Source organism: Dendrobates tinctorius, unplaced genomic scaffold, assembly GCF_039654945.1.
Source record: "Dendrobates tinctorius isolate UK_male_01 unplaced genomic scaffold, ASM3965494v1 ptg000008l, whole genome shotgun sequence".
Classification (NCBI taxonomy): domain Eukaryota; kingdom Metazoa; phylum Chordata; class Amphibia; order Anura; family Dendrobatidae; genus Dendrobates; species Dendrobates tinctorius.
The window spans coordinates 16,330,490-16,391,437 of record NW_027361676.1 but is presented as its reverse complement, the minus strand read 5'-3'; the positions used below and the strand labels follow the sequence as shown (position 1 = coordinate 16,391,437).

Sequence of the window (60,948 nt, the reverse complement as noted above, 5' to 3'; positions counted from 1 at the left end):
AACATTGGCCCACATGTGTGATTATCTCTTGCGGATCCTAAAAAGGGACCCCCGCATTGCCAAAATTATGAAGCATGATGACTACTGGTTGGCCAGCATCCTCGATCCACGCTATAAAAGCAAATTACTGAACATCATACCACAGGAGAACCTAGAGATAATATTGGCAAACAAACAAGCAACTCTGGTAAACGGTTTGTTAGAGGCATTCCCAGCACACAGCAGCGGTGCAGGTTCTACCACGAACCATACTGGGCAACATGGAAGAGGTGTTCGTGGTGCACACAGCTGAAGTGGCGTTGGAGACAGGGGTTTCATGACCATGCTGTGGACTGATTTCTCGAGTACCACTCACACGACTGGTAATACTGAATCGATTGCAACAGACAGGAGACAGCAGTTGTCAACTAAGGTTCAAAATTACCTCTCCTCCCCTATCAATGTTCTCCCTCACAGTTCATTCCGCTTTGACTACTGGGCCTGTAAACTGGACATCTGGCTTGAATTAGCACAATATGCCTTACAGGAGCTCACTTGCCCTGCTGGTAGTGTGCTATCAGAAAGAGTCTTCAGTGCTGCTGGATCAATCCTGACAGAAAGAAGGACCCGGCTGTCGATCCAAAATGTAGGTGATTTCACCTTCATTAAAATGAACCATACCTGGGTTTCAAAGGATTTTGTACCACCTTCCCCTGATGATACATTGGTTGCCAGCAAAGTGGCTCGCTTTGTCCTCCTCTTCCTCAGACTTCTCCAATTCCTCCATTTGCAGCTGCTGAACGTCCAGCCTACACCTCAACATATGCCAGTTTTTCCACTTCCCTAACTGGGCTCTACCCCCCCCTCAACTTTAGCCAAATAATCCCCAGTTTTCAATGCGTTACTATTATTATAATGTAAATTAAGGTTGACAAGATTAAGTAATAAGAATTGATGTCGTTGCCATTGAAATGGGCACTGTAGGAGTGTTTACTGTCCTCCACTCACTGCTGACTTTTATTCCCCATTGACTTGCATTGGGGTCGGGTCTCGGTCGGAACTCCAACTTTTGCCGATAGTTGGCCGATTTCGTTCGACTCGACTTTTGGTAAGGTCGGGTGGTCCGAAACCCGACTCGACCCTCCCGGAGGCAAAGTCGCTCATCTCTAACTGTGATACACCTGTGGTGTCAATATGAGCACTGCACCCCTAGATGAATTTATTGAGAAGTGTAGCTTGTAAAATGTGGTCACTTATAGGTGGTTCTGCAGTTCTGGCACTTCAGTGGCTCTGCCGACGTGACATGCCACCCTCAAACCAGTCCAGAAAAATCTGAATTCTAATAATGGAGCTTCTTCCCTTCTGACCTTTGCACTGTACCTCATAAGTAGTTTGTGACCACATATGGTGTATCAGTGTATTCAGGAAAAATTGCACAACAATTATTGGGGTTCATTTTGTGATGTTAGTCTCACAAAAATAAATTCATTGTGGACAAAATAACATTTTTGTTGGAAAAATTTGATTTTTTTTAATTTATTTTATTTTATAAACTTCTGTGAAGAACCTGAAAGTTCAAGGTGCTCACCACAAATCTAGATACATTTCTTGAGGAAAATGGGGTCACTTGTGGGGCGTTTCCACTGTTTAGGCACATCAGGAGCTCTCCAAATGCAACATGACACCCACAGACCATACCATGAAAGTGTGTGTTCCAAAACATCACTCCTTTTCTAGAGGTTGCCGTGCTCCCAAACAGTTGTTTTAACTCACTCAGGAGAAATTGTACAGCAAATTTTGCTATCCATTTTCTCCTTTTACCGTAATGAAGCTGCTAAATTAGTTGATAAAAGAACATTCTAATGTTAAAAATGTGATTTTTTATTCTTACAATTCAATTATAGAAACTTCTGTGAAGCACTTGAGCGTTCAACTTGCCCATCACACATCTAGATAAGTTCTCTGAGGGGTCTGGTTTCCAAAATGGTGTCACTTTTGGGGGGTTTCTATTAGCACATCAGGGGCTCTCCAAATGTGACATGGAGTCAGCTAATTATTCCAGAAAATGTTGAATTTAAAATGTCAAATGGCACTCTTTCCTTTTTGAGCCCTGCCGTGCTCCCAAACAGTAGTTTCCCTTCACATATGAGGTATCAGTGTACTCTAGAGAAAATGCACAAAAAATCTGTTACTCTTGTGAAAATGCAAAATGTGGGGCTAAAAAACTGTTTTGTGTGAAAAATTAGATTTGGTTTAATTTTCACAGCTCCAATTCTGTGAGGCACCTGGGGGTTCAAGGTGCTGACCACATATCTAGATAAGTTCCCTGAGGGTTCTAGTTTCCAAAATGGTGTCAGTTCTGGGTGGTTTTCCCTGTTTATACACATCAGGGGCTTTCCAAACACGACATGGCGTTCGCTAATTATTCCAGCAATTTTTGCATTCAGAAAGTCAAATGGCGTTCCTTCCTTTCTGAGCCCTGCCATGCACCCATACTGTATTTTTTCCTCACATGTGGAGAAATTACACAATTTTTTTGGTGCATTGTTTTCTGTTACCCTTGCAAAAATAAATAATATTGTGTCTAAAGTGCAATTTTTGTGAAAATAAATTTAAATGTTCATTTTTTTCTTTCCACATTCCAAAACGTTCTGTGAAATACCTGAAGGGGTAATCAACTTCTTGAATGTGGTTTTGAGCACTTTGAGGGATGATGTTCTTAGAATGAGGTACCTTTTGAGTATTTTCTGTGAAATAAACCCCTCAAAGTCTCTTCTAATGTAATGTGTTTCCTAAAAAAATGGTTTTGTAAATGTTGTAGGAAAAATGAGAATTCGCTGGTCAAATTTTAACCCTTATAACTTCCTAACAAAAAAATTATATTTCAAAAATTGTGCTGATGTGAAGTAGATATGTGGGAAATATTATTATTATTATTATTATTATTATTATTATTATTATTATTATTATTATTATTATTTTGTGCAAGATAACTCTCTGATTTAAGGGCATAAACAAAGTTTGAAAATTGAAAAATGTTCACAATTTTCACCAAATTTCCTTTTTTCACAAAAAAGTACAAGTTGTATCAAATAAATTTTACCACTATCAGGAAGCACAAAATGTCCTGTAAAAACATTCTCAGAATCAGTGAAATCAGTTGAAGCGTTGCAGAGTTATTATCTCATAAATTATAACTGGTCAGAATTGTAAAATTTGCCATGGTCAAGTGCAAACAGGCTTGGTGGGGTAGAGGGGTTAAAGGGAAAGTGTCAAATGATGTATGTTTCCCGAATTATAAGCTGCATGAATCAGAGATTACCAGTCAAATAACAAACTTGTATTTTGACTTCAAAATGCTGTGCATATTTCATTTCCAAGGTTTGTATAGCTTGGGTCACTTTCCATCACAATGAGGATTCAAAATTATAACATAAAAAATGCATAGTACTAAAGCTGAGCGGATCTGCTGAGATTTGAATTTAGCAAATAACCCAGAATTTACAGGGAAATTCAGTGCTCAGTGAAGTTACTCAATGAGAATGGAATGTTCCTTACTATGCTCTGAGGTCTATATAGATCACAGAGCATAATGAATGTAGGATGTTAAAAGAAAAAACCTCATCACTCACCTGTCCTACCATCCCCATCTGGTCCTCGGCACCTATTATTTTCTCTTTCCCTTGTTGTGCACATTCTCTTTGGTCTCTTCATTCCAGGTCATGACTTCCAGCACATCTGCAAATATAAAAAAAATTGATTTGCACTTCCAAACAGAAAAAAACAAGTGTGAACAGGTGCAAGCTAAGATAACCACTTTACATAACTAACAAATTAATGCTGCTCTTTGAAATGCTTGAATATATGAAATTGGAACTGCATTACTGCTAGAGAAAACATGTTACAAAATTAAGGTACTTAGCCAGCAACACCTTTTTTGGGACCCTAGACCTAACATGATGCCTCTCCCGGGCTAAAAGCTTTCCATCAACATGTGCCAACATGCAGGGATGTCAGAGGCCTTGTCATATCAGAAGTCTTGGCCTTGATTGAAGAGGCGTGGGCAATGAGGAAAAGGGAAATAAAGAGTCTCGGAGAATGGACAGCATGCAGTGGATATAGGTGAGTGATGATGTACATAATTTTTTTAACCACTTGCCTATCACCATATGATTCAGCAAAATGGTGGCTGCACTTGTCCTCAGTTTTTCTGGATTCACGAAGAGTAGATCTAAATTCTGGGGAATACTAATTTTTAGAAAATTCAAGGAGAATTCAATTCCACCCAAATAAATTTGCACATCTCTATGTGAGATCTACTTTTTAACATCCTTGCACAGGTCACATTTTCATATGAACCAACAAAAGAAGCAAACACTAGCACTATTCTGACTGCATACCTTTTGCTGTGATCAGACAAGACTGGCTCACGCTGTGACGAATAGGTGCTCAACCCAAAGGAAATAGCCTTGATTGCAGATGGTAGAAGAAAAGAGTGTGGAACTCCAATCTATGTTAAAATCTCAGGGAGCGGGATTCCTCAGGGCAGACGCTTCAACGGGTCCAGATACGGATACCTGGACCCATTGAAGCATCTGCCCTCACGCAAAACGACCATCTCCCTCCATGAATCCTGCTCCCCGAGATGTTAACATGAACTGGAGTGCCACACTCTTTTCTTCTACCGTCTGCAATCAAGGCTATTTCTCCTTCTTTTACCTTCTATGTCTAAAGAATAAAATTCATCTGAGTTAGCGTGAATTGGAGTGCCATCCTCTTTTCTTCTGTATCTACATTTTCATATGTGACCTCAGTGACTAACTAAAATGAGCCTTTCTAGAGAGCTTAGAATGTGGCTGTAATCTACTGATAACTGGTGTCAAGTAATGCTGCAAAGCTTTTTTTTTTATACAGTTACAGTATATCACTGGTATTTCCATTAGAGATATACAATGTGATGAGTTTGTTTCTAATGAAAAGCAACTGTCCAAAGTCACCAGTTTGAATCACTTCCTAGACTGTGGCATTCTTATGCTGTGTTACTGGACTTGTTCTTCAATCTAAGCATTAAGAAAATCGGAAGATTGTTCACGGACATCAAATGGTATTAATAAACTGGAGAAAGCTGAATGCTTTTTCAATTGTCCAAGAATATTTTTCTTTGTGGACTGAATGACTTTCATGCTTATTGCCTCCATTATATTTTTCTCTCTGTACTTGTTTACCTTTGCATTTAAAACTGACTTCAAATTATACTGCACATTTATGGAGCAGACAAGGAGAATGTGCTTTTGGCAGGGCTGACTTTCTGTCTAAGGAAACCTAGTTTAGAAATGTTTATTTTATTCCACATTGAAGTGATATAAGTATAGACTGTTTTACATATAAATGTTTTTTTCTCTACTCCGCATGCAGCAATAAAACAATAGCACAGAATGATGGATTTGGAGTAAACTCAGGTATTTTGTTTTTCAGTTCCACTGATAACTTGTTTATAGACAGTACAACTTCAGCATGATTTCTACATCCAAGCAAATATACAATTGAAGGCTCCACTGTATCAGTGAGACAATATTGATTTATAATGATGTAAGTGATTTATTGAAAGAAAGCAATTAGCATTTATTTTAGTATTGTATGGTCATTGCAAAGGAAGAAATCTTTGGAATGCACTACTATACATTGTTTTGCTACCTTTTTATCCAAAATTCCATGCTGAAAGGGCACTTTCCGCTGCCTTGTTCATTCACTTAGAGGAGCTGATGTGAGCTACAACTGTATCAAAAATCTCTACCCCAGTGTGAGTATCTCTGCTCGTATTCCATTCTCAGATGCTACTTATGAATACTCTCCCTATCTGAGCATGTGGGACACAGAACAAGTTGTACACATAGTGAGTGACAGCACAGCTGTGAGGAAGGCTTGGAAATTCTTTAGAATACTTTCATTTTGAATCTTCAAGAAAGATTAAAAAATCTGTCAAATGTGCACTTCAAAAGATTGTTATCTCTAGCTAGTGTATACTTCTCTAGGAGAAAATAGACTTCTTTAATTGTTAAAATTGCAAATTGCTTGAAAAAAAAGCAACTTTCAATTTACTTATTTAAAAAAATCTCTCTGTTCTCGTTTATTGTTTATTGCTAACTGTCCACCGCCACAATCTGGCAGCAGTGGGTAAAAATGCAAAGCGTTTCTAAACACTATTCAATAGAGTTTGTAAGCACTGATCTGAGGCTGACTGGAGTGCAAGGTTAGCTTCCAATCTAGCTAGGTGCATCTTCTTGCATAATTGGAGATCAAATAGTTTGATGAGTGCAAATTGGGCCTAAGTCAGACATCAGCGACTTTTATTGTGAACAAAAATGATTGATTTTTATCAGTGTTTTTGCCACAGACCCATAAGCTTGCATTGACAAATTTGCTCTTTGACTCGGATCAAATTTGGACATGACTCCTCGTTTTGGTGTGGATCATTTGTTTGGAAAAATATACAGACAAATGAATTGTCCATAGAACTCGTACCACTAAGGCCTCTGAAAAATCTGGATAGAACTCGAATGGGAAAAACAGACATCTGAATGAGGCTCTCAGGGGAATTTGTTACCCACAAAACGCTAACTGAAAAAGATCATACCTGTTGTATAGACTTTAGTGGTTTACTTGGCTTAAAAATCTATTTGTTGAAGCAAATGAGGTAGCTTCAGTGCAAACTCTGCAAGGCCAATGGTTTAGTGCACTGTTTGGCCACGTCAATTTGCATATAAACAGGGCCGATATCACCACCAAGCACACCCGGGCAAATGTGGGGGCCTACTCGCTGTCGGGGACACTGGCACACTATGGGGCCTGTGAGCTGCGAGCTCTGGCACCAGGTCCCCCTACCCCATGCTTAAAACTGTTTGAAATACTCATCTCTCCTCGTTCCCCATTGGCTGCAGGTCCAGTCTCCTGACTCTCTGACATCTCAGGGCAGAGGACACAACAACATCACTACAGCGTGTTCTCTATGTTGAGCAGTGCAGAGAGCCAGAAGAGGCTGAAGACACCGGAGCTGAGGAGACCAGGGGCTACAGCCAACAGGAAAAAAGAAGATTATTTATTTTGTGTAAATGGACCTCATTCTCTATAGATCATTATATAAGGCCCATTATTCTGTATGGAACAATACATGGAACCCATTCTGTATAGATCATTATATGGGGCCCATTCTGTATGCAGCATTATATGGGATCCATTCTGTATGGAGCAATATATGGAGCCCATTCTGTATAGAGCATTATATGGGATCCATTCTGTATGGAGCATTATATAGAGCCCATTTTGTATGGAACAATATATGGAGCACATTCTCTATGGAGCATGATATGAGGCCCATTATTCTGTATGAAGCATTATATCAGGCTCATTCTGCATGGACCATTACATGGAGCCCATTCTGTATTGAGCAATATATGGAGCACATTCTCTATGGAGCATTATATTGGGCTGGTTATTCCGTATGATGCATTATATGGGGCCCATTTTGTATGGAGCATTACATGGAGCCCATTTTCTATGGAACATTATAAGGGGCCTATTTTTCTTTATGGAGTAGTATATGGGGTCCATTCTGTATGGAGCATTATATGGGGCTCATTCTATATGAAGCATTATATGGGATCCTTTCTACATGGAGCATTATATGGAGCCCATTCTGTATGGAGCATTATATAGGGCCCATTCTGTATGGAGCATTATATGAGACACATTCTGTATGGAGTAATATATCTAGCCCCTTCTGTATGGAGCATTATACAGCTCTGGCAAAAATTAAGAGACCACCTCATCAAAACCCTGTCATGGGCAGCCCATTCTCCAGACTTGAACCCCATTGAAAACCTCTCGAATATAGTCAAGAGAATGATGGATAATCACAAGCCATCAAACAAAGAAGAACTACTTAAATTTTTGCGCCAGAAGCAGCGTGAAAGACTGGTGGCAAGCATGCCAAGACACATGAAAGCTGTTTTTAAAAATCATGGTTTTTCGACAAAATATTGATTTCTGAACTCTTCCTGAGTTAAAACATTAGTATTGCTGTTTCTAAATGATTATGAACTTGTTTTCTTTGCAATATTTGAGGTCTGAAAGCACATGGTTTTTTTACCATTTCACCTTTTCAAAAAAAAATTAAAAATTTATTGCTTGGAAATTCTGAGACATGTTGTCAGAAGTTTGTAGGCTAAAAGGACAATTTCCATTTTACTCAAAAATATACCTATAAAGAGAAATATCAGACAAACTGAACATTCGGAAGTGGTCTCTTCATTTTTGACAGAGATGTATGAGGCATTATATGGGGCCCCTTCTGTATGGAGAAATATATGGAGCCCATTCTATACAGAGCATTACATGGGGCCCATTATTCTGTATGGGACCCATTCTGTATGGAGCATTATATGGTGCACATTTGATATGAAGCATTATATGGGACCCATTATACTTTACGGAGCATTATATGGGGTCCATTATTCTGTATGGATCATTATATGGGACCCATTATTCTGCATAGAACAATATATGAGGCCCATTATTGTGTATGTAGCTTTATTTGGGGTCCATTATTCTGTATGGAGAATTATATGAGGTCCATTACTCTGTATGGAGCACTATATGCTGTCCATTTTTCGATATGGAGCATTATATGGGGCAAATTGTTCTGCATGGAGCAGTATATGGAGTCTATTATTCTGTATAGAGCATTATATGAGGCCCATTATTCTAAATAGCCTTATTCTGTATGGAGTGCTATATGGTTCCCATTATTCTGTATGGAGCATTACATCTCTGACAAAAATTAAGAGACCACTTCCAAATGTTCAGTTTGTCTGATTTTCTCTTTATAGGAATATTTTTGAGTAAAATGTTAATTGTTCTTTTAGTCTACCAACTTCTGACAACATGTCTCTGAATTTCCAAGCAATAAATTTTGCATTTTTTTTTCTGAAAAGGAGAAATGGTCAAAAATAAAAACCCCCTCTGCTTTCAGACCTCAAATAATGCAAAGAAAACAAGTTTCTAATCATTTAGAAACAACAATACTAATGTTTTAACTCAGGAAGAGTTCAAAAATCAATATTTTGTGGAAAAACCATGATTTTTAAAAACAGCTTTCATGCGTCTTGGCATGCTTGCGACCAGTCTTTCACACTGCTTCAATTTAAGCACTTCTTTGTTTGATGGCTTGTGATTATCCATCATCATCTTGACTACATTCCAGAGGTTTTCAATGGGGTTCAGATCTGGAGAACCATGACAGGGTTTTGATGTGGTGGTCTTTTAATTTTTGCCAGAGCTGTATATGTGGCAGATTATACTGTGTGAAGCATTATATGAGGCCCATTATTCTTTATGGAGCAGTTTATGAGGCTCATTATACTGTATGGAGCAACATATGGGGCTCATTATGCTCTATGGAGGACTATGTGGTGTCCACAATACTGAGTGCACTATGTGAGAGTGGCACTGTCTGTGTGGAGATGCAGAGCCCCTGAATGTGACAGAATTGAATTAAGTCAGCGGCTAGAGATGAGCGAATATGTTCAGGAAGCGATTGCCAAATATAAATTCGGTACGAATATGGTACATTCGGATTCGTGATTGGTAACACAAGCATTTTTCTTAAAATCGGAAAAAGTCAGTAAAATTCAGTAAAAGTGCAGAAAAATAATTGCTTTGCCACTAAAGTATTTTAAAGTAGATTATAGAATAGAAGCCAGCAACTCATGTGGGGCGTACAGTATAATCACAGCGTGACAGGTTAGAATAGAATAGATTGAATAGATATATACACATAGAATACATATACTGTATATAGATGTCAGTGACATACACATATATGTACACTGCTCAAAAAAATAAAGGGAACACTTAAACAACAGAATCTCTTCTATCCTGTTAGCTCCTGCTGTGATTTTACACTACGTGGCTGCTGAATTGCCGGTTTTTCCTTTATTTATCTATGTAATATATACACACTGCTAAAAAAAATAAAGGGAACACTTAAACAACAGAATATAACTCCAAGTAAATCAAACTTCTGTGAAATCAAACTGTCCACTTAGGAAGCAACACTGCTGCTGGGTTGTTGCCCTCCTACGGCCCCCTCCACATCTCCTGGTGTACTGGCCTGTCTCCTGGTAGCACCTCCATCCTCTGGACACTACGCTGACAGACACAGTAAACCTTCTTGCCACAGCTCTCATTGATGTGCCATCCTGGATGAGCTGTACTACCTGAGCCACTTGTGTGGGTTGTAGAGTCTGTCTCATGCTACCACGAGTGTGAAAGCACAACCAACATTCAAAAGTGACCAAAATATCAGCCAGAAAGCATTGGTACTGAAATGTGGTCTGTGGTCCCCACCTGCAGAACCATTCCTTTATTGAGGGTGTCTTGATAATTGCCAATAATTTCCATCTGTTGTCTATTCCATTTGCACAACAGCATGTGAAATTGATTGTCAATCAGTGTTGCTTCCTAAGTGGATAGTTTGATTTCACAAATTTGATTTACTTGGAGTTGTATTCTGTTGTTTAAGTGTTTCCTTTATTTATTTGAGCAGTGTGTATATATTACATAGATAAATAGAGGAAAAACCAGCAATTCAGCAGCCACGTAGTATAAAATCACAGCAGGAACTAACAGGATAGAAGAGATGGATTACATATAGTAAATACGCAAAGAATAGGTAGATATATAGATGTCAGTGACAAATACAATAAATACAGTGTGTGTGCACCTTACTGTACATGTATTTAAGTAATAAAAGATTATTTTTAGGAAAAAAATGGCATGGGCTCCCGTACAATTTTCATAACCAGCAGAGGGAAAGCTGAACACTGGGGGCCAATGTTTATAACCTGGGAAGGGGGTAATACTCATGGAGCTTCCCAGGCTATTAATATCAGCTTACAACTGTATACTTAGCTTTCACTGGATATTAAAATGGGGGACCCTAAAAAAAATGTAGGGCAACCCTATAATTAATAACCAGCAAAGGGTATCCAGACAGCTGTGGGATGATATTAACTCCTTTACTCCCAAGGGTGGTTTGCATGTTAATGACCGGGCCAATTTTTACAATTCTGACCACTGTTCTTTTATGAGGTCATAACTCTGGAACGCCTCCATGGATCCCAGTGATTCTGACACTGTTTCTTGTGACATATTGTACTTCATGTTAGTGGTAAAATTGAATTCATATAACTTGCGTTTATTTGTGATTAAAACAGAAATTTGGTGAAAAGTTTGAAAATTTAGCAATTTTCCAACTTTGAATTTTTATGCCCTTAAATCACAGAGATATGGCACACTAAAAACTTAGTTAGCAACATTTCTCACATGTTTAATTTACATCAGAGCAATTTTAGATCCAAAATTTTTTTTATTACGAAGTTATAAGGTTAAAAGTTGCCAAGTGATTTCTCATTTTTACAACACCATTTTGTTTTTAGGGACCACATCACATTTGAAGCCACTTTGAGGGGTCTATATGATAGAAAATACCCAAAAGTGACACCATTCTAGAAACTGCACCCCTCAAGGTGCTCAAAACCACATTCAAGAAGTTTATTAACCCTTCAGGTGCTTCACAGGAATTTTTTGAATGTCTAAAAAAAATGAACATCTAACTTTTTTCACAAAAAAATTATTTCAGGTCCAATTTTTTTTATTTTACCAAGGGTAACAGGAGAAATTGGACACAAAAGTTAATGTTCAATTTGTCCTGAGTACGCTGATACCTGATATGTGGGGGGAAACCACTGTTTCGGCGCATGGCAGAGCTCGGAAGGGAACGAGCGCTGTTTGACTTTTTCAATGCAAAATTGGCTGGAATTGGAGTTTGGAGAGCCCCTGATGTGGCTAAACAGTGGATCCCCCCACAAATTACACCAGCCATACAATTAAAAAATCATATTTTTTCCACGAAAATGATTTTTTCATCCCCAAGTTTTATTTTCCCAAGAGAAACAGGACCACAAAAGTTATTGTGTAATTTGTCCTGAGTACGCCGATACCCCATATGTTGGGGTAAACCACTGTTTGGGCGTATGACAGAGCTCGGAAGGGAAGGAGCACCGTTTTACTTTTTCAGCGCAGAATTGGCTGGAATTGAGATCAGACGCCATGTTGCGTTTGGAAAACCCCTGATGTGCCTAAACAGTGGAAACCCTCCACAAGTGACCCCATTTTGGAAACTAGACCCCCAAGGAACTTATCTAGATGTGTGGTGAGCCCTTTGAACCCCCAAGGGCTTCACAGACGTTTATAATGCAGGGCGTGAAAATAAAAAAATCATATTTTTTCCACAAACGTGATCTTTTAGTCCCCAATTTTTTTTATTTTCCCAAGGGTAAAATGAGAAATTGGATGCCAAATGTTGTTGTCCAATTTGTCCTTAGTACGCTGATACCCCATATGTGGGAGAAAACTACTGTATGGGCACACGTCGGGGCTCGGAAGGGAAGTAGTGAAGTTTTGGAATTCAGACTTTGATGGAATGGTCTGCGGGTGTCATGTCGCGTTTGGAGAACCCTGATGTGCCTAAACTGTGGAAACCCACCACAAGTGACCCCATTTTGGAAACTAGACCCCCCAAGGAACTAGATGTGTGGTGAGTACTTTCAACCCTCAAGTACTTCACAGAAGTTTATAACGCCCAGGTGTGACAATAAAAAAATTATATTTTTTCCACAAATATGAACTTTTAGTCCCCAATTTTTTATTTTCCCTAGGGTAGCATGAAAAATTGAACCCCAAATTTTGCTGTCCAGTTCGTCCTGAGTACTCTGGTACCCCATGTGGGAGAAAACTACTGTATGGGTATACATCGGGGCTGGGAAGGGAAGTAGTGATGTTTTGGAATGCAGACTTTGATGGAATGGTGTACGGGTGTCCTGTCGCGTTTGGGGAGCCCCTGATGTGTCTAAACTGTGAAAACCCCCAACAAGTGACCCCATTTTGGAAACTAGACCACCCAAGGAACTTATCTAGATGTGTGGTGAGCACTTTGAACCCCCAAGTGCTTCACAGAAGTTTATAACGTAGAGCCATAAAAATAAAAAAATCATTTTTTTAAACAAAAATGATATTTTTGCCCCCAATTTTTTATTTTTCCAAGGGTAACAGAATAAATTGGAGCACAAAAGTTGTTTTGCAATTTGTCATGAGTAGGCAGATACCCCATATGTGGAGGTAAACCAATGTTTGGGCGCATGGTAGAGTTTGGAAGGGGAGGAGCACCATTTGACTTTTTCAATGCAGAATTGGCTGAAATTGAGATCAGATGGCATGTTGCATTTGGACAGTCCCTGATGTGCTTAAACAGTGGAAACCCCCTAATTATAACTCCAACCCTAACACCAACACACCCCTAACCCTAATCTCAGCCCTAACCCTAACCCTAGCCCTAGCTCTAACCCTAATCTCAGTCCCAACCCTAGCCCTAACCCTAGCGGGAAAATGGAAAAAATACATTTTTTTTAATTTTATTATTTTTCCCTAACTAAGTGGGTGATAAAGGTGGGTTGATTTACTATTTGTGGCAGGTTTTTATGTTTGGCAGCTGTCACACGCTAAAAGATGCTTTAAATTGTAAAAATAGTTTTTTGCATCACCACATTTTGAGAGCTATAATTTTTCCATATTTTAACCCACAGAGTCATTTGAGGTCTTATTTTTTGCGAGACCAGTTGATGTTTTTATTGGTACCATTTTCGGGTGCATGACATTTTTTGATCGCTTTTTATTCCAATTTTTGGGACGCAGAATGAAAAAAACCCAGCATTTCATGAATTTATTTTGGGGGGCGTTTACACCGTTCCGCATGTGGTAAAATTGATAAAGTGGTTTTATTCTTTTGGTCAGTATGATTACAGCGATACCTCATTTATATCATTTTTTATGCTTTGGCGCTTTTATACAGTAAAAACAATTTTATACAAAAAATAATTATTTTTGCATCACTTTTTTCTGCGAGCTATAACTTTTTTATTTTTTGCTGATGACACTGTATGGTGGCTCGTTTTTTTGCGGGACAAGATTACGCTTTCAGCGGTACCATGTTTATTTATATTGGTCATTTTGATCGCGTTATTACATTTTTTGTTCCGCAGTATGATGATAAGGCATTGTTTTTTGCCTTGTTTTTTTTTTGAAGGGGTTCACTAAAGGGGTTAACTAGTGGGACAGTTTTATAGGGCGGGTCATTACAGACGCGGCGATACTAAATATGTATACTTTTATTGTTTGTTTTTTACAAATAAAAGAATCTATTAGGGAATTTTTTTTATTTATTTAGGAATTTTTTATTAATTATTTTTACACGATTATTTTTTGAACACTTTATTATATTGTACCAATGTGGGACATTACTATATAGTGTCAGATTGCTGATCTGACACTTTTGCAGAGCACTGTCAGATTAGCGATCTGACAGGCAGTGAAGCAGGCTTTCTCAGCGCCTGCTCTTAGCAGGCACTGAGGAAGCCACCTCCCTGCAGGACCCCGAAGGCCCCCACGGCCATATTGGATCCAGGGGCCTGCAGGGAGGAGACCCTTGGAGCAGCACAAGCACATCACTCTGCTCCGAGGGTCTTAGGGAAGCATGCAATGATCTCCCTCCCTGCTCGATGCTTCCTTATGCCCCTGGTACACTGCAATCATGTTTGAGCGCAGTGTGCTGGGGGTTAATGTGCCAGGTGTCAGCTGTGATAGTCAGCTGACACCCAGCCGCGATCAGCGGCGCTCAACCCGTGAACACCGCTGATCGTGCTGGACGTACTATTCCATCCTTGGTACTTAGGTCCCAGGTCACATGGATGGAATAGTACATCCAATGTAGGAAAGGGGTTAATAGCCTAGGAAAGGGCCATGAAACTGGCCCCCCAGGTTAAAACATCAGCTCTCAGGTACTCCAGAAATGGCGCATCTCGAAGATGTGCCAATTCTGGCATTTAGCCTCGCTCTTCCCACTAGCCCTGTAGCGGTGGCAAGTGGGGTGATAGTTGGGAGGGTTGATGTCACCTTTGTATTGTCAGATAACATCAAGCCCCAAGGTTAGTATTGGAGAGGCGCCAATAAGACACCCTCATTACTAACTAGAAAAGTTCTTTTGTTGAAAGAAAGACACAGACTCCTTTAATAATCTTAATTAAACCATACTTATGACCTCACCCATTCCCAGGATGCCCTCATCATCTGCAAAAGAGATGTAAAAAAACAAACAACAATATTCCTCACCTTTCCACAGAGATGCTTTTAATCCACTTGTCTCACGACGGGTCTAGCTCTGGTACATCCAGATGGCAGGTTGAATGGCTGCAACCATGCAGCCTGTCATCCAGTCATTCTGTCATCCTGTGATCTCAGTGTCTGCCTGTGACCCTTTGGGCTAGGGGTTGTAAGAGAAGATCCAACCATTCACCTAATCTTTCCCCCACCAATCCCATTCCTGACACAATTGATCTCATGGGGGGGGAAGTTTTTTTATGGGTTTTTGGTAAATCCCTGGATTTATCAGAGATAGTACCGAGGTATTGAATATGATGGATGGTTTAATATGGGATACTAATTTTTCTTGGATAACGACAGATGTCATTTTTCTGTACACATCAATACCCCATAAAATAGCAATTTATGCGCTACAGTTTCACTTACAAAAATACAGCAATTTTCCTCCTGATTTTCAAAATTACATATTGGATGTGACACATTTGTTAATTTCGAACAAATATTTTTTATTTAATGAAAACTATTATATGCAAACAAATGGTGTTTCAATGGGGGCTAAATACTCCCCTTCATTGGCAAATCTAGTCATGAGCTGGTGGGAGGAGTTGTACATCTATAATGCTGATAATGCTTTCATCAACTGCATTCAATTTTATGGGAGATATATAGACGATATTGTCATAATTTGGAAATCTGATGTATCGACTGTGCAGGAATTCATTTCTTATTTAAACTGTAATCCTTTGAACTTAAAATTCTTGGTGCGACATGAGAATTCCAACATTGATTTTTTTAGATTTAAATTTAACAGGAATACCTAATGAGTCTGTGGTTACACGCACTCATCGAAAAGACACAGCTGGAAATACGATACTCCATGCTAAAAGCCATCACCCAAGGCATACGATCAAAAGTATACCTGTGGGTGAAATGACACGCGCTAAAAGAAACGGCAGCCGCCACGAAGATTATAAAAAAGAAGTTTGCAGCACAAAACAGCGTTTAAGTAGAAGAGGCAACAATCAATGGAGCTTAGATAGGGCAGAAAAAATTGTGGCTAAAAAACCTCGTTTTAAAAAACAATACAATGTAATTAAGAACCCTGTTAACCCTGTAAATTGGTCTTGCAATTTAGTAACCAATTTCCATGTATAAAAAGAATTATTCAAGATAATTTACCAATTCTCAAAGAAGATCCGGACATTGAGGAAATAATAAAAAAAGGATTAAGAATAGTCTCTAGAAAAGTGAATTCAATAAAAAGCCTATCGCCAAGTTTTCTCAGCACATCGCAGGAACATACAACTAATTGGTTAAACATGAAAGGTTTTTTTTAAGTGTGGTGCCAATCAGTGTAAAATGTGTAGATATACTAAAAATGCACTAAATATGGAGATTTTAATGACAACAATTTGAAATCAAAGATTTCATAAATTGCAATTCTAAGAGCGTTGTCTATGTCATGGAGTGCACAGCTTGTCAGTTAAAATATGTAGGCAGCACAAAGCGCACTTTAAAAACAAGAATTAGGGAGCACATCCATGACATAGAGAGCGCTAATACAGATAGAAATATATCTCAGATATCGAAACATTTTGTTAAAAACCACACAAATAAATTTGATTCACTGAAAATATATGGTATAGAAAAAATCCATAATCGGATCAGAGGTGGTGATATAGAAACGATACTTAGGAACAGAGAAGCCTGGTGGATTTTCAAATTAAATACCAGAATACCACGAGGCTTAAATAAAAGAAAAGATATTATTATGCTTTTCTATTAAACTAACAAATTCATGTAATTTCTGAAAATTCTGAAAATCAAACTATGATCCTGTTTGTTTTCTGAATTTATGGTATCTTATTATCTTTATTATGAACTTATTGATAATAAATTTGCATGGGTATAAATCTGAATTAACGGGTCTATTTAATAGACAAATTATTTCTCACCTCTTGATTCTGACAATAAAAGGTAAAAACTATTAAAATGATTTTTTTCTCTATAAAAATTAAATCTGAAATAGTTGCAATTTATATTATTGTGGATTGCTACATAATACTACTAAAATCGCAAGCATTATTTATGTCATATTAATGCTACAAAATTTTCTGTACATGAATACAATGGGAATTATTCCTCCTTCCTTCCCAGTTTTACAGAAATAGTTTTGCTAAACAATGAAATAAAAATAAAACACAAATATGAAATTAAAAGGAAATTTAATGTACAAAAACATGATAATTTATCTGTATATGGTTGAATTGTACATCCTGTCATGTTTAATTTAGGATTCCGTTGATGATTTTAACTCTGTCTGTATCACATGTTTTCCCCTTTTTTAGTGTTAATTATTTTACCGGTGTGCCGACCGGACATGGTATATAAGATCTGTTTGCAACGAAGCTGTGTATCATGACTAAGGGTGCGAAGTCACCAGAAACGCATTGAGAATGCAAGCCTTGTTTTTCTATGCTGGCCTTTTAACCTCACCATTGTATGGACTAAGTGAATAAAGGGATTTATATGTTTTCACTACATCGTGGAGCTGGACATTCCTTTCTTCATTGTACTGATGAATCAAACCTGGTTGTTTTGTTCTCGTTCTTTTTTAGGGAGAGACGTTCCATACAGGAGGCTATTTCTTGTGGTTTTTGACACTCTGAGATAACCTCTTTTAATCACCCTTTTACTATAGCCCCTATCTGTGAATCTTCTTGTTAAGTCAATGGCTTGTTGCTCAAAACTCTCGTCTTTTGAACAAATTCTTTTAGCACGCAGGAATTGACTCACTGGAATTCCACGAATTGTGGAAACTGGATGTGCAGAATCTGCAACCAACAATGAGTTAGTTGAAGTACTCTTACGGAAAATATCCGTATTCAAAAACCCATTAGTGTCCACCACCATTTTAATATCCAAAAAATCCATCTCTCTACCAGATCTGAAAGTCAATCTGATGTTTTTATCATTATCATTGAGATGTTTCATAAACTTATGTAAACCTTGTAAGGGGCCATCCCACAGAAAGAGAATGTCGTCGATGTACCTCATCCAGTTGTGAACATAGTTCAACTCCTGGACGAGGTCATCTTGGAACACCTCTCTCTCCCATGCCCCTAAAAACAGGTTAGCATAAGATGGGGCATAAGAGGGGGCACAGCAGGCCCCCATTGCTATGCCTTGTAATTGGAGATACTTTTTTTAATTAAAAATAAACATGTTGTGCGTAAGTATAAATTCCAACAAGGTCATGATCAGTTCAACCAACAATACATCTAAAGAACTGGAATCCAGAAAAAACTTAACTGCAGCCAAACAATCCTGATGGCGAATCGATGTATATAGCGATTCCACATCAGCAGTTACGATAATCATATTCTCATCCAGCGAAAGCTGATCCAATCTTTGTAATGATGACGTGGCATCCCTAGTATATGATGGCAAATTCCACACTAATGGTTTAAAAAAAAAATCTACCATGTGTCCAATAAGTTCACATGGCCCATCATTACCTGCCACAATCGGGCGACCAGGAGAATCCAAGGTGTTTTTATGTATCTTTGGGATTAAATAGAATGTAGTTAATTTTGGGTGGCCATTTCGAATCTGATCCAGCAATTTCTTAGAAATGATACCTTGTGTAAAGGCCTTATCCAGGGTATCCACTAGGAGACTCTGGAAGGAGAATAAGGGGTTATACGTTAATCTGCGATAGCAATTTACATCATTGAGAAGTTTGCTGGCCTGTTTTTCATATTGACTTATTGGCCAAATTACCAAATTGCCCCCCTTATCGGCCAGCTTAAAGACTACATCGTCCCATGTTTTAACATCCATAAGCGCTGACTTCTCCTATTTTGACAAATTAGAAGTACCCCCTTGTTTTCGAGCTAATTTAGCAATATCTGAAGAGACAAGTTTTGTAAACACTTCCACTGCTGGACAAAGTCCTAAAGATGGAAATGTTTTACATTTAGTAAACAAATGACTTGGGATCATATTCACCTCTATAGGGGCTATGTTCTCTTCTTGCAATGAAACCAGAGCATCAATAGCTTCTTTTAACATCATGTGATGACGGGTTCAGCTCCCTGATTGGCCCTCTATAGTTATAAAAAGAGCTCCTAATCTGTTCTGGGCATGCCCCCGGAAGAAGCAAGAGGGCAAAATGCGCATCGGGGCGTGGGGGTTTATGCACTGGACCATGATCACCACCACTCTGTGGATAAGGTATTTACCAGTTATAACGCGAATATTTGCATCTCCATCTTTGGCAAGAGATTGGTTCCGTGGGGTAGTTTATGCATATATTTAGACCTTTTCAGGTCAATTAAGCACTGGCACTTTATATATACTACTCTTTGTCTGTTAACCCATTATATTATTGCCTTAAAGGGATATTTAATTTTGAGATGAACTTTAGAGGTGGTGAGAGGAATGTCATTAGTGTTATGGATATACCGGGATATAGTGTCATCTTGTGTACTATGTAAATGATCAACTGAGAACCATAATAGGAATGTTGCTAGCTTTCTTGTCCCTCATTTTTTGGTCTGTGCATTTGCCCCCTTTGGGTATGTTATGATTAATATGGATATGTGGCCTTTTATATTCATTTCTTTTTGTACCCAATAAAATTGTGTGATTTTATTATACTTAATTTTTTGGTTCGCTTCATTTTTTGGGTAAATTAGTTACATCTTTTGCCCATTAATGTATATTGTCATGGTTGAAGTGCCAATTTACTATTTGGACACTATAGTGTTTTGACTAGTGACTGGAGGTAAACTTTACGTCTCTGATCACAGGTGCTGGCTCATGCTGTCTTTTGACAGGATGGGAATGGCGGTTCTCTGACCAGCAGGGATGATTTTACCGCCAATCAGAAGCACTACGCTTGTGTTTCCCATGCTGTCACACAGCATGGGAAATACCGGCTTTTGTGGGTTCGGCTATATTCGGCAATTAAATCGGCGAATATTGCAAATTCGGCGATCGAGAGCCGAACCGAATATGGAAATATTCGCTCATCTCTAATATTGAGTCTTTTAATAAATTTGAAGGATTTATCAATAAAGGTTTACACACTTATGAAAGGCTAATAATTCTTGTTCAGTAACCACAAAATACCTGACTAAATGATCTTAAAACATTTAAGCTGCAAATTTAGAGAAAACTAAAACTTGTGTCAGTCTAAGAACTTTTATCCATTAATATGCATAAATATCCATGCAAATTGCCTCTTCAGAGAAAAAGAGGACTTGAACTCTATAGCGCCACCTGTTGGTAGTAGCGCTATAGAGTTCAAGTCCTCTTTTCCTCTGAAGAGGCAATTTGCATATTATTTTCCCAGAGGAGCATTGCATGGCGAATAAGCCTCCTTACCTTGACAAGCCAGAGCTGGCATGTCACTCTCCACAAGGAGAAACCTTACCCCTTAGACCATAAATATCCATAGATGAATAGATGTTGCTGTATTAGCCTTAGTGGGTCTGTAGTAATGGCAAAGATCAGCTGGTACGAAACAGTTATGTTTGCAGTGACAGTGGTGTAAATGCTAGTTGTTAATATCTAAAGATGTGCAAATAAATTAAAGTGGAAATGAATTCTGCTCAAATTTTACAAATTGCAAACATTTGAAAGAAATGTGAATTTCTTGTAATTTGCTGAGCGCGGATTCAACTAAATGGCAGGCACAGGCCACCATTTATCTGATCCATAATGGCAATCAAAAGGTAAAAAATATAAAAGATTGTTATACTTATCTCCCCACTCACCTCTTCAGCCCCTCCACTACTCACTGCCACCATTCTGTTCCTCCAACCTCCCTGATCACCAGCCCCTTTTGCAGCAAGGACCAGATGGTTGATGGTGAGTAGCTGAAGGGCAGGAAAAGTAAGGAGAGGGTGAGTATAACAATTTTTTTACATATTGTGTTTATTATGTGTGGACTTCTCTGTCAATTGAAATTCCCAAGAAACAAAGCTTGAACAGAAGAATTTGAATATTGCCTAATCTGTCCATCTCTAGGATGTTCTTATTCATCTATGGTCAACACGATGGAGTAAATCCTGCACAGAAAAGTATTGACTTCACAAAATGTTGTGAACATTGTAGATGGTTGATTGATAGCCCTCGCGGTCAGGGTCCTCTCTCCTCCTGTACCAGGAGTGACTTGTATTGTTTAAGATTACTGTACTTGTTTTTATTATGTATACCCTGCCTCACATGTAAAGTGCCATGGAATAAATTGCGCTATAATAAATAATAATAATAATAACATAAAACCAGATACAACATGGAAAAGAATGTTTATTGGAGAAAAAACTTTTTCATTCAGTATATATACCTGATTTAGGATGACACCTACAGATGGTCACTGATGCAGATATTAATGCTCCAACATTGTTCTTTACCATAAAGAAAGATTTCTGCTTCATTGAGTTTCTACATAAAATCTTTCTAAGAGATTTACAGATTTCTAATAGTGAGTTGTATATATTAACTGCAGGATAATGAGAACATTCCCTCGAACAGACCATCACAATGTCTTATTGTATTCTCGCAGTGGATTGAACAGAACATGGAATCCTGGATTCATAAAACAAGCAAATTAAATGTGGCTCCAGTGGTTTTGGAGTTGGCCCAGCCAGTTTTATCTTTATTAATGCATTTGGGGAAAAGTCTCATTTTATTACATTATTTTCCTAATGATAAAGGCTGTAATGGAATTTCTGCAGAGAACATTAAAGATATTTTAGCTTGTTGGAGCTGACTCAATATTACTTTGTTTGGTGCTGGGTTATGACTTGGCAATGTGTCGGTTCTGAAGGACTTCTGTCTTAAACGTAGTCAGTGGAGTTGTTCATTTGTACATACCTTGCAAGTTGACATATATTTGGCTTCAGAGTAAGTTTTGACACGTAAATCCCTCATGTCAAATGATACAGTAAAACAAGTATCCAAGTGTCAGCACATAGCCCAATCATCTAGGGAATGAAGAACAGAAAAAAAGAACACCTTTTTGGAAACTTTCATCTGCTATTAACCATCTGCAAATAATTTAAATATGTATTAAATAAAAAAAAAAACATCCAATGGTTCTATACCCACATTATTTTAAAATAGCCTTCCCTGCCAAACTGATGCACATCCACACTGGGTAGTATGGTATCACATAGCTTAACCAATCCCTTTCTCTCTTAGATAATGATAGTCTTAAAATTATCTCAATTTTCTTGTAATGCAACTCTATTGCTTTCAATGAGAGGTTAGAATATATTACATTATTTTTTATGTTGTTTATTTGTCAATTTGAATTTTAATAAAGCTTCAGGAAATAATCTGTTATGTAAGCTTACACAGGGCTATGTTTTATCCAAACAAAAAACTTGTTCCTAAAACAAGTAAAAATATAAAGGGTTGTTCACACTGAATAGTAAAACAAATGGAATCTCTATAATCTTTTTCACCTGGTATGTTTTTCCTTGTGTTATTTTATTGATGTACGTGCACACAATGAGGAATTGCTGTGGGTTTGACGCTATGTATTTTTGTCTAGGCCCATTACCTCTAGAAGCTATGAACTCTGAGTCGTACTGCTAGGCGTAGGCGTCTTCTACCAGGACCTGTCTCCGGTAAATCACTTTATCTCAGTCACTCTTCCTTGTTTCTGCTCTGGATCACGCTATTTCTCCCAGTTTCCCCAGGAACACCCTCGTCTTGCGGCACCATTCCCATTCAACCTTAGGTCGCTATTCCACACACACTGAACCCTTTCTGACATTCTGGGCTAATCCAAAGTATTAACTTTTACTATCCCTACTGTCAAGCAATTTCACAATATCAGCATCATTACTGCATATTCATATCACAAAACATAACATAATAGTCCTTCTTCAAGGAGAAACGTGGGCAGCATGTCCATCTCCTTACATTCACATAAGTTGCTTTGAAGAAATCTGCTTAAAAATTTTCACCCTTTGGTGCAGATTTAGATGCGAGTTTGGCCATAGGTCCATTTGGGAATTGCAAAAGGAAATATGCAATGAAATAAATCACTTTTCAGAAAAAGAATAGAATGCAAGCCCTAAATATACAGATATTTTCAGTAGTCTGCAAAAAAACGTGCACCAGGAACTTTACAGGTGCATCTCACAAAATTAGAATATCATCAAAAAATTAATTTATTTCAGTTCTTCAATACAAAAAGTGAAACTAAGATATTATATAGAGTCATTACAGAGTGATCTATTTCAAGTGTTTGTTTCTGTTAATGTTGATGATTATGACTTACAGCCAATAAAAGCCAAAAAGTCATTATCTCAGTAAATTAGAATACTTTTTAACTCCAGCTTCAAAAAATGATTTTAAAATCTGTAATGTTGGCCTACTGAAATTTATGTTTAGAAAATGCACTCAATACTTGGTTGTGGCTCCTTTTGCATCAATTTCTGCATCAATGAGGCGTGGCATGTATGTGATCAGCCTGTGGCACTGCTAAGGTGTTATGGAAACCCAGGTTACTTTGATAGCAGCCTTCAGCTCATCTGCATTGTTGGGTCTGGTGTCTCTCATCTTCCTCTTGACAATACTCCAAAGATTATCTATGGGGTTAAGGTCAGACAAGGTTGCTAGCCAATCAAGCACAGTGATACTGTTGTTTTTAAACCAGGACTTGGTACTTTTGGCAGTATGGACAGGTGCCAAGTCCTGCTGAAGAATGAAATTTCTATCTCCAAAAAGCTTGTTGGCAGAGGGAAGCATGAAGTGCTCTAAAATTTCCTGGAAGACGGCTGCGCTGACTTTGGTCTTGATAAAACACAGTTGATCTACACCAGCAGATGACATGTGTTCCATAAACCATCATTGATTGTGGATACTTCACTCTAGACCAGGGGTCTCAAACATGTGGCCCGCTGGCCGCATGCGGCCCCTGGGGCAGTCATCTGCGGTGCACCACGTCTCACCCCCCTGATGTAGATAGAAGGGGTAAGGCACGCAGCCATCCAGGAGCGCAGCAATGGCTGTGTGTTCTGTGTGCACAGGACCTGTGATGAGGTCACAGGAGGGGGAGGAGTCAGGGGGTCACATGATCTGGGGCCTCAGTGTATGCAGAACGCTGCTGTCTTTGTCTGTGCTGGTTGTCATGGTGCTGGCTGGGTAAGTTTCTGTGTGGGGTCAGGAGGGGTTTACAGGGTGGATGTAGCAGAGCTGTGTGTGTATGAAGTGTACGGAGTGGAGCCATGTGTGTAAGAAGATCGAGGTGTACGGAGCGGAGCCGCGTGTGTACGAGGTGTACGGAATGGAGCCGCATGTGTACGAGGTGTACGGAGCGGAGCCGCATGTGTACGAGGTGTGCTGAGCGGAGATGTGTGTGTATTTTGGCATGGGGTGGGCCCCATTTGAAAGTTTGCACCAGGGCCCATAACTTTGTAGCTACGCGACTGCTCACGCTAGAATAGAGGAGGAGTGCGCCGCTCTGTAGTGGCTGTGGCCCTGCGTAATGACATCCATCTGGTGCTGTGCAATGACATCACGCTAGCGCGCAGAGAGCGGAGGCGTGACTTCCCCATTGCTGGATTTTGCAGGTGACTGTGGCTGTGCGTGTATAGCGAGATGATAGCACCAGCTCACATGCAGAGCCGACACTATCATCCGCTGAGGTAAGCTGTACATCGCAGCTGACAACCTATTTGAACGGCCATGATCGGTATTAGCACCGATCGCGGCCGTTTAACCCCTTAGATACCGCTATCAATTGTGACTGTATTAAGTTTGAAAGGAATGCGGCCCACCAGCTTAAATGTTTTTTTATATGCGGCCCATTTACTCTGCCGAGTTTGAGACCTCTGCTCTAGACCTTGGAAATCAAGGTCCCAGGGTCTGGAGGATGAGTGGAGAGACAGACAATCCAAGCTGCTTGAGGTCTATTGTGAAGTTTCCACAGTCAGTGATTGTTTGGGGAGCTAGGTCATCTGCTGGTACACTGTGTTTTATCAATATATAAGTTTCACTTGTTGTATTGAATAACTGAAATAAATTAACTTTTTGATGAAATTCTAATTTTGTGAGATGCACCAGTACATAAGAGCTTGTTTTTTGCAAGTTTAACAGACATTTTTACTAAAACCTCTTTAGTGGTACAAATTTTTGATAATTTTTATTGCATATTTTAGGTGCAGTGCCTAAGAAAACAGCAAATATGATGCTTTGATTTTATTTTCTTTGCCTTAATAATTACAGGGAATCTGTCACCAGTTTTTTGCCATGCCATGTGAGAGCAGCATGATGTAGAAACCCTGATTCCAGCGATGTATCACTGGGCTTCTTACTGCAGTTTTGATAAAATACCTGTTTTATCTGCTGAAGATTAGTGATGGGCAAACCCGAACAATAAAGTTCGGGGTCCGTATCAAACACCTAGTGTTCGTGCACGGATTCCGAACACAGACTACAGGAAGTTTGTGTTACTGTTTGGGTTCGGCAGCCTGAACTTTGGCTTTTTCCCACGCTTTCATCTGTGTGACAGCGTGAGAACCACCGATGGCTCTGATCGGCGGTGAGTTAATTATCGCCAGTCAGATATCTGCGATTCCCATGCTGTCAGATTACCGGCGATAAAAAGGTTGCCACTAGTCACAGGCATCGACTGATTAGAGAGTACTACTCTCATCAGTGTATGCCTGTTGTTGCTGATAGCTGCGAGAGCAAGAGAGGCTGATGAGAGTATTCATCAGCAGGCACCTGTTATTGGTAGCCAGTGCAGGCAAATTGACAGCTGTGGGCTGCAGCCCTCAGCTGTCAGCTTTATCATGGCTGGCTATTTTTGACATCCAACTAAACTAAAGCAGCCAAACTAAAGCCAGGCTAAAACAGACATCTGTGGGCTGGTATACTCAGACTGAGAATATTATCCCTTCCTAGCCTAAACATAGCAGTCCATAGCCACCCCAGAAATGGCGCATCTATTAGATATCTGACCCTTCCCACTTGCCCTGGTTGTGGTGGAAAGTGGGGTATAGGTTTAATTTGATGTCAGCTGTTTTGTGTCCGCTGACACCAAGCCCAGAGTTAGTAATGGAGAGGTGTCTATAAGACACCTCCTTTACTAATCCCATGGGAACACTGTAAAAAAACAGCCAGAATAAAGTCATTTAATTGAAATAAAGACACTGACTACTTTACTTGAAAAAAATAAAAGAAAATAGCAAATTATACCCACCTTTATGTGTAATCCACTGAAGCCCATGTCCTTTGTATAAGACAGAAAATAATAAGCATCCATTTTCCTTACCTGCTATGACACACATATGAATGTCTCTGCTGGCTGCCAGGCTGAACGCTTGCGTCATGCAACTTTCAGAATGGCATCTAGATGTAGCAGAGCTAGACTCGTCGCAAGACAACTGGATTATCTTCTCATAGGACAGGTGAGGAATATGGTTGTTTATTATTTTTGGTCTTTTACAGGAGACATGGGCATTGGAGGATTATCTTCATGTCAGACATGTGAGAAAAATGGTGGTTTATTATTTGTATTATCTTACAGGAGACATTGGCATCAATGAATTAGGTGTAAAGGTGTTAAAAAGAGAGAAAATATCAGCTCACCTTCTCAGTGGATGCCACACAAGGAAACCTGCAATGCCACAGTTAGGAAACCATTTGTAGAAATAGAAAAATATCCAGCGTGTTGAATAAAATTCAGAAGTCTTTATTGAAGAATTAAAAAGTTGCACCAGTGTACATGGGCAGAAAAAATGTGCAAATCTAGCATACACGTTTTGAAATTTAATCCTTACTCATAGGTGTAGAGGTGAGTATAACTTTGCTTTTTTATTTTTATTTCAAAAAAGGAGTCAGTGTCTTTATTTCAAATAAAGGATGTTATTCTTGCTGTGTGTTTATTTAAAAACTTGCCATATTATACTCCACCACAGTTTTTTAGTTCTATTTGCCATTCCTAATGTTTTGGTGCCTCCCCAAATAAAAGAAAAGTGATGGCTGCTTAATCCTCCACCTTTTCCACCTACACTGCCAAGTCCACATCCACCTCTTCCTCAACCTCCCTCTCCACTTGGAACTCTGCCTCCTGGTTCAAGATTATTATTTTTTAATTCTATGCTATTTCAAATGGATTTTCTCATGAACAAAGTTTATTTTAATCAGTACATCTTGGAATAATATAAATTTCAACAATTGTATGTGTTGAAAAAAATGTTCCTGTGCTTAGATAATCTTATAAATGTGCCCCTTTTGTGTACTGTGTAATGGTTGTTTCTGGCCATGCACGGAACATACCACATCTCCTGGGCAGGGGAGGAAGCAAAAAAGTATACAGACATTACAGCACAGGATCACAAATAATTCTTTCTTTGAGGTAAGATATTTTTTAATAACAGGCACGGGAAAGGTTCATCTCACAAAAAGAATCAGCTGTGATCCCATGCTGTGCTATCTGTATACTCTCTTTTACTTCCTCCCCTGCCCAGAAGCTGTGTTATAATCAGACCATGTCCCTGTGCGGTGAGACACAGCTATCAAACAATATACAGCAGGTGCACGTTTATAAGATTGTCTCAGCACTAGAATTTTATTTTTAAACACATTCAATTGTTGAAATTTTTATTATTCCAAGATGTATTGATTAAAATTAACCTTAAAATTAACTTTGTTCATGGGAAAACCCTTTTAAGTCATCTGCCTACCCACATATTTTGCACCCCAAAAAAGTACAGAGTATTACACAGCCTGTATACAGAGAGACAGTGGCCAGCATATTATTTCACTGCCTGTATGTAGAGTGCCCCCACAGAGCCTGATTTCAGAGTACCCCCCAATTAAAAACAAAACACAAAAACAGTGTTGGCTACCTCCTCCTCTGCCTCTTTCACCTATACCACCATGTCCACCTCTTCCACAACTTGGACCTCTGTCTCCGGTTTCAATATTATTATTATTTTTTATTCTATGTTATTTTAAGTAATTTCCCTATCCACATTTGTTTGCAGGTCAATTGTCCTGCTCTTACCACCATTTAGCTTCCTTTTGCAGCCCCATAGCCCTTACTATGATAATTTTATAGCCATTTTAAAGTACCAATGTACAGGTCCCCATTGACTTCTATTGGTGTTGGCTTCAGGGTCAAGTTCAAGGTCAAACTTTGAATTAAAGTTCAGCCTATCCCGACAAACACGAACATTCACAGGTAAACTCATCTCTTTTCTTCACCTTTTATCAAGCCACCATTCCAGACTTGTGTAACGTATGTTGCACAGTGCTTTCATAGACATCTGTAATTTCACTATTATGAAGCATACGAGCCACATCAACTGCAATGATTGTCTCACCAGGACTGATAGATCTTGTGTTGAGCAGACTTATTGACTCTGATATTTTGCCTAGATGTCCATCTCTTGGCTTTTGAATAGATGGATGAACTTAATTTCATATTCTTCCAACTGACATATCACTCACATGATGCAGTTTGGCAGGGCCCCAGCATTTGCAATGTTTACCTCTCCCTGCTCCTCCACTGTGTAGTCTGGACTGTCAAATCCTTCACTGGGACTGCCACTACAAATTTGGTGAACTGATAGAAGATGATGGTTAAGATGTAGCTATGCCCTGTCCCACTGGCCGGGATCTAGCTTCAGATGATCAATAGCTTCCATTTCTTATGGACGTCGACTCACAATGAAATGCAGTGGTGGTTTCTCATCAGCTTTCACAGTTTTCCTACCCACAGACGTGTGACATTCCAGCGCACATTTTTAAATGTGCCCTCTCATGCCAATCCAAATGAATCGCCTACGGCCTGTGGCTTCTGTCTTTTGCACTCCAAAGTTACGTGACAGAGCATGATAGGAAGTGAGCACCATGTTTACATCTCTCCCTGTGATCAAAATTATATGGATATGAGTAATGGAGATGGGATCAACGGTACTGCGATACAGCAACACTTTCTTCACAAAGAAATGGTTTTCGCTGTCTCAACACACTAATTAATTGAGGGTCTGCATCGCCTCTGAGAATTATGACAGAAGTTTATCCCGTGAATAGGAATTCCTAGATTTCTGCAATCACTAGAATTTATGTCAGTAATTGTATGCATCTCATTTCCTATTGAGGAGAGTCTGGACTGTCTTACTGAGACAGAAATATATATGAAGATTCAAAAATACCACCTAAGGTGTATACTGGGGTACGCTTCAAATACATTTCCTTTTTTCTACTTTTTAGATTGCTGTCTAATCCATACTAAGAACATGGAGATTTTAAATATTTAAACTATGCTATATATACCTGCTATCCAGTGATAATGTACCCTTTCTCAACTTTGTACAAGCTGGTCAAATGCAAAATGGGCCTGAGACCGTCTGAGCCTGCTTCCTGATCTATAGACATAGGTTTTTAATGTGTAAACTATGCTATACACACCTGTAATCCGGTGATACGTTACCCTTTCTCACCTTTGTCCAATCACGTCTAATCCATACTGGGCCTGAGACCGTCTGAGCCTGCCTCCTGATATATAGACCTATGTTTTTAATGTGTAAACTATGCTATACATACCTGTTATCCTGTGATACGGTACCCTTTCTCACCTTTGTCCAATCACGTCTAATCCATACAGGGCCTGAGACCGTCTGAGCCTGCCTCCTGTTTTATAGACATAGGTTTTTAATGTGTAAACTATGCTATATATACCTGTTATCCAGTAATACGGTACTCTTTCTCACCTTTGTCCAATCACGTTTAATCCATACTGGGCCTGAGACCGTCTGAGCCTGCCTCCTGATATATAGACATAGGTTTTCAATGTATAAACTATGCTACATATATACGTGTTACCCCGTGAAACTGTACCCTTTATCAACTTTCTAGAATCTTGTCGAATCCATACTGGGCCTGAGAACGGCTGCCGAGCTGTTAAGCAAGCTACAGCAACTGTGGTTTGCACACGTAATTTTTTGCATTTTTTCAGGAATGCCCGTTAGGCCTAATTCAGGAATTGTGGTTGACCTGCACTTACTGGGAAATCATCGTTCGCGGGGAATAATTGGAATCAAAGATCCCCATCACTAATGGTGTTCTGCTGGTTATCTGCACCTGTAAGCGACAAAAGCTGGTCCTTTTAGTGTAGCGCACATGTAGCCCCTAACATGTAACGCCATGATAGACCATGATAGTGCCAGAGCCTCACGTATCCCTCTAGTTAGCTTGACGCGTACCACGGGGGCATGCCGGAGTCTCGTTCATTAACGGAATAAAGCTGACAAATTGCTAGCACAACTACAAACGGGCATACCACACCACACACACAATCGACAAAGCTTTCAATATGTGTATCTTTTCTTGAGGTGGCATGGTTGTGGTTTCCCGGGTGGAGCCCAATTAAGCCGCATGCTCCACTCCTGGTGGTGCCCTTTTAGACATTCCTTTAAGGTTCAGCTTTGCAATCATACTTCCCCCGGAAAGCAATCACTTTGCCTTCATGGACGCTGTTTGGAGGTTCGTGGGAAAAACGCCGCCCGATCGCCAGTTGGCATAATTTATTGGTGGGAAGTCCGACGGTATATGATCGTGTTCGATTTCAGAATTTTTTTTTTTTGGTTGGTATTTTACATTTTTATTCCAGCCTTTCTTGACTTCATAAGGGAATGACAAGCCTATATCTGTGTCTTCTCCACCTCCTCCTTTTACTCCTCCACCTCTTTTCTAAATGTAGTTTCCCTTTTCCATATGTAATTTTTGTCTTCTGAGCATTTTCTCTGCTTTGGGACACCTTTTAAGGTGTTTTGTAATTGTTTTCTATGTGTTTGTATGTGTTTGTGCCTGCCTGCCATTGTTTTCAATGGGGTTGGACGAACATTCAACGAACTTGCTTCCTGTGTGACGAACCAAAACACTAGCGTGGTGGCTCAACACTACTGATATATAGACGTACATTGTTAATGTTTAAACTATGCTATATATACCTGCTATCTGATGATACTGTACACTTTGTCTACTTTTTATGTCCTTGTCTATTCCATACTGAGCCTGTGAGTGTCTCTGTGTGACTGATGGAATATATATGGAGATTGACAATTATCCTTTGACTGAATAGAGCTGTACATTTCTGATACAGTGCCATATATCTGATGTTATTTTGTGTCTATTTTGTGCAAAATTTTGAAGTTTGGTGGAAGAGGCCGCGGACGTGGGCGCGGGGGGGCCCGCTGGTGATGATGGTGGTGGTGCATCTGCTGGTAGTGGCAAAAGCAAAATAGCAGCTAAGGCAGGAGTTGTTGAGCCTGCGTCATGGTCTGGCTCCGGAACGCCTGGAATGATACCTTTTCAGGGAGTAGGTTAACCGCTTTTAAAGGCGGAGCATGAGGAACTGCTTTTGGCTTACATTGCCGAAACAGACTCCATCAAATCTGCCCGCCTCTTCTGAAGTTTCAAAAAATGCAAGCACTGAGTGGTCAAGTGCTGGCTCCTGGTCAGGAAGAACCCCTTTCCTTGTGTCCTGCACCCCCACCCAAACTGAATGAGGCAGCAGGCCACACTTCACATTAGTCCATGTAGCTCTTTCTATCATACCATGCCTGGGTTATCAAGTCAAATCGTGAATTCCCCAGTCCAAGATGAATCTGACATGGAGTGTGGGTGGTCAGCCAGGGCAGTGGGGTTAATCGGTACCGGGCCGGTGTCTCACAGGGATGTGTCACGGTGGTGGTGACCAGTTCCGTGGCCCTGGGCGTCCATGCAAAGGGGTGAATTACGTTTATAGGTGAATGATATGTGACACCACCTCTGGTTTCTGATTAGATTGACCAGCGCTGCAGTGTCGCTTCTGTGGGACAGATGTTGTGGTGCAGCTAAGATGTAGAAGACCTGCACAGGTAGGGCCGTAGTCGCAGGGCAGATGAAAGAGTTGGGAGATGGTGTGCAGTGCAGGATGTAGCTGAGCCGTGCGCCAGGCGCAGGAGAAAGATGACAGACACAGTCATGCAGTTCCTTTACCTGTACTTGGTAGGTGCTGTCCAGGACCCAGAGTACAGATGGAGAAGGAGTTGGTCAGCCTGGAAGTAGGGATGGGCGAGTCTACTCGCTAGGACTCATTACTCGGCGAATAGTAAGGGACTCGCTGGACTCGTTACTCGGCGAGTCTCCCAGTGATTACTCGCACAGTAACGAGTCCAATGCAAGTCAATGGCAATCCTAGTTTTGTCAGAGGTTTTTTTCTCACTCGCTAGACTCGCTATATCACATCGCTGTCAACAGCGAGTCTGAGCGAGTCTGAGCGAGTCTACGATTCCGAGTCCTGTATACTGGATTCGGGACTCGCTTATACAGAATCTGTTATGTTCCTACAAGTTTCCAAGACAGCCTATGTCAACACACAGCGATTGTGAGCGAGTCTGAGCGAGTCTATGAATCCTGAGTCCTGTATACTGGATTCGGGACTCGCAAATATAGAATCTGTTATGTTCCTACAAAGCTTCCGAGACAGCCTAGCATGTTAGGTCAGAAAACTTTTTTAGATGGACAAGCATGTTATCCAATCATATTCAGTAATGTTGGTTGTGGCAGGACTATGATTGGCTTCTGTCCATCGTGATGCCTATGTCATGTATGAGAGGCGAGGCTGTATATAAGCCTTTTCCACCGCCATTTCCTCTACATTCCTGAGAGATCTGAGATAGAGCAGGGTGAGGTAGATGCTTGAGCAGATCATAGGGATTGTCAGTTAGTGTAGGGAAACTTTAAGATTCCTTATATTAAACCCAAACAGCTCTTCTGAGAGCTACCAGGAGGACAGAGGAGTACTGTGTAGACTGTAGGCAGGCAGGCAGGGAGGATCAAGCCTCACAGTGCAGTGCACAGTGCAGGGACTAGTGTGCAGCTTCACTGCTAGGTGTCAGCACACACACTTACCCCGCCAGCAAGTGACGCCTACAGCACCACCTAACTCCATCTCGGTGACTGTGCATTTGTCAACAATGTCACAAAAACCACAATTTCCCAAAAAAGAGGTTGCAAAGGGACGAGGTCGTGGCCGTAGCAGTCGTGCCCAAGAAGGCACTGGTACAGGTAGACAGATGAGGATTGATAGAGCTACCTTTCTCCTGTCTAGAATTCCCAGTACTCAACAAAAACGTGTCTTGAGGCCGGAAGAGCATGACCAGATAACATCTTGGATGGCTGATAAGACCTCGACCACTGGTTCTGGCAGTACACAATCGTCCTTGCCAACACAGTCTAGTGTCGCTACAGACAACGCAGGGCCATCCAATCCTCAAAGTCTTCCTATTTCCTCAACCCATCGGCAGCAAGAGGAAAATTTGGACCGCGACCTTGGTCACTCCGATGATTTATTTGGTTCTTATCAGCCCTCGATTTCATCTGGCCTTTCTTTGTCACTGCCTGACGAGATACTTGAAGAAGACGTAATGTCTATTCATGGCCAAAGTTTGGAAGCACCTCGTACTGAAGAAAGCCACTTTCACCAAAGGCATACAGCATCTCAGGAGGTGGATGATGATGAGGATGATGAGACACACATCTCATCTGGCCAGCCTGCTCAGTCACGTTATCCAGAAGACTTTGAAGAGGAAGGGGTGGATGATGAGACCACAGATCCTACCTGGACTGTTGACATGCATAGCCAACAGAGCAGCCAGGAGGAGGAAAGTGGCTATGTACCACCGCCAAAAGCACCAAGGCTTACTCCTTTCTCCAGAACACAAACTGTGACAACAGTTGCCCAAATTGTGTCAACGGTTGCACAAACTGTACCAACTGTTGCACAAACTGTAAACACAGTTGCCCAAACTGTGTCAACAGTTGGTGTTGTACAGAGTCATCCTCCTCTGCCTCCAATTCAACATAAAGGCCGAAAAGCCATTGTGTGGGATTTTTTTAAGGATAGCACATCTGTACCAAATATGGTTATCTGTAACATCTGCCATGCAAGGCTAAGCAGAGGCCTGGGAAAAGCAAACTTGAGCAACAGCAGTATGCGTAAGCATATGTCTGTTAAGCACTCAATTCAGTGGTCGGCCCATCTGGCTTCAAAATCAGTGCCTTCTGATCCCAACACTTCCAGGCCACCTCAGATCCATCCTTCACCAGCTAGTGTTCAGGCATCAGCTCCTGCTCAAACGTACTCCTCCCAAGCTGCGGTACAAGAGAGGCATGACAGTAGTCAAGCCTCTGGTGAGTCTGCGACAAATGTCCAGTTGTCTGTGCCACAGATGTATGAAAGGCAGCGGAAGTACCAATCGACACACCCATTTTCCCAAAAAGTGACTGCGCAAATTGCAAAGTTGTTAGCTGTGGAAATGTTGCCGTTTAGGCTTGTGGGTACAGAATCTTTTCGGGAGTTGTTGGCTGTGGCAGCACCACGATACTCTGTACCCAGCCGATACTTTTTCTCACGCAGTGCCGTCCCCGCGTTACACCAGCACGTGGTTACCAACTTAAAGCGTGCGCTAACAAATGCTGTAACCGCCAAAGTCCACCTAACAACGGACACGTGGACAAGTTGTTGTGGACAGGGCAGATACATCTCACTAACGGCTCACTGGATCAACCTGGTGGAGAGTGTCCCAACTTCTCCAAGTGGACCATCTGCGATACTACCAACTCCACGAATAGCAGGCACAACATCATTCCGGGTGTCTGCCTCATCATATATGTCCAGTACACAATCTGCTTCTGCAACTTCCTTGTCCACTGCTGAGCCGCCCGCACCATCATGTCCAAGTTGGGAGCTTTGCAGTACTGCTTCAGCAAGGTGACAACATGCTCTTTTGAAGCTTATCTGTCTAGGTGACACACCTCACACTGCAACTGAGCTGTGGAAAGGTCTTAAGCAACAGACTGATGAGTGGCTGGCCCCACTGCAACTACAACCAGGTCTTGTTGTGTGCGATAACGGTTGAAACCTTGTGGCGGCACTAAAGCACGGTAACCTTGTACACATGCCTTGCATGGCTCACGTGCTGAACCTAGTAGTTCAGAAATTCCTGAAAATATACGCCGAGATATCTGACCTACTGGAGAAGGTGAGGCGAAATTGCGCCCACTTCAGACATTCCTCCACAGCAGTTGGAAGTCTTTCAGCCCTTCAAAACAAATTTAATTTGCCTAAACACAGGCTAATTTGCGACATGCCCACGCGCTGGAACTCAACATTCCATATGTTGGCAAGGTTTAATAAGCAGCAGAGGGCAATAGCGGAATATCAGCTGCAACATGCCCGTCACCCCGGAAGTCACACCAGACACATTAGTACTTTAGAGTGGGTCTGGATCGCTGACCTTTGCGAGTTGCTGGAGAACTTTGAATACTGCACCAAACTTGTCAGCGGTGATCAGTCGATTATTAGTCTCACCATCCCCATGCTCTGCCTGCTAAACAAATCCCTAATGAATCTCAAGACAGAATCTTTGAGAGCCCAGCGGATGGCTATGGAGCCAGAATTTAACATCGCTGATCCTAGCCAGCCAAGCCAATATCAGCAGGCTACATTGGGTCTGGAAGAAGAAGGTGATGAGGGTGATGATGAAGAAGATTTATTTTTCTGTGGTACTGATGTGAACCCTGATGGTACTCCCAACCCTACGTTTATGTCGGTACAGCATGGGTGGGCTGAAGAGGAGGCGGAGACCGATTTAGAGGCCATGATGCGTAGTGATCCTCATTCTGTTGTAACCGAGGAGATGAGTCTTTGCAGTTTAGCACACATGGCTGACTTAATGTCTCAATGTCTCTCCCAAGATCCACGCGTCATTCACATCTATGACAGCGACCTCTACTGGTTGTCAACCTTTTTGGACCCACGGTACAAAGACAAATTTCCGTCATTGCTCTTGCAGTCACCCAGGGGCTTAACGATGGTTTATTTCAAGAGGGTTGTTGTTGACAATTTGCTGACAATATCACCGTCTGACTCCGCTATACCCCGAAGTACCAGCTCTTTGCAACAGCAGCCTTTGGTTGGGACACAAACGCCATCAATGTCAAGAAGAGGTGGGGTAAGATGTCCACCAAGTGGGCAATGTTCAACAGACCTTCCAATCAACAACGGATCATGCCTACAGTCACCTTGAGTAGGAAACAACAATTGTCCAACATGGTGAACGAGTATGTCAGTGACAGTACCAGCTTCCTAACCGAGCCTTCTGTACCCTTTAATTACTGGGTTTCCAAGCTTCACACTTGGACAGAGCTCTCTTTGTATGCCTTGGAGGTGCTGGCCTGCCCAGCTGCTAGTGTGACATCAGAGCGTGTTTTCAGTGCCGCTGGGGGTATAGTCACTGATAGAAGGTCACGGCTTACTACTGAAAATGCCGACAGGCTGACTCTCATTAAGTTTAACAAGGACTGGATATCATCGCAGTTCGTAAGCCCCCCAGACGACAGTACCCAAATGTAGAGTAACCTAATCATAATTAATATGATTGGAAGATTGCGCTTTTAACATTATGCCCTTTTAAGACAGGAAGTATCGGCATGTCCCTCAGCTCAGACGATGTGATAAGTCATGTTCCTGCAACATTTGCTGCATGATAACAAAACTACGCAATCAGTAAAAATCATTTTACTTTACAAGTGCATCCGCTTGTGAGCATTTTTCATTTTATTTTTTTTCCATCCAATACAATACAGCCCCTTTGAACTAATTTTTTGAGGCAACAAGCCTATGCCTGCATCGTGGGCATTGCTTGTACTATGCTCGTAGGACAAGCAAGTATATAGTATGGGCCACGCGCCCTCCTCTATTTCAAAAAAGACTTTATTAAGCCCTTTGAGCTAATTTTTTGAGGCAACAAGCCTATGCCTGCATCGTGGGCATTGCTTGTACTATGCTCGTAGGACAAGCAAGTATATAGTATGGGCCACGCGCCCTCCTCTATTTCAAAAAAGACTTTATTAAGCCCTTTGAGCTAATTTTTTGAGGCAACAAGCCTATGCCTGCATCGTGGGCATTGCTTGTACTATGCTCGTAGGACAAGCAAGTATATAGTATGGGCCACGCGCCCTCCTCTATTTCAAAAAAGACTTTATTAAGCCCTTTGAGCTAATTTTTTGAGGCAACAAGCCTATGCCTGCATCGTGGGCATTGCTTGTACTATGCTCGTAGGACAAGCAAGTATATAGTATGGGCCACGCGCCCTCCTCTATTTCAAAAAAGACTTTATTAAGCCCTTTGAGCTAATTTTTTGAGGCAACAAGCCTATGCCTGCATCGTGGGCATTGCTTGTACTATGCTCGTAGGACAAGCAAGTATATAGTATGGGCCACGCGCCCTCCTCTATTTCAAAAAATACTTTATTAAGCCCTTTAAGCTAATTTTTTGAGGCAACAAGCCTATGCCTGCATCTTGGGCATTGCTTGTACTATGCTCATAGGACAAGCAAGTATATAGTATGGGCCACGCGCCCTCCTCTATTTCAAAAAAGACTTTATTAAGCCCTTTGAGCTAATTTTTTGAGGCAACAAGCCTATGCCTGCATCGTGGGCATTGCTTGTACTATGCTCGTAGGACAAGCAAGTATATAGTATGGGCCACGCGCCCTCCTCTATTTCAAAAAAGACTTTATTAAGCCCTTTGAGCTAATTTTTTGAGGCAACAAGCCTATGCCTGCATCGTGGGCATTGCTTGTACTATGCTCGTAGGACAAGCAAGTATATAGTATGGGCCACGCGCCCTCCTCTATTTCAAAAAAGACTTTATTAAGCCCTTTGAGCTAATTTTTTGAGGCAACAAGCCTATGCCTGCATCGTGGGCATTGCTTGTACTATGCTCGTAGGACAAGCAAGTATATAGTATGGGCCACGCGCCCTCCTCTATTTCAAAAAAGACTTTATGAAGCCCTTTGAGCTAATTTTTTGAGGCAACAAGCCTATGCCTGCATCGTGGGCATTGCTTGTACTATGCTCGTAGGACAAGCAAGTATATAGTATGGGCCACGCGCCCTCCTCTATTTCAAAAAAGACTTTATGAAGCCCTTTGAGCTAATTTTTTGAGGCAACAAGCCTATGCCTGCATCGTGGGCATTGCTTGTACTATGCTCGTAGGACAAGCAAGTATATAGTATGGGCCACGCGCCCTCCTCTATTTCAAAAAAGACTTTATTAAGCCCTTTGAGCTAATTTTTTGAGGCAACAAGCCTATGCCTGCATCGTGGGCGTTGCTTGTACTATGATCCTGCTGGAGCCTGGCGAAGGGTCCCACTGTACGCTCCGGAGAAAACGCATAGACGCGCTGTGTTGCAAGTAGACGTCCCAGCCTCTCGCGTCTGTGTTCCTAGTCTGGTTGCCATAGCGAGGCATTAAGTAACCCCCCCAAACACAGGCACTATTTATTTGTCAGCAACATTTGTATGTGGAGTCATGATTTTACACATACTAACCAAGGTGCCTTCATGCGCCATGCGGGCCGTAAAGTACTTGCTAATGATGATGACTTTAAGCCCACCCACAAAACAACCTACACATCCATTACCTGAAAAAAGACATACACAAAGCTGTTTTTTGTAACTCTCTATTCACACGCCTTAACGGCAAACATGGAACAGAACAAAACAGAAAAAAACAAAAACAAATTGTGCACTGCACATTTTTTATCAAAAAATAAAAAAAAAATAAACAATAAATTAACCTACAGATGGTGGTAGGTGGGCTCATTGGGTGGGGTAGGCTGTACCTGCCCACCATCACCCTGGTCCTGGAGGTAAAGTGCCATGGAACCTAATGGCGCTATATAAATAAATAATAATAATAATAGTACACAACAGTGCTGCAGACACATACCTTGGCATACGGACCACCGGTTCTAGGAAGGACAACCGGTCGTAGTGGCGATACATCTGCCCTTGATCTGCTTCCGGTCCCCTCTCCAAGTTATTCCGGTGCTGCTTTTTATGCTGATCCCGGCAGCTCTTCCACCGTTTTGTAAGATTGTTAACTGTGAAATTATTTCAAACCGGGTTTAGACATGTGTAACATTTGAAACACAAAAAGTATGTGTACAAATCAACAATAACATTTTATTCATGTTGTGTGTGTATGTAATGTGTATACAAGGCACAGTGACATGACAGTGTGGAACATCATCAACAGCATTACGGACATTGAGCCAGGAGGACCAGCCCTTAAACTAAGTGTACTGTTGTGACCCCATCCAAATATAGGCAACCATGCGACGGCGCATGATAACACATTGAGGGTCCTGTATACCCTGCTATGGGGGCCTGTAAACCCATGGGGGCCCTCTATACCCACTGGGGGCCCTGTATACCCACTGGGGGCCCTGTATACCCACTGCTGGGGGCCCTGTATACCCACTGGGGGCCCTGTATACCCACTGCTGACGGCCCTGTATACCCACTGGGGACCCTGTATACCCACTGCTGGGGATCCTGTATACCCACTGGGGGCCCTGTATACCCACTGCTGGGGGCCCTGTATACCCACTGGAGGCCCTGTATGCCCACTGCTGGGGGCCCTGTATACCCACTGGGGGCCCTGTATACCCACTGCTGGGGGGCCTGTATACCCACGTGGGGCCTGTATACCCACTGGGGGCCCTGGTTACCCACTGCTGGGGGCCTGTATACCCACGGGGGCCTGTATAGCCACTGCTGGGGGGCCTGTATACCTACTGAGGGCCCTGTATACCATAATATGGGGGCATGTATACCCACTGGGGGCCTGTATACTCTGCAGGGGGAGCTGTATACTCTGCTGGGGGGCTGTCTACCAGTGATAGCCGCTGTATACCAGGATGGCGGTCAATATGTTTTCCCAGTTTTTGGGGGCAAAAGTAGGGGGGTCGGCTTATACACGGGTCGGCTTATACACGAGTATATACGGTAAATGCAATATAAGGTGTGAACACATTTAACTTACCCATATTGCTCTGTGCATCATGGCCACTGCGATGGAATGCAGGGAACATCACTTGAGCGATCTCCCTCCAGGCTGTAGTCCGCTGGATGTTATGCCCATAGGCAGGGTCAGTGGGGAGCCAAAGCAGGGGCCAAGCCTCCACCAGATCAATCAACTGCAGCGTGTTGACAGTGACACGGGCCATGATTGCTCTGTATTGCTCTGTGTGTGTGTGCGCATGTCAACTCGACTCGGATTATTTCCTGTTTGCTCAGAGCATGGTGTGTGCTAGAGAAAATCGCTTCCCTCGCCTCATCGGCGCTAAATAAGACAAACAAATGCGAGTTTGGACTCGGACACAGCAGCAACAAACTGTTGCGAGTGGGGTTTACAAATCGCCAATGCAAGCGCTTTCCGAGACACATCTGCGATTTGTAAATCGCACATTACTCGCTAAGACTCGCTTCCCCATTCATTAACATTGGACTCGCTAGACTCGCAACGAGTAGCGAGTCCCGGGCTCGGACTCGCTAGAGTCAAGCGATTCCGAGTAATTTAGGACTCGCCCATCACTACCTGGAAGCCAATTTGGATTTCTCTCTCTGCAGATAGGTAGTGTGGCCTCCGTTCTAGCGCTTATCTGAGGTACTCGCAGTGCTGAGTTCAATGAAGTTCCCCCTGTTGACTCTCTTTTGGAACTTTCTCATATGGCTGGCAGCCGTAGCCTTTTCCTTCTGGCTCACACACGTCGATGCTGGGGCCTCCGAGCCTCAGTTGGGTACAGAGCATTTACAGCTGCTACTTCCTCTGGATTCTGCTGCAGGAACGTCAGTGTCCCTACAAACTCAGAGACCAGAATCTGGACCATGCGCTCCAGCTAGGAGTGAGCCTTAACTCTGCTCATCCTCCAGCTCCCCTTCTCACGTCCACACACTTCCCCTTCCCTGCACAGAATGGCCTAACTTATCTCCTCCCGACCACAGAGAGCAGCTCCTCAGCAGTCATGTTCAGAGTTCTCCCTGCTGGCGTGGAGTGGGAAATGTGTTGTGTGTTGGTTTAACTGCTAGAGAGATCCTTCGTTGCTCCCAAGCATAACATCAAACTCCCTAGGAGGAAGGTAATGCCACTGTGGCGACCGTACTCCTGGGGACGCCACAAGTGCACTGATGCCCAGCCACTGCTAGATGATTCTGCTGGTACATTGACCCAGATCACTACATTCCCCTCACACTCTACACAGCCATAATCTGACCTAGAGGAAACTCAGGTTCCCCTTCCCGCATACTATACCACCTTACACGGTGACAAAGAGGAAGGTGCAGATGAAAGTGCAGGTTCCTTGAGCTGGTGGGGGGGCATACTCATGGGCGACGGCACTGGCACAGGGCCCCTCACAGTACGCAAAAGTGTCTCTGCTGGTGGGAGGGGTGTCTCTGCTGGTGGGAGGGCCCAGGACCCACCCCCACCTGCCGTCAGACACACCGCCACACACCACTGTACTATTAGAGGGGCCCTGTGCCAGTGCCGTCGCCAACAAGTGGGCCCCCCTGCTTGCTCCGGACCACAGCACTTGCAACGTTGAAATACTTACCTCTCCCTGCTCCACCACCATGACGTCTTCCGCGTTTCCTGACAGTGATAGTCTGATCAGAGAGCGCAATGACATCACGTCTGTACGCCTTCTGCCTAAACAGCCAAGTGCAGTGAGATGGAAGATGGGGACGACGAGGAGTCCAGACTAGTACAGGGATTCCCTAGCGAGGAGACTTATTTATTTTTTTTCAATGATGGGACAGCAATTTTTGGGGAGCACTATACTCTGGAGAATGATATATGGGGCCCACCATACACTGGATCATTCCAAAGGTGGACATCAGACACTGGAGCAGCATTTACAGGGCCCATTATAGACTGGAGCATTAGAAATGGGGCCCATTATATATGGAGCATTATTTGGGCCCATAAGACAGTGGAGCTTCATCCATGGGGACCAACATATACTGTAGCATTATGTGGAGCTCATCATATACTGTTTCAAACATTATATTGGACCAATGATTCTGTATGGAGAAATATATGGGCCTCATTACTCTGTATAGCGCACTATGCGGTGGCCATAATACTGTATGGAGTAATATACTGTCCGTTTTTGGAGCTATTAAAAATGGATATCAGTCATGAGATGTAAAAAGTGAAGTATTTTTCATTGTACTATGCAGCTATTTCTCTTCGGTATCGGAGCATCATGAGTTGTGGTATGTGTTAAAGGGGCGCTCTTTGGCCCAGGGCACATGAAAACCTGGAGCCAGCCATACCCGCCACAAATTTAGCCAAATAACCCCATTTTTCAGTGTGTAACTAGTATTATGAAGTAAATTTAGGTTGAAAAGCTTCTGTAATCAGAATTGATGTTTTTGGCATTCAAAAGGGCACTGTAGGTGTGTTTCCTGTCCTCCACTCCCTGCCGACTTTGCTTCCCCATTGACTTGCATTGGGTTTCGTGTTTCAGTCGGCCTTCGACTTTTCTTGATAATCGGCCGATTTCGTTCGACCCGACTTTTGCGAAAGTCGGGTTTCATGAAACCCGACTCAACCCGAAAAAAGGCAAAGTCGCGCATCTCTACTTATGACTATGTAATATTTCAGTTTTTCTTTTTTAATAAATTTGCAAAAATGTCTACATTTCTGTTTTTATTCAGTCAAGATGGGGTGCAGAGTGTACATTAATGAGAAAAAAATGAACTTTTTTGAATTTACCAAATGGCAGCAATGAAAGAAAGCGTGAAAAATTTAAAGGGGTCTGAATACTTTTTGTACCCACTGAAACTGCATAAGAATAAGAAATCAGGAAGGAGGCAAACACTTTTTCACACAACTGTATCTATAGAGTTAAGCAAAATGTTTTATGCATATACTGTACATTGCTCAAAAAATAAAGATTACAATGTAACTCCAAGTCAATTACACTTCTGTGAAATCAATCTGTCCAGTTATGAAGCAACTCCGATTGTGAATCAATTTCTCCTACTGTTTTGCAAATGCAACAGACAGCAAGTAGAAATTATAGGCAATTAGCAAGACAAACCCTATAAAGGAGTGGTTCTGCAGGGGGTGATGACAGACCATTTCTCTTTTATCATTCTTTTTGGCTGTTGTTTTCATCACTTTTGCAATTTGTCATTGTGTCTCACCCCTTGAGTTACTGTACAGTAGCATGAAGCAGCGTCTACAACCCAGAGAAGTTGTTCAGGTAAAGTAGCTCATCCAGGATGGCACATCAATGTGAGCTGTGGCAAGAAGAGTAGCTGTGTCTGTCAACACAGTGTCCAAAGCATGGAGCAGATACCATGAGAAAGGCCAGTACAATCGGAAATGTGTAGGGCGCCATAGGAGGGCAACAACCCAGCACAGGACCACTATAGCCTTCTTTGTACAGATGAGTGAACTTCCCAAAGTTCCATTTGGTTCACTGAACATCCTGATTAGAGATAACCGAATATTTCAATGTTTGGTTCGGATTACGTTCGCCGAATTTGCAATATTCACTGATTAATTCATAGAATATTGGCCTAACATAACTGAACGCCATTCACGTCAATGTGAGGCAAAAACAAATGCATGCGCAACACCATGAAAGTGGCCTCAATTCACCCACAGTACAGATTTTAGCATGGCATGAGGTATCGGGGTCTGGGACAGCATTTACAGCTTTCAATTGAACGTCACAATAAGCCGAGGTGGGTGAGGGAGCGATTTAGGGTCCCTTTGCTGGGAGCCCTGACACCACATGCAACACCACTACCTGCTTTCATGCTGAGCCACACTAAGGTGGCACAAATATCAGTTTTCTAGACTACCATTGTCAGAAACATTTAAGGATAGTAACATGGGTAGTTGAGTCCAAGGAAGTGGAGGTCTGACGGTCTCGGTGGCCTACTGCTACAGGCAACACACATGAAGGACACCCAACCAGAAGTCTACACATGTACAAAAATTAGTGACAAACAACAACAAAGTGTCATCAATTCCAATAAAGTAGAATTAGTATAGCGGGGACCGACACCTCTTCCACTACAGCCAACCCAGCAGATGGATACTGTAACGGGCAAGGTGGTGAAATCACTGTTCCGTATCCCTCTGAAAGCCTGAAAGGGGCATAATTAGGTGACCTACCAAATCCCTACTCGGACAAGGGACAACAGGCAAAAACTGCGACCCAAGGAATTACAAATAGGTGGCACCAGGTACTACTCTTTGGCTGACCTACAGAAAGTGGCAGCTGACCCCCCTACAGCGGGTAAGCTGCTAAGGCCCAAATGAAGGATGAAAAATGCAGGAAAGCACTGTAGGGACTCTTTAACCACAGGTGCAGATGGAACCGGCTGAGAAACAGAAAAACACTGGCAGGTGTGGTCTGGACTGGGTGTTAGACAGATGGGTGCTGGCAGGTGCGATCTGGACCGGCTGATAGACAGAAGAATGCAGACAGATGAGAGCAGACAGGCACAGACAGGTAAGAGCAGACAGATACAGAGTAGACAAGCAGACAGAGAGACCTGGGGAGCCTGACAGCTAGCAAGCATGCAAGGCAAACTAACAACGTAGCTCAGGCACCTCCATATTGGAGGAGAAGCCTTAAATAGAAGGTGTCACCCAACTATAGGTTTTGAATACCGTAGGTTGATGTGGGCGGTCCCTTTAAGAGGGAGGGAGTGCGCAAGTGCGTCCTCTAAGCATAGTTCCTGGTCCTACAACTAAACCATGGTGGACACCGTCACATAGTGGGCAAGGTGAGGAGGTGGTGTGTGAGTGGGAGACACTGAATGTCCTATTTGTTAGGTATAAAGAGATCCAACAAAGGGACAAGTCTGTAATGTCAACAGATCAGAACGTCTGTAGTAAGAGGGAATGGTCCACTGAGTCAAAGACAGATGTCAGGTCCAGGAAAAGGAGGAGGACAAACTCGTGTCGCTTTAATTTGGCAGTTAGTAGGTCGTTGGTGACTTTAGTCAGGGAAGTTTCAGTGGAATGGTGCGGTCTGAGGTCAGATTGTATGCGGTCAAAGAGGGAGCAAGAGGAGAGGTGGGAGGACAGCATAAAATAGACATGTTGTTCCAGTAGTTTGGTAGCATAGAGAAGAAATGATATGGGGTGATAGGTAGACACAGAGGATGGGTCAAGAGTGGGCTTTTTGAGGATGGGTGTGATCGAGGTATGTTTCAATTAGGTTGGAAGACACCAGTTGTTAGTGACAGGTTGAAGAGGTGGGTTATGCTTGTGATGAAGACTTTGGTAAAGTTTGGAAAGAGGTGGGACGTTACTATGTCAAGTTCACAGGTGGTGAGGCAAAGTATTCAGCTGAGATGAGAGGAGACGGTGGGGGAACTGGTGGACGCAGGAAAGAATTGAAAGTACTGAATAGCTGTTTAGGGTTGTGAGACAGGTATGATATGAGGGATGAGAAGTTGGTTTGTTTTACTGCAGTCAGAATTTGTCCAGCATTTTTACAACTTCTGTTACTGGATGGGCAACTCCGCACCCTTTCTTTGGCAGCAGATTACGTAGACACAGAGTTATGCAAACCATGACAGCCAATGCATCCTGAGTCCCAACTCTGGCAGTGGACAGCAGCATTCACATTTCTGCAGTTACCTAGCTTGGATCTTTTTTTCACATTGGTAAAAAATCTTAAAAATCATGTTATCTGTCAAGTTTAAAAAAAAACCAAAAAAAAAACAACCTAGTATAGTAAAAAAATGAAATAATTTCAGTACTACTCTACATGCATGACCTACCACATGCGTGATCAACATGCCTTAATCTGGGAATGCCATTATACTAAAATGCAGACTAGCAGGTGTCGCCAACCACAGTCCACCCCATCAACTGCATCTTCTGATTCTTCCTTCTCCCTCACCATGGAAAATGTTGTCACACAGGTCTCTGGCCGAAGAACCGCCACTCTTTTATGCCCTATTGTTGGGGTGATTGATAGCCTGTCAGCTGATACGGAATTGGACATGCCTGCTGTTTTTGATTGATCTTACCTACTAAGCACACCCAATCTTGTCGTGTTCACCGTACTCCACCAGGAATCGGCACAGCAGCAAACCCTCGTTTCTGCAGTTGTGCTCACATAAACGATTCTTCACTCCTACACTTAGCACAGTTAACAGTTTGAATTACAGTTAGATCTTCAATCTACTAATAATAATAAACTTTATTTGTACACCACACATTACGCATAGCTTTACGAGTCAGCAGTTCATATAAAACAGTCAAAAGTTAACAAGTTCAAGATAATCAAATAATTCATGCAAAAATAATGACGACTTTGATCTTCAGAGCGTAAAATCTATAGTGAGGTGAGGGTGATGCCAATTACAGGTGCTTTATTTACAATGATGGTACAACCAAGGAAATGGGGCGTAGATAAACGTTACATGAGCCTTTTGGGTATGTTTGAGTTTGATGGTGAATTATGTTCAGAAAAGTAGAGAATAAGGTATATATATAAAAAGGGCTTTGATTGGGGAACGTGATAGGCCGCCCTAAACATGTGTTTTTAGGGAGCACCTAAAAATGACTAAGTTGTGGTTATACTCCTAGTTTCATGGGGGACAAAGGGTAAGAGGTGAGTCATCTAGGAAGGAGATTGAACTTAACCAGTCAAAGTCTAGATCATGGGTGTTACAGTGTTTGTGTCTCAGAGTTTGAAAGTTGTGAGGGGCCACGATAATTGGCTACAGATAGAAGCTGGGATGTAGTTAGGGAGGTGGATCTGTTGACGTCTCTCAAGATAAGGTTTGCCAATTCTGAGGACATGAAATGTGGACGCAAAGCATAAAAGTGGTCAAGGAAGTGGGTGAGTGAGCCTGGGGGCCGGTATATGACGGCTACTCTGAGGGAGAGGGGATGGAACACCCTGATGGTTTAAACCTCAGAAGAAGAATGGCATCCAATCAGCCTGCATTTATTTATTGGGTTAAAAAAGGATTGTTGTTGGCAGTGAGGAGTGTAGGATTATCTTGGAGTTACAAGTGAATGTACAGTGGGATATACGCATATTAATAATAATAATAAATTTTATTTCTATAGCGCCGACATATTCCGTAGCACTTTACATTTCAGAGGGGATTTGTACAGACAATAGACTTTACAGCATAACAATAATCACATACATTATAACAAATACCCTGAGGAATGAGGGCCCTGCTCGCAAGCTTACAATCTATGAGGAAAAAAAAAAAAATTAATGTGTTGTATTCTGGACAAGGATAAGCCATACGCTCACTATTACTTTTCTGAGAACTAATTATTGTGAACAGCTTGTAGCCTCCTCATAAGATTTGTGGCCCAATCATGTCATTGTCTGAATGATAGGGGCCAGCTGAGAGCTATTTGTTACTAAGATCACAGCGCTTGCTTCTGTATGACACATGGAATGTGATCTCTGTGATTATTGCAATGCCACTCCAATCTGTTGGCCACGGAAATGCAGCCTTCTGCCTTATGGATACAGACGGTTTCCAAAAGCTGATGGCCATCGCAGTCCCCCCAATACCAGTTGCCCAGTCACCATTACTTCTCTAAGAAAGATGTGCCTGCGCTACAGCAACAAGTCGCAGACAACATCATCCGTTCCCTGAAAAATTCTATGTCTTCCAGGGTACATTTCAACAATGACACCTGGACAAACAAGCATGGACAGTTAGATGACTTGGCACTGGGTGACTCTGGTGGCTGTAGGGGCAGTCGTGGAAGGGTCTGCTCCACAAGTTTTGCAATCCCCAAGGCTTGCAGGGTGCTTGAGGATGGAAAAATAACCACTACACATCATAAGATGGATAACTAAACTAATAGACAACAGGGGTTGGAGAACTAAACTATTAAACAGCTATGATTGCAGAACTAAACAAATACACACCAGAAGATGGAGAACTAAACTTCTAGACAACAGGGGTTGGAGAACTAAACTAATAAACAGCTAGGGTTGTAGAACTAAACCACTAAACAACTTACGAGGGATAACTAAACTAATAGGTACAGGTGTTGGAGAATTAACCGCTATGATTGCAAAACTAAACAAATACACACCAAAACATGGAGAATACACTACTAGACAACAGTGGTTGATGAACTAAACTGCTAAACAGCTTGAGTTGGAGAACTAAACTACTACACACCAGGGGATGGAGACTTAAAGCACTAGACAGCAAGATATCACTAGGCACCAAGTCTTGGAATCCCCAGGGCATGAGGAACAAACCTCTACTTCCTCCACTGCTTCTGCTTCCTCCACCTCCTTTAGGGCCTCCACCTGTGCCCTCAACCTCTGCCTTAATGAAACAACACTGTAAAGGGAATCCCCTCACCTCTATACTGCACAGCCATCGCTCACCGCAGTCAGGCAGCTTTTAAATTAATATGCCTTGGACATCGCAGTCATACAGATCAACAGTTGTGGACAGCTATCCATGCCGAGATTGAGCAATGACTGCCTACACTCAACCTGTAGGCAGGGAAGGCAGTGTGTGATAATGGTGCTAACCTAGTGGCGGCCCTACGCGGGCCAACCTTACACACGTGCCTTGCATGGCTCGCATCCTCAACCTGATGGTACAGCAAGTCCTACACCACTGTCCCAGCATGGATGCACTGCTGTAGCAAACACTGTCTTGTGTGTTCACTTTCACCATTCCACTTAAGTTGGTATAGAGACCGTTTGGACTACCGGTTAACCGATTGATATGCGAAGTGACCACACCATGGAATTCAACTCTGCACATGTTGCAGCGACTGTGACAGTAGCATCAAGACCTGGTGCAGTATGACATTTTGCATAGCCTAGCACATTGCAGTATGGACGTGGTGCAAATCACACTTGCCTAGCGGACACAGATGAAGGACCACTGCACCCTTCTGCTTGTTTTTGAAATGGCTTCTAAGATGGTTTGTGGTGACAATGCTATCATCAGTATCACTATTACTGTCATCTAAATGCTGGACCACACTTTAAATAGTCTGGGTGAGGAGGTGATGGTGGTCCCGGGGGAAGACGAGGAAGAAGAGGAGGATGCCTTTAGGGTTAACAATATCTCTAAGTTCAGGTCTGTTGTCTCACAGGCGGTTGCCATGGGAGGAATAAATGGAGAAGGACCATGAAAAGGATGAGAAGGAAGAGGTGATGGATGCACACAAGTTAGGAGATGAAGAGGATAATGATTCCCTCTCTGTTGTCCATGGTTGCTACATGGAGATGAGGAAGAAAGCTTGAGTGCTATCCTGCCACCAGCATACTGTGGAGTTGGACCTTATGATAGCGACCGACCCATGTGCGCCTTCTTGCATCACTATCTGCAACATGATTGCTACCCGTATAGTTATGCTTCAAAATAGTGCTGATTTCTGGGTGCCAGTGTGTTCTATCCATGATACAAAAGTACATTTTGACATTTGCCTCCCCACCTGAAAAAGGGACGCACCCATTCTGCAATATCAAAATATGCTTGAAGACAATCTTGTGGTTTTCCCCAAGACAGCAGTGACGCACAGAGTTTGCATCACAGTGATAGGCTTCCAACCACAGAAACATTGAGTTGTCAACGTAAAAACATTAGCAGCCTTGCAGCGCTGGAGTCCTGTGCTCCCACCCCACCAAGGACAGCATCTGCAAAGAGTTTGTATGTTCTAACCATGTATGCAAGGGTTTCCTCACAGTACTTATTTTTCTACCCACACTCTAAAGACATACAGATATTAAATTCGATTGTGAGTCCCAGTGGTGACAGTGGCAGTAATGTCTGTGAATGTCTGTAAAGCGAATGTTGAATTATCGGCGCTATGTAAGTGATAAAAAAAAATTGAAATTGATGTTCAGCCACATTTAGATGACACAAATATCAGTTTTGCTGATTACAATTGTCTGAAAATTGTAAGACTAGTAACATGGGTAGTTGACTCAATGAGAGTGGAGGACTGCCAGTCTCGGAGACCTACTGTTACAGGCAACATACAAGAAGGAAACTCAACCAGGAGTCTACACATTTTCAAAAATATATAGGCAGCCACCAACAAAGTGGCATCAGTTTTATCACAGTAGAAATAGTATAATAGGGACCGACAAATCTTCCAATACAGCCAACTCATCAGATGGACACCCAACCAGGATTGTTCACATTTCCAAAAATTAGTGGCAGACACCAACAAAGTGGCATCAATTTCATCACAGTAGAAATAGCATAATAGGGACAGACAGGTCTTCCACTACACCCAACTCAGCAGATGGACAGTTGGAAACCCTACAAGGAGTGCTCACATTTCAAACAATTAGTAGCGGACACCATCAAAGTGGCATCAATTTCACAAGGGTAAAAATAGTATAAGGGGGAGCGACATCTCTTCATCTACAGCCAGCCCAGCAGATGTGCACCCAACCACGAATGCACACATTTCCATAAATTAGTTGGAGATACCAACAAAGTGGTATCAATTTCAAGAGAGTAGAAATATTATAATAGGGACTGATGCATCTTCCACTACAGCTAACTCAGCAAATGGACACCCAACCAAGAGTGTACACATTTTCAAAAATTAGTGGCAGACACCAATAAAGTGGAATCAATTTCACAACCTACCCCAATTAGACATCGAACACCAAATCTAATCCCCCTTTCAGCATGATCTCACTTTTTCTCAGTCATGTTACTCACATAGTGTGCTATGATCACAGTATTAGCAACTAAAGATTAGAGTTTTTACTCTGCACCACCTCAGCACAGCTGAATTTCTGTGGCACCAAATGAGAAGATGAAATATGGTATGCTGAATTGAGTTAGTCACAGAAAAACAAAATTTTTCTGTGTGGATGAGGCCTGTATGACAAACAATTTAAAACTAAGATCTCCCCTACTGGATGACTTTAGTAACAGAACAATTTTTGGGGGCCTGTCGATAAGGCCTGTATAAGATTGGATGCTCCAAATAATTTAAAAGTAACATGTCCCCTGCTGTATGACGTTAGTAACAGAAGAATTTTTTGGACCTGTCAATAAGGCCTGTATAACATTGAGTAGATGCTCCAAACAACTTAAAAGTGACGTGTCCCCTACTGTCTGACTTTAGTAACAAAATAATTTTTTGGCCCTGTCGATAAGGCCTGTATAAGATTGAGTGGATGCTCAAAACAATTTAAAAGTGAAATGTCCCCTACTGTCTGATGTTAGTAACAGAAGAATTTTTTTGGGCCTGTTGATAAGGCCTGTATAAGATTGAGTGGATGCTCCAAACAATGTAAAAGTGCCATGTTCCCTGCTGTAAGATGTTAGTAACAGAAACTTTTTTTTTGTGCGAATGAGAACGTACAATAGGACCAATAACAGGGCAACTATGGGAAGTACAAGATCCAGGATCCAGACTACAACTTTTACTCACCTACCCAACACCAATTACCAGAGAGCATTTGATTTTCATCAGAAGATAGGTGTAACAGAAGAAGAAAAAAAATGGAAAGGGATCCAGCGATAGGCGGGGTAGTTAGAGGAGCAGATCAATGCGTTTCGACGCTAGTCTTACTCATGATGCATGTAGCAGATGTGTGCCTCAAGCTAGGTATAAAAGATACCTGTCATACCCGCCATGTCCATTATGCCTGTCATGCCTGCCATGTCTGTTATGCCGCATGACTCCTGGAGCAGTGTGCACGTGCACTGAATTCTCATGCCTGTTATGTCTCGTGCTGCAAGATGCCTGGAGCGGTGTGCACGTGCGCCTTACCTCATGGCTGCACGCCGTTGCTAGGTAACCATCCGTCTCTGCTCTAATTCTGCAATCCTCTGTATTCCTGGAACCCCTGATCATGTGACCTTTCTTATGTTCCAGTGCTGTCTGACTATGCAATCCTCTATGTATTCCTGGAACCCCTGATCATGTGACCGTTCTTATGTTTCACTACTGTCTGATTCTGCAATCCTCTATGTAATCCTAGAACCCCTGATCAAGTGACCTTCTCTATGGTTCACCCAATCTGATCTAGCAACGCTCTCTATGATCCTGGAGGATCTGAACCGGAAGTCCTTCCCTGATCCTGACCCGGAAGTCCAGGTGCTATGGTGCTATATCAGACCTCCCCTTCCTATGGTCGGGCCTGAGTATCATGTTGCTTCCCTGCATGGCTGCTTGGTCTGCTCGGTCACTCTCTGTATTCTGTGCCCCTGCACTCTGCCCTGTCGTGCGTCTCTTCACACGCTGTGTGCTTGTACTCTGCCTCCTGTCTCGTGCCATGTCTTGTGTTGTCTCTCGTGACATGTTTGTCCTTGCCTTGCTTTGCCTTGTAGTACTTCCGCTGTTCTCTGCCTTTGCCTGTTTCGCCATGTCTGGTCTTTGCTATTCTGAGCCTTGTAGTGCTTCTCATGTTTCTTGTCTCTGCCTGGTTTTACGTTCTCTGCCCTATGGTGCTCTCTTGCACATTTCCATGTCTAGTCTCAAAGCTCTGCCTTGACTCGGCTCTGGGCTTCAGCCTACACTCCGCTGCTAGACTCTGTCCTATCGTGCTCTTTTGCACATTTCCACGCTAGTCTCTAGGTTCTCCCTTGACCCGACTCTGTTCTCGCTCTCACCTGGCTCTGTGTTTCTGCCTATGTTCCGCTCTGTGTTCCGTACCCTGTCTTGCCTTGTTTTTCGCCTAGCCTTGCCATGTTTCTTGCTTTGCCTTGCCTTGTTTCTTCATGTGCCCTTTGCATGCGCCTGGCCTTCCTAGCCTCCTGCTTGTGCCTCAGCTGTGCCCACCCTAGCCATGCCCGCCTGCTTGTGCCTCAGCCGTGCTCGTCGGTCAGTGACAGCTGTGTTGCCTGCTATGCCCCAGTCGGGTTCGCTGGAGTCTTACCTGCCTGTTTGTGCTGCAGCCCGTCCAGCTAGCCAGTGCCCCAGCCGTGCTCTCTGTGCTTCCTTACACTCACACTGTCTCTGCACTGTGCTCTCCGTGCTTCTCTTAGCATGCGCAGGCCCTCACCTGTCCCGTGGCATACCTCCCCGTGCTTCTGTAAAAGTACACGCAGCCTGTCCCCTGTTGTGCACTCTCGCACCACTGGTCCTAGCCTGTACTCTGTCCCTGGTGTGTCCTCTGCACGTGCAGGACTCTGCTTTTAACCCTGACCCTGGCGTGTTGCTCTGCACGCGCAGGACTCTGCCTTGAACCCTGACCCTGGCGTGTCTCTCTACATGCGCAGGACTCTGCCTTGAACCTTGACCCTGGTGTGCCTCTCTGCACACGCAGGACTCTGCCTTGAACCCTGACCCTGGTGTGTCTCTCTGCACATGCAGGATTCTGCCTTGTACCTTGTGCCTTGGCGTGTCTCTACACATGCACCCTGTCTTGTTTGTTGAACTTTGAACCCTGGCGTGTCCCCTACACACGCACTTTGCCTTGCACCTTGCTTTGAACCCTGGCATGCCCCCTACACACGCACCCTGCCTTGCACCTTGCCCTGGACCCTGGTGTGCCCCTAGCACGCACCCTGCCTGGAATCCTGCCTTGAACCTTGGCATGTTCCCTAACACGCACCATGCCTGGATATCTGTCGTGCCTCCTTGCCTGTACCCTGGTTTGCCGGATGCCCGGATCCTGCTGATCACCATCAGAGCTCCGGAACCTGATGACCTTGTTGATCGTTGACTGCTGTCCGGAGTCCGATGCCATTGAGACCCAGGCATGCCACCTGGCACGTACCATGCCATGGACCTTGGCGTGCCCTCGCACGCACCTTGCCGTATTTGCTTGTTCTCACGGTTTTGCATTGAATGTTTTCCTAAAGTTGTCTTAATGAAGATACCTTGAACTTATGTCTTGTCTTGTCTTGCTTCCTGCTCATCCTTGTCGTCAGACACTCGTATCTAGTGTCTATCTGAGCCGGTCGTCTGGTGCCAGCAGTCGTGGTGGCTCACCCCCTTGGTCTTGCCCCTGACACTCCCTGTATAGGGGGTGGTTCCTCACAAGGTCAGCTCGCCCTAGGTGGGTGGTTGCCATGACCCAGAGGGTCCACTCTAAAGAAAAGTCGACTCAGCGTAAGCTGACCTCGTCACTAGAGTTGAGCGACTTTTGTTTTTTTAGGGTCGCGTTTCGTTTCGTGAAACCCGACTTTTCCAAAAGTTGGGTCGAGCAAGATCGTCCGATTATAGGGAAAAGTCGGGGTCGTCCTGAAACACGAAACCCAATGTAAGTCAATGGGGAATAAAAGTCGGCAGTGAGAGGAGGACAGGAAAAACACCTACAGTGCCCATTTGAATGCCAAAAGCATCAATTCTTCTTTCTTAAGCTTGTCAACCTTAATTAACTTCATAATACAAGTTACGCACTGAAAAATGGGGGTTATTTGGCTACAAACTGTGGGGGGGAGGGCTGGCTCCAGGTTTTCATGTGCCCTGGGCGAAAGAGCGCCCCTTTAACACATACCACAACTCATCATGCTCCGATACGGCAGAGAAATAGCGGTATAGTACAATGAAAAATACCTCACTTTTTACATCTCATGACGAGGCCCATCTATTTCTCCATACAGAATCATTGGTCCCATATAATGTTTGAAACAGTATATGATGAGCTCCACATAATGCTACAGTATATGTTGGTCCCCATGGATGAAGCTCCACTGTCTTATGGGCCCAAATAATGCTCCAAACATAATGGGCCCCATTTCTAATGCTCTAGTGTATAATGGGCCCTGTAAATGCTGCTCCAGTGTCTGATGTCCACCTTTGGAATGTTCCAGTGTATGGTGGGCCCCATCTATCATTCTCCAGAGTATAGTGCTCCCCAAAAATTGCTGTCCCAACATTGAAAACAATCAAATAAGTCTCCTCGCTAGGGAATCCCTGTACTTGTCTGGACAGGTGCTGTAGCTTGCTTAACAGCTCGCCAGCCGTTCTCACGCCCAGTATGGATTACACGTGATTGCACAAACGTGAGAAAGGGTACCGTATCCCCAGATAACATGTATGGATAGCGTACACATTCAAAATATATGTCTATACAGCATGAGGCAGGCTCAGACGGTGTTAGGCCCAGTATGGATTGCACGTGATTGCACAAAGGTTAGAAAGGGTACCGTATCCCTGGATAACATGTATGGATAGCGTACACATTCAAAATATATGTCTCAGGAGGCAGGCTCAGACGGTGTTAGGCCCAGTATGGATTGCACGTGATTGCACAAAGGTTAGAAAGGGTACCGTATCCCTGGATAACATGTATGGATAGCGTACACATTCAAAATATATGTCTCAGGAGGCAGGCTCAGACGGTGTCAGGCACAGTATGGATTTGACGGCCCAGATTACATAGCGGAGGAGCAGGGAGAGGTAAAGATTGCAAATGCTGTGGCCCTGCCCAAGCAAGGGGGGCCCACTCATGGGCATCGGTACTGGCACTGGGCCCCTCATAGTACAGCGGTGTGTCTGACGGCGGGTGTGCACCACCACCGTCAGAGACACTTGATTGCACTATGAGGGACCCTGTGCCAGTGCCCGCGCCCAAGAGTCGGCCTACCCACCTGTCCAGGGCAACGGCACTCGCACGGTGTCGTGCGGTAGGTGGTGACCCCGGCCATGGGGGGGGAGGCAGCACAGTTAGGGAGTTTTAGAAAGTGGCATATGTTGATGTTGGACATTCAGCTGATGCAAAAGGCGAAATAGGTGAAGTACCAGGAAGAGGTGGACCAAAGCAAGCCATTTTTCTGTCACCCTATGTGTCATCAGGGGAAGGTGGGACAAAATCCTTGGAAACCCATGCGTGGTTCATTTTAATGAAGGTTAGATCATCCACATTTTGGGTTGACAGACGGGTCCTTTTTTCTGTCAGGATTGATCCAGCTGCACTGAAGACTCTTTCCGATAGCACACTTGCAGCTGGGCAAGCAAGCTCCTGTAAGGCATATTGGGCCAATTCAGGCCAGGTGTCCAGTTTAGCGGCCCAATAGTCAAAGGGGAATGACCTGTGTGGGAGAACATCGATATGGGAGGAAAAGTAGTTTGTTACCATAGTTGACAACTGCTGTCTCCTGTCACTTTCCATCGATGCAGTATTACCAGTTGTGTGAGCGGTATTTGAAAAATCAGTCCACAACATTGTCATGAAACCCCTGTCTCCAACGCCACTTCTGCTGTGTGCACCACGAACACCTCTGCCAAGCTGCCCCCGGCCCGTACGGCTCGTGTGAGAACCATCACCGCTGCTGTGTGCTGGGAATGCCTCAAGCAACCGATTTACCAGAGTTGCTTGTTTATTAGCCAATATTAGGTCAAGGTTCTCCTGTGGCATGATGTTTTGTAATTTGCCTTTATAGCGTGGATCCAGGATGCTGGCCAACCAGTAGTCGTCATCGTTCATTATTTTGGCAATGCGGGGGTCCCTTTTTAGGATCCGCAAGGCATAATCTGACATGTGGGCCAATGTTCCCGGTGTCAATGATGCACTGCGAGTGCTGGGTGGAGGAGCACTTTCTGGCAAATCCACATCCCTCCAGTCACGCACAAACCCTGTACCAGACATTGCCACGCCAACATTTTCACTTGCCCCACGAGATGCATCCTCCTCCCCTAAGTAATCATCCCCATCATCCTCCTCCTCTTCTTCCTCCACCTCGTCCAGGAGAGGTCCCTGAGCAGACAATGGCTGAATGTCATCAAGGATTCCCTCCTCCTCTTCCTCCTCATCAACATTGGCTGCAGACGCCTGTTCCTTAAGGTGCGTCAAAGTTTGCATGAGCAGACGCATAAGTGGGATGCTCATGCTTAGGATGCCGTCGTCTGCGCTTACCAGCCGTGTGCATTCCTCAAAACACTGAAGGACTTTACAGAGGTCTTTCAGCTTCGACCACTGCACACCTGTCAACTCCATGTCTGCTCTCAAAGTGCCTGGCCGTGTATCCTCCCACAAATGCATTATGGCCTGCCTCTGCTCGCACAGCCGCTCCACCATGTGCAGGGTGGAGTTCCACCTTGTTGCAATGTCGATAATGAGGCGGTGGTTGGGAAGGTGGAGCAATCGCTGCAGCTTCTGCATACGAACGTAGTGTACAGGCGACCGGCGGATGTGCGCGCACAGTCTTCGCACCTTCTGGAGCAGGGCTGTTAACTCCGGATAATTTTTGAGGAAGCACTGCACCACCAGGTTCAAGGTGTGAGCCAAGCAAGGTATGTGGCTGAGTTTTGAAAGGGCTATGGCTGCCTCAAAATTACGGCCGTTATCACTAACTACCTTGCCTGCCTCAAGATGTACACTGCCCAGCCATGACTCAGTTTGTCGCTTCAAGTACTCGGCCAGCACCTCGGCGGTGTGTCTGTCGCCCAAACACATCATCTGCAACACAGCCTGCTGACGCTTTCCACTAGCTGCTCGATAGGGGGACACATCGTGTGCAACAGTGGCAGCTGCAGATGGAGTGCTCGTACGACTGCGCTCTGTGGACGAGCTTTCGCTTCTGGAGGAGGTGGAGGAGGAGGAGGGTCGAACGCCTACAGCCAACTGTTTCCTATACCGTGGGCTAGGCAGCACTGTCCCACCACCGCTGTCCCCTGTGGACCCTGCATCCACCACATTAACCCAGTGCGCAGTGATGGACACGTAACGGCCCTGGCCATGCCGACTGGACCATGCATCAGTTGTGAGGTGCACCTTTCCGCTCACTGACTGCTTGAGTGCATGGACAATGCGGTCTTTCACATGATGGTGGAGGGCTGGGATGGCTTTGCGAGAGAAGTGGCGACTGGGTAGGTCATAGCGTGGTACTGCATAGGCCATGAGTTCGCGGAAAGCTGTGCTTTCCACCAACCGAAAGGGCATCATCTCAAACGAGATTAGTTTGGCAATGTGGGCGTTCAAACCCAGTGTACGCGGATGAGAGACTGAGTACTTTCTTGACCTACTCATAGTGTCTGGGAGGGTGAGCTGGACTTGAGAGCTGCATATGGTGGAAGTAGCGGTGGACAGGGCGGACTGAGAGAGGGTTGATGATGGTGATGGAGTTGGTGTTCTTTCTGATGGCCTAGAATCAGTCTTTCGTTGATATAACAGTGGGATTCCCTGACTGCTGTGGTCTTGCAACGACACCTCAACATTTGCTGCTGTGCTAACCGGTGGGCTTACAGTGGGGGAAACAATGTAGCGTTGCTGAATACCTTCGTTGTGATCAGTTGCACATGTGGCACTTGAGGTTTGGTGTTGTGTCCACGCTTGCAAGTGCATGCTGGTTAAATGTCTAAGCATGCAACTGGTATTCAAATTTTTCAGATTTTTCCCTCGGCTAAAGGTCTTTGCGCACTTCTTACAGATAACCTTGGCCTGATCATGAGGATTTTGTTCAAAAAAGTGCCACACTGCACTCTTCCTACTTTGGCAGACATTTTGCGGCCTAGCACGCTGTGATCTTTTGACCCTCTGGACAAGCTGTCCAGCAACTCTTTTGATGTTTGGATCCTGTCTTTGGAGTGCTCCGGGCCTGCCAGATAACAGCTGTTGCGATGTCGATGTCTGCTGTGGATGCTCTTCATCTGAGCTATTGGAAGCAGCACCCTCTTCCCCCAATGGATGCCAATCTGGGTCAACAACTGGGTCATCCATCACCTCCTCTTCTATGTCATGTGCACCTTCCTCTGTGTCACCGTGTATGGTGGTATAGTGTGCGGGAAGGGGCACCTGAGTCTCATCAGGGTCAGAATCTGGCTCTGTACACTGCGAGGACAATGTAGTGCTCTGAGTGAATGTACCAGCAGAATCATCCATCAGCGGCTGTGCATCAGTGCACTCCATGTCAGATTCATCTTGGCCTGGGTAATTCACCATTTCACTTGATAATCCAGGCATGGTATGTGAAAACAGCTCCATGGAGTAATCAGTAGTATGGCCTGAGTCATCCTTCAATCTTAGTTGGGGTGAAGGACACAAGGAAAGGTGTGGTTCATGAACATGAGCCTCCAATAACGACTCAGTGCTTTTACTTTTTACAACTGAAGAAGAGGAGGCCATAGAGCTGGAGGCTGAGTCAGCAATGTAAGACAAAACTTTTTCCTGACGTTCTGGCTTTAAAAGCGGTTTGCCAACTCCTAGAAAACTAAGCGTTCGAGGCCTTATGTAGCCAGACGATGACGCAGGGTCAGCACCTCCTGCATTCGGTCCTATTTTGCTCTTGCCACTACCATCAGATCCACCACCAACACCATCATTACCAGCTGCCAACCCCCGCCCAATTCCACGGCCTCTTCCACCAGCCTTCCTCATTTTTGGTAGAAATGTAGACAAAATCCAACAAACTATATAGTAATGTAAAACAAGGTACAAGGTGTCTATAGGACAGGGGAGATTTTGAATTTCTGCACACACTTGTGGAGAGTGGACACTTTTGGATTGTGTGAGGCCCACTGATATCTGAGCGCTATGTGACAGGCTCAATGGCACTGCTGTGACAAAAGTGACTAGAGGATAAGGGAGATTTTGAATATCTGCACACACTTTAGGACACTGGACACTTTTGGATTGTGTGAGGCCCACTGATATCTGAGCGCTATGTGACAGGCTCGATGGCACTGCTGTGACAAAAGTGACTAGAGGATAAGGGAGATTTTGAATATCTGCACACACTTGTGGACAGTGGACACTTTTGGATTGTGTGAGGCCCACTGATATCTGAGCGCTATGTGACAGGCTCGATGGCACTGCTGTGACAAAAGTGACTAGAGGATAGGGGAGATTTTGAATATCTGCACACACTTTTGGACACTGGACACTTTTGGATTGTGTGAGGCCCACTGATATCTGAGCGCTATGTGACAGGCTCGATGGCACTGCTGTGACAAAAGTGACTAGAGGATAAGGGAGATTTTGAATATCTGCACACACTTTTGGTCACTGGACACTTTTGGATTGTGTGAGGCCCACTGATATCTGAGCGCTATGTGACAGGCTCGATGGCACTGCTGTGACAAAAGTGACTAGAGGATAAGGGAGATTTTGAATATCTGCACACACTTTTGGACACTGGACACTTTTGGATTGTGTGAGGCCCACTGATATCTGAGCGCTATGTGACAGGCTCGATGGCACTGCTGTGACAAAAGTGACTAGAGGATAAGGGAGATTTTGAATTTATGCACACACGTTTGGACACTGGACACTTTTGGATTGTGTGAGGCCCACTGATATCTGAGCGCTATGTGACAGGCTCGATGGCACTGCTGTGACAAAAGTGACTAGAGGATAAGGGAGATTTTGAATATCTGCACACACTTTTGGTCACTGGACACTTTTGGATTGTGTGAGGCCCACTGATATCTGAGCGCTATGTGACAGGCTCGATGGCACTGCTGTGACAAAAGTGACTAGAGGATAAGGGAGATTTTGAATATCTGCACACACTTTTGGACACTGGACACTTTTGGATTGTGTGAGGCCCACTGATATCTGAGCGCTATGTGACAGGCTCGATGGCACTGCTGTGACAAAAGTGACTAGAGGATAAGGGAGATTTTGAATTTATGCACACACGTTTGGACACTGGACACTTTTGGATTGTGTGAGGCCCACTGATATCTGAGCGCTATGTGACAGGCTCGATGGCACTGCTGTGACAAAAGTGACTAGAGGATAAGGGAGATTTTGAATATATGCACACACTTTTGGACACTGGACACTTTTGGATTGTGTGAGGCCCACTGATATCTGAGCGCTATGTGACAGGCTCGATGGCACTGCTGTGACAAAAGTGACTAGAGGATAAGGGAGATTTTGAATATCTGCACACACTTTTGGAC

General features: G+C 43.2%; 1 long non-coding RNA gene across 1 annotated transcript; it reads right to left on the bottom strand.

Moving 5' to 3' along the window:
• Positions 1 to 3,610: 3,610 nt before the first annotated feature.
• LOC141089419 (uncharacterized) lies at positions 3,611 to 39,566 on the bottom strand. The gene is made up of 3 exons (XR_012232280.1): positions 39,073 to 39,566; positions 22,138 to 22,247; positions 3,611 to 3,717 (listed from the first exon to the last, which is right to left on the bottom strand). It is a non-coding gene; the product is annotated as an uncharacterized lncRNA (long non-coding RNA).
• Between the last annotated feature and the right edge of the window lie 21,382 nt (positions 39,567 to 60,948).